At 46.6% G+C, this 66548-nt stretch overlaps 2 protein-coding genes across 2 annotated transcripts; both read right to left on the minus strand.

Moving 5' to 3' along the window:
- Positions 1-25695: 25695 nt before the first annotated feature.
- LOC121232994 (uncharacterized mitochondrial protein AtMg00860-like) lies at positions 25696-26079 on the minus strand. The gene has a single exon (XM_041121543.1). It carries the CDS (start codon positions 26077-26079, stop codon positions 25696-25698), a length of 384 nt encoding a protein of 127 aa, XP_040977477.1.
- A 21427-nt stretch (positions 26080-47506) lies between these two features.
- LOC121232995 lies at positions 47507-48784 on the minus strand. Its single transcript, XM_041121544.1, has one exon. The coding sequence runs from the start codon at positions 48782-48784 to the stop codon at positions 47627-47629; it is 1158 nt and encodes a 385-aa protein (XP_040977478.1). The 3' UTR covers positions 47507-47626.
- Positions 48785-66548: the final 17764 nt, after the last annotated feature.

Here is a 66548-nt window from a genome sequence, read left to right on the forward strand (position 1 = left end):
TGTGTAGTACATGTATGATGTAGGGCCACAATGGTGATTAAGGGACTGGAGCATCTCTCCTGTGAGGAAGGCTGAGAGCTGGGACTGTTTAGCCTGGAGAAGCGAAGGCTCAGTGGGGGGTCTCATCAATGTATATAAATACCTGAAGGGAGAGTGCAAAGAGACAGAGCCAGGCTCTTTTCAGTGGTGCCCAGGGACAGGACAAGAGACAATGGGCACAAACTGAAACACAGGAGGTTCCATCTGAACATCAGGAAACACTTTTCCACTGTGAGGGTGACTGAGCACTGTGTTGTAGGAATTATGCAGCCGCCACCTAGATCATGGTAGGAATTACGTGGACGCCACCTCAACAGGGCTCGTCCCTAGGTTCCATTTTAATAAAAGAATCGGAGTTCCTTCTTCTACTATGTTTAATATGCAATAGTAGTTACTGCTCGAGCTGGGTGCCTCCGAAGAGGGACCCCGCCTGTCGATTGTTACCGGATTTTATAGTCTCTATAGGTCGCTTCATTTCCTGATGGCACTTCTGCTCATCCAATCCTGTTCGCAGAGTCTGGGGTCTTCTCTTCTGATTTGCTCTCGCAGCCTCCAGGCACCCTTTTTGTCTGTGTCTCGAGACATTTCCTTATTTTTTTGTTACAGAATATCCTGTAGTTAAAGTTTTACTTATACTTCCTCACCTACTGGTTACATTTCCACAGATAGAAACAAAGGTTAAAGTACAATTCATGCGGCCTAAGGCTTCATTTACTTTAGTCACTAGTGCTAAGCTCTGGCACAAATTAGTCTCTCACTACAGGTCCTCCCTTTGTTTTTTATTAGCATACCTGCATTATTTATATATATACGTGCCGAATATCGATAACCTCTAATCTGTATACATATTTGAGTACAACATTCCAAACACGCAGAAAGTGGCATTATCAACTGTTTCACCCACCTACTGGTCCCATTTTGTATTGATATAGTGCATTTACATCCCTCCCTCCATCCCAAAATCTCTTCCTCACGAGTGTTGCTCTGAATACATAATCGGTAACTATTAGCTGGGGTACCATATCCCAAAGGAGCAGCATGTACCAAAAGGGTGGGCTTCCAATATTTGTCCTGGGACGCCTTTTGATATAGGTATTGTTCTCGCCATACCATAACTTATTACAATTACAGCAAGGCATAGCTAGGTACTGCTCTGTACATATTCCACGGCTCCATTCCCAATTCACTGAGGTTCCCCTATGGTGCTGTTGTAGAGGAAAGCACAAATCCAACAATTTGTATGGCTGGTTAAGGAAATTAAGGTTGCAATGATTTGGTAAGGGGATGGGGCATTCCAGTGCCATAGAACCTCCCTCCGCCAAGGAGCATCAGCCACGCTCCAAGCCAAAACAGTTTGGTTGTCCAATTTGCAATCTGGCACGAGGCAGCCCTCAATGATTACCTGTTGATGTGATTGGCACGAACAGCACCGATTAATATGGCCTGCTGCTCCTTTCCGAGTTATACTTCCCCAGCTCCACCCTTGTGGTTTATTTTCCCAATTTCCCCTAAAACATTGGGTATACCATTGAGGATTACATGGTCCACGATTTTACATGTTAACCATATCCATCCCTGTTGGTAAAACGTTAGTCCCTCTCCCCTTGGAGCAGATCCAGGAAGGAAACCACTCCTGTAAGGGTGATGAATACACCAAGAGGGACAAATCCTTTTGTTCACAATCCCTGATGGTCTGCTTGGCCAGGCATCTGGAGACTTTTGAGTCCAGGTAGCTCTAGAAAGGAAAGAAGAGGAACACAAATTCAGAATTCCTTCATACTCCAGGAATTTAAATGGTTTCAGTCTCCAGAGTAGCGGTCATGGTTGAGTTCCTCGTTGCCCATTGTTCATCTACTGGATAGTTCTCGGGTAGCTGCTTAACGTGAGAATGGTGAACCCAAGTTTCTTTCCCTGCAACTTTCACAGCAAAGAAAGAACTTAATAAGATCCTCCCACCTGGGTTCCAGTTTAGACTTACAGGAAAAACCTTTATTAAGACTTTATCTCCTGGCTGTAAATTATATACCTGTATCTCTGGAAGGGTAGGTTGACAACACCCTTTTAACTTTGAAATTTTCTTGTAATTTTAAAACGTACTGTATTAAGCGCTCATCTCCATTCAAGAGGCTGGTCTTGGCCAGGATATAAGTCCTTGGTATAGTTAAGTGCCTTCCGAAAAGGACCTCAGCGAGTGATAGCCCTATGGGTTGCCTTGGGGCATTCTGGAAGTCCCACAAAGCTATATTTAATGTTTCTGGCCATTTTAATCCTCTGTGTGTGCAGATTTTAGCTATTTTCCTTTAATAGTTTGGTTCGTCCTCTCTACCTGTCCAGATGCTTGAGGGTGGTAAGGGGTGTGTAGTCGTCTTTCTATTCCCAAGCTCCTGTAAATTTGATTGATTATGTCTGCTGTAAAATGTGATCCTCTATCTGACCCAATAGATTTGGGTACTCCATACCTAGGAATAATTTCTTTAAGGAGAGCCTTTATTACTCCTCCAGCGTCTGCCTTTCTTGTTGGGAAAACTTCTACCCACCCTGATAACTGATCTACTATTACTAACAAGTGCTTGTATCCATTTACTGCAGGCATGTCGGCATAGTCTACCTGTAGCCTCTGGAACGGGAAAAAGGCCCATGGTCAACTTCCTAGTTCTCGTGATGGCTTTGTGTCCAAGAATTTTTGGCAAGTGGGACAGGTATTGATAATTCTTTTGGTGGCCGCATAGATACCTGGTGCAGCCCATACTTGCTGTACTTGATTAACCACTGCTTCTATTCCTCCATGAGCTTTATCATGGAACCATCTAGTTATAGTCATCAGGTATCTTTTGGTAGAGAACAGGTTTTCCCCCTATTGTCCATATCCCATCTTCATTTTCTACTGCTTTCCATTTTTTCCATCGTTCCTTTCTTCACTTGTCACCTCAGATCAGTATAATTTTTCAGGATGATGACACCTGGCCACGAGCTCCTATCCATAATCAACCACCATAATAATTATCACAGGTTGGCGGGGCTGTGGCTTTCACAGCTGCATCAGCTAAGGCATTCCCTCGGCTGATTATGGTAGTCCCCCTTGTATGGGCTGGACAGTGAACTACAGCGATCTCCTTGGGAAGCTGGATTGCATCTAATAGGTCCCAAATTTCTGTTCGGTTGGCCACAAGCTTTTCTGGAGCAGGTAAGAAACCCCTGTTCCTTCCACGACATGCCTGTTGCATGACATACTCCAAAGGCATACCTTGAATCTGTATACATGGTTATTCGCTTTCCACTCCCCAGGCGGGCTGCTCAGGCCAGTTGCAATCAACTCTGCCTCTTGAGTGCTTATTGTTGCTGGAAGGGGTCCAGTGTCTATAACCTGCCATTGGTCTGTAATTGCATAACCAGTCTTTCATTGTCCTTGTAAATAGTAGGACTATCCATCTGTAAACAAAACAAGATCTGGGTCTTGTAAGGGGAAGTCTGTAAGATCTGTTCGCGGTTTACTGACAGTTCGGAGTACCACATCACATTGATGATGCTCTTCCCCTTCTCCAGGTACTGGTAATAGTGTTGCAGGATTCAACGTATCACACCTCTTTAGAGTCATGTTACCTGCATTCAAGAGAGTTAGTTCATATTATCCACACGCTGGGGAGACAAGGCTTGCGTCACATGTTGTTTAAGAAGCAATTCAACTTCATGTGGCACATGAATTGTAACTGGGTGCCCTAATACTAAAGGTCGGCTCTTTTCCACTATTGTAGCTGCTGCTGCCACTGACCTAATGGATGCTGGAGCCCCTCCCGCCACCGGATCTAATTGAACAGAGTAATATGCTATAGATCTTTGATGAGGTCCCAATCTCTGTGTTAAAACTCCGCTTGCCACTCCTTTCCTTTCGTGTATGTATAGATCAAAGGGTTTTGTATAATCTGGAAGTCCTAAGGCTGGGGCCGAGGCCAAGGCCCCTTTTATGGCTCTAAAGGCCTTTTCCCATTCTGGTCCCCAAGTAATGGGTTCTATTTCTTCATCCTTAGTTGCCTCTGTCAGGAACTTCATTAGTTCCCCCAGTCCCGGTATCCACGGTCGGCAGAAACCAACCGCACCTAGAAAACCTCATAGCTGTCTCTTCGTAACTGGCCAAGGATTTTCAATTATAGCTTTTACTCTTTCTGGATCTATCACTTGCTGTCCTTCCTTAAAATGAATCCTAGATATCTGTGGCAGTACACTCCCCCCAGCAGGAAACGAAACTTCTCCAGGCAGGGAGAAGAGAAAAAAAAAAAACCCCAAACCCTAGAGGCCGCAGGTTGAAAGTTGAACAGACCAATCGAGACGTGCCAGGTACACTGAGGTGACCTTCTTGGCCAATAGGGATTAAATGACCACAGATCAGATTCGAGAAGGGTATAAACGGGACCCCGCCGGAGGACATGTTGGAATCAGTCCTCCTCGGAGCAGCGGGTCTGCAGTCGGGGACTCCCCCTTGGGTCGGGGCACCGCCCGAGGTAACCCCTCAAGGGAGAGAGCCCTCATCTTTTAGGTGAGTGATATGCGCATTTTGAGTCATCGCTTTTAAATCTTAAGGGTTCTTAAGTCGGCTGTGTAGTACTAATTCCCCTTACATCATTGAGCCTGTAGTTCACTATTGTTACCAGAGTTCTAACTAACTTTTTACTGAAGAATAAATCTGACTTTTAACACCTTTGGATTTGATTGTGCGTGCCTCCGTAACATTTTAAATTGGCGCAGCGAGCAGGGTGGTGTTAATAGAGGAATTATGACGGAATCACGGCTGTAGCCCTTCTCCCCCAGGTATGGAATGGGCGAAGGAGAAGTGGTCCGACCCAGCAGCGGTCGTGGAGAGAATAGAACTATGCCGCGGAAGTAGTCGAGACGGCAAAGGCAAAGGCATTATGTGTGCCCTCTTAGGCGCCTGCTTGATTCAAGCACAAAACCAAAAGAGTGATTCTGCTCAAAAGCAAGGGGAAATAGACTCTGATGAAAACAGCTCTGAAGAGGTAGAGGAATTGGAGGAAAGGGACGTGTGACCCCTTATTAAAACAAAAAGGCACACGGTCCGCACGGTGGGACCCCCCAAACCACTATTTGTGGCGACTGAATTAAGCGCTCAAGCTTTCTGTACAATATTCTGTTTATTTCACAAAAGGATCAGACTTATATATGTTTCAACAAGGATCTGGAAAGAACTAACGGCATACAGCCAATATTACTAACACAGGAGCGCATATCTGGCTCAGCTGGGATGTTTGCCAGTCCTCAGAACACTTAAAGATAAAAACATTCCACACACATACTCGTGACTGTCTTCAGCCACATCTTCCCAGGCATATACCAGGCCATCCTCCGACCTGACCTTGTAAACTAGTTCTTCAAAGGCTTGGCAAACATGCAGCACAACAAATTCTAACGGTTTCACTCTTGAAAACAAATGCCAGGTGTTCCGAGCTGCTCCCACATCGCCCCCTTTTTTGTTTAGGAACATCAGATTCACAAGGAAGGCAGCGAGGACTCTAACTTTGGATCGATGCAATCCTCGTACTGCTCCCCAGATGATTCTGATTGCTACAAACATACAAATGATTAATAACCCTCCAACAGCAATACAAATTCAGATACACAGATTTAAACCTTCAAACCATGTTTTTGGATTTAATCATTTAACACTATTAGACAATTCTTTGAAAAACATTTTTTTTCTGCTAATTTAGTATATTTCCCATTTGATCTTGTAATATCTGTGCAAGATCTTAGATCTCTCCTGCAATATTAGTAGCAAACACACCTTGTAAATGTGCCTTCACCTGATTCCAATCACATACACTTTCATTCCTTTTTAAAGGAGTTACACAGAACCCTTGTTTTCGAAATTCCCAATCACAATGTAATTTCATTCTATTTTGTAATGCACTTTGTCTATCTCTATGTGATGCGTTGACCCTGGCTGCATGCCAGGCGCCCACCAAAGCTATTCTATCACTCCTCCCTCCTCAGCTGGACAGGGGGATGGGAAATGAGGTTTGCGGTCAGTTCATCACACGTTAACTCTGTCGCTTCATCCTCCTCAGGGGCAGCACTCATCACATTCTTCCTCTGCTCCAGCGTGGGGTCTCTCCCACAGGAGACAGTCTCCACGAACTTCTCCAGCATGGGTCCTTTCTGCAGCGTGCAGTCCTTTAGGAGCATACCGCTTCAGTGTGGGTCCCCCACGGGGTCACAAGTCCTGCCAGAAAACCTGCTCCGTGGGCTTCTCTCTCCACAGATCTGCAGGTCCTGCCAGGATCCTGCTCCAGCGCGGGCTTCCCACGGGGTCACAGCCTCCTTCGGGCACCCACCTGCTCTGGTGTGGGGTCCTCCATGGGCTTGCAGGGGAACAACCCGTCTCACCATGGTCTTCACCACGGACTGCAGGGGAATCTCTGCTCCGGCGCCTGGAGCATCTCCTCCCCCTCCTTCTTCACTGACCTTGGTGTCTGCAGGGTTGTTTCTCTTACATATTCTCACTCCTTTCTCCAGCTGCCGTTTCTGTGTGTCCCACAACCCCTTTTCTCTTCCCCCTCTCCAGCTTTTTTCTTGTTTTGTTTTGGGTTTTTTTTTGGTTTTTTGTTCTTTCTCTTTCTCTCCCTCTTTTTTTTTCGTTGGTTTTTTTTCCGGTTTTTTTTTTGTTTTTTTTTTTTAATATGTTATCACAGAGGCGCTACCACTATCGCTGATTGGCTCGGCTTTGGCCGGCGGCGGGTCCTTCTCAGAGCCGGACGGCATTGGCTCCGTCGGACACAGGGGAAGCCTCCAGCAGCCCCCACAGAAGCCACCCCTGTAACCCCCCTGCTACCAAAACCTTGCCACACAAACCCAATACACTCCAAGCCAAATTACCACTGCTTCTAAAGCGTCCAATCATGCTAGTATTTGTTGATCAATTTGTACCTGGGTATTCATTTCAGCTGTAACATTTTCTAATACATTAGCTACTGTGTGAGCAGTCTGAACGGATTTCGCAAACGCCGTGGTAGCAACGGCGGCAGTAGCTGCAATAATGATAGCTGATATTATAAAGGCAATTAGCCATCCTATAAATCGTTTTGGGTGACTAATTGTCCGCTTTAAAAGCCTTGATAATTGACTTAATCCTGATTCCCCTTCCCACGATCTGGTCATATTTACAGGGATCCACAATTCAGCATGACGTCACATTGGCAGGATTACTGTAAGATTTAGTTCAGATATATTCTTATGAGTAAACCAGCTAAAATACCAAGGTTGATTCAGATTAGTTTCAAAAGCATGGTTACGTAAAGCAATATCTACAGATTGGGCTGCTACAAAAACATAAGGATGTGAAGTACATATCATCACCGAATCTTTGTGATTCTGTGTCAGGTTCAAACTATACAAGGAATTGTTCTTTCGATAATCACCATGAGCTATTTGTTGTTTTATAAATGGCATACCTATCACCCATGACTTCATGAAAAAAGGGTCCAGTATTATTATTATACTGAGCTGTAATACTGGCCGAGACAATCCTCCCTCGGACCATTTCAGGAAATAATAAGTATGTGTGTCATTGACACGGATCCATTCTTTCTTTTCTTCTAGTGGGCCAGGAGGTGGTAACCATACCCCTCCCGTCCACTTTGTGTCATTACTAGAGACAGGAATCTCTGAATCCCACCATGTTACTGGCCTAAACAAGGGAGGGTCAGCAACATGGGCCCAATGAAAATGTTGCGCCTGAGCCATGTTGACTATGTAAAGAAAAAGGATCAGAATTCTTACAATACTGTTGCTGGCCACTATTGCCAGGTATGCTAAAAAAGGTATTCTTTGGAGTAGGATACACGTTGCATCATCACACTAGCTTGTTGCTGCATTCTCTTCAAATGTCCCTATGTGATAGCTTTTTCATTCTCGATGCGCCGCTTCCTCCTCATTCGTTTCTCCTCTTTCAAATTCAGAGTCTTCATCTGCGGGATTGGGTTGTCCGGGTGGTTTCGCCAGCTCATGATATGGCTTCACATGTTTAGCTGCAATCCACTTGGTTCCTGTGGGAAGAAGAACACAAGCATACCCTCGCCCCCACGTGATTAGTTTCACAGGTCCATTCCAACCAGGTCCACTAAAAGGATCCTTATACAGTACTTTAGGTCTGTGTGAAATAGAATCAGGAGTTTTAAAATGCCGATCTATCGCTGTGCTGGCCATTAAGTCTGGTGAGCGATTTTAAAAATTCAAAGTAAACATAGCATTATCTAGCTGTTCTTGTGGTGGCATATTCCCCCTTTTTTGTTTATGTAACATGGACTTTAAAGCATGATGCGCATGCTCAATTATTGCTTGTCCAGTAGGTGAATGTGGAATTCCTGTCACATGGGATACCTGCCACTGTTGCAAAAATAATTGAGTAGATTTAGCTACATAGCCTGCACCATTGTCAGTTTTAATGGTGTGAGGAACCCCCATAATTGCAAAGCATTGCGACCAATGTCGTTGAACATCACGTGCCTTTTCTCCAGAATGAGCAGTAGCACAAATATAAGAGGAAAAGGTGTCAATAGAAACATGCACAAATTTCAAGGAGCCAAAGGCAGATACATGTGTAACATCACTTTGCCAAATGGCATTAGAATGTAAACCACGTGGGTTAACTCCAACGCTCACTGCATCAGAAGCAACTCTTTGACAATCTGGACAAGAACGAATTATATCTTTAGCCTGTGCTTTTGTCAAATTGAACATCTTTTGCAACGCTGCAGCATTTTGGTGAAAAAAGGAACGAGAGGCCACGGCAGAGTGGAATTGCACCGTGCCAACAGTAAAAGAGTCAGCCACAGCATTTCCTTTAGTCAAAGGTCCTGGCAGCACAGTGTGCGACCTAATGTGACAAATAAACAAAGGATAAGCTCTTTTATTTAAAAGAGTTTGCAATTCCAAAAATTTGTTGAATAAGTCTTCATCATTTATCTCCTTTAAATAAGATCCTGGTAATCGCTGTACAACACGGACGACATATTCTGAATCAGAAACAATATTGAGTGGTTCCGATGGAAATAAAGCTAAAGCGTGTAAACCAGCCTGTAATTCCACACGCTGCGTGGAACCTTGTAACAAAACAACAGACGTCTGCCATACTCCATTATCCAGCCAGGCAACTACACCTCTTCCCGTTTTTCCAGAGCCATCTACAAAAACGGTACGAGCATTAACAATAGGAGTATCTGATACTATCGTCTGTGGTTTGATGTTTAATGTATGAAGGTTTTGCAGTAACTTACATTTAGGCAGTGAGAAAAATTTTGTTCGTAAAGTCAGCCAATGCGATTTGCAACGATTGTGATTGAACAAAAAGGTAATCAAAATCTTGTTTTGAAAAAGGAAGATACAATGTATCGGGATCAAAACCAATGAGACACCGAGTGCGTGACCATGCTTTTTGTACCACAGTCACAATCATTTCTAAAGGCTGCGTAATAGTTTTCTTTAAAGTGTTAGAGAGAAACACCCATTTGTAAGAGGTTACCTTCCCTGTCAAATTTCGATTTGTGTTGATTCACCCAATGATATCCTTTACTACAACAAGGGCACAATTGATTTGGAGGTTTATCACGTTTGGATTTCTGTCGTTTAGGACATTGCTTAGCCATATGTCCCAACTTTCCACACTCAGAGCACTCACAGTAACTTGATTAACATTTAGTTGTTGTGACAGTGCAGCAGCTAACATGTTAGCTCTATGAGTTTCTGTCCCTATGTTTTGGCATACCTTAATATACTGCCCAACGTCAGTAGCTCTTCCTCTAACTGTTTTCAGTACAGCCTGACAGTCTGTATTTGCATTCTCATAAGCCAATTGAAATAATAATACTTTTGCAGCTTCTGGATTTTCTACCTGCCGCGCTATCGCGGCTTGAAGGCGATCAATAAAAGATACATATGGTTCCTGAGAGCCCTGTTGTATAGAGGCAAACGAAGCAATACCTTGCCCAGTTTCGGGTATGCGTCGTAAAGCCATGATCGCAATACGAGTAGCTTCATCGAAAACTTGCTTTGGCAAAGCTGCTTGTGCCTGAGGTGTAATGTAAGGGCCTGTTCCTTGTAATATATTTTGATCTATAACTATCCCTGATGACAAGCTGTCCATAATTTGTTCCACCGACAAATCATTGTATTCTAATTGCCATACAGAATACTGAGCAGAAGTCAACACCGTTTTCATAAGCAATTTCCAGTCCCAAGGAGTCATAAGTGCCTCCAATTGCTTCCACTAGTCCCATTGTAAATGAATTGTGTAACCCATTTTCACGAATTGATTTCCGTAATTCTTTTATCATTTCATAAGGTAAACCGTCATGCTGTGGTGGATTATGGGGTTTGTATATAACAGGAAAAGTAAACATGGTATCTCCTTGCTGTAGAGCTTTTTCTCGACAGCGTTGCATCAAGCTATTTGTATTTTTTCCCAGATCATTAAATGAATCGTCACATTTAGCATCAAAGTCTATTAAAGGCGGAGCTGAAGGCACTACAGTTTTTTCTCCGCACCACTGTAAAGCAGGAGCCACAGGATTAGAGAGAGGCATAGAGTTAGAGGGATTAGCAGGAGAAAGAGATACAGGCAGTGCAGCAAAGCCAGGTTCCGTTTTAAGTTCTGCAAACCCTGGAGAGGGAGTACCGGGCGGTTAGGGTGGGGGGGGGTGGGGGGCGGCGGCGCGGCGGTCGCAGGAGGCGGCGGCGACGGCGGCGAAGCCGGCGCGAAGGCCGCGGGAGGCAGCGGCGGGGCGGCGGGGACCTGTGTGCGGTGGTGGGGGCCGGCAACCCCGCGGAGCTCGTGCTGACCGCCCACTTTCTGCCTGCCTGCCAGCGGGGTGTGTGCGTTAATGGTGTTGGTGCAGGTGGTGGTGGAGGTAATGAGGGATATAAATCTGGCTCTTTTTCAGAGTCCACCCTGCCTGATTCAAAAGAATTATTGTCGGAATCAGAATCCTGCTCATTAGCGGCCTGCTCACAAACTGTCTCCTCAGAAGCAGTATCAGGTTGCATTGATATGATTTTCTCTGCCAGCTGTAAATGCACCAGCGCAGTATAAATAAATTTCCATGTCACAATTAAATTTTCTGATACATCAAATGCCAAACTTTTTTGTGTTTGTAAACGTTTCCCGACTCTTTCCCAAATCTTGCTATCAAAAGTTCCCTCTGTGGGAAACCAGTTACAGTTATCCTTTACCCATATTAAAAGCGAAGCAATTTGTCCCCCTGTTATTTTATACCCAGAGGCTCATAAAATCTGCTGCAAAATGTTTAAGTAGAGCTTATGCTCCTGGGAAGCTGATTGCCCCATGCTACCGCAATCTCGCAACTCACCCGTTCCACAGGGGTTGCTGTTACCTATTTTCTCGGAGTCGTGGCGACTTCTTCAGAACTCTCCCCGTTAGATTGCGTGGTCTCCGCAGTGGAGGGGAATCACCCCTTTTCTTCTTCTCTTAATGACATCGTCTTTTTTCTCTTGATCACGTCGGGGTCACCATCTGCGGCGACTGAATTAAGCGCTCAAGCTATCTGTACAATATTCCGTTTATTTCACAAAAGGATCAGACTTATATATGTTTCAACAAGGATCTGGAAAGAACTAACGGCATACAGCCAATATTACTAACACAGGAGCGCATATCTGGCTCAGCTGGGATGTTTGCCAGTCCTCAGAACACTGAGCTTGTAAAACTAGTTCTTCAAAGGCTTGGCAAACATGCAGCACAACAAATTCTAACGGTTCACTCTTGAAAACAAATGCCGGGTGTTCCGAGCTGCTCCCACAACTATTCGCACAACCCCTTGGTCGGGACCCGAACTCAGCGAGTTACAAGCTAAGTTTTCGCGCGAGCCGGGTGAAACCGAACCTGAGTAGTTGTGGAGAGTTTCTTTAATGGGGGGGGGGGGGGGGATTGGATACTGTTGAGTGATGATGAAGCGAGAGGTTACTGGGGACCAGGAGTGTTTCTGAGTGATGGACCGGCGGGTGATCAGTCGATAACGTCCCGAGTAGCCTACTGGGCTGGGGGTGTGGACCCCAAGGAGAGAGTGATACCGAAAAAGCTGGTCGAAGAATCTCTCTAAGACTCGATTTGGAGTTTTATGAAAGCAGGCATTCTTTATTGCAGCGCTGGGTGCACGGGGGATCGCTCCACCTATCGTGCACGCCGTCAGGCCTAATTGTGCAGGTTAAGTACATGTTCTACATACATATTCACTAGATTTCTGAGAAATGTTATACATATTCATTAGTTTTCTGGGAAACTATTAGCATATGCAAATGTCCTTCACGCAGGCGCATTGAAGGTCTCTGGTGGTCTTCCATAGTCTTCCTCACTTGTCCGCTACTTGACCCTCCTCAGGTGATTCTGCGCAGTGTGGTCCTTTACATGTTTTGGTACATCTTATCCTAAAGAATGCTCGTTAGTCCCTAAAAATGCTTGTTAGTGCTCTTATTATCTAAGTTTTCATTAGTGATGTAAAACCATATGGCTAGTTTAAGCTAAATTATCTACAAGGACGGGAACAAGGGCAGGAGTTCTTATCTTTTCGGGCCCTATCTATCAAGCAAGGCCTCTGCTTGTGTCTTCTCAGCAAGATCGTAAATTCATCAAACATTTAATTAAGCTTTGTGATTGCTCATGGCTCCCTCTTGCTCATTCTCATTTTCTTGATCTTTCAACTTTTACTATATCAATCCATCCTTTCCTTTTAAAACTTGGTGAATATTCTATTCACCAATCTTTCCTCCAGGATACCTGATCAATAATCCATCTACAGCAATACAGGAATATGCAAGCAGTAATACTGACAGCGACGATGAGTATTATCATCCAATATCCAGTCAGTGAATTTCGTCCTTGCATCTGCATAGCCCAATCGCAATAAGGGTAGTGACCCACGGTATTGTTGCCAATTCTAAGGGTTTTGTTTGTCGTTAGTGTCGTGGTTTCAGCCCAGCCGGTAACAAAGGACCACGCAGCCGCTCGCTCACTCCTCCCGCCCCCTCCGGTGGGATAGGGGGGAGACGGAGGAGAGAAAAGAAAAAAAAAACTGGAACCTCGAGGGTTGGGATAAGGGCAGTTTACTGGGACAACGCAAAAAAGTTACAACAACAACGACGGTACTAATGAAAGAGTATACAGAAAAGAGTGATGCACAGTGCAACTGCTCACCACCCGGGACCCGACGCTCCGCCACTTCCCCCACCGAAAGTCGAGAGCAGGAGTGCCCTCCCCCCGGCCCACTCCCCATGTATATACTGAGCATGATGTCACATGGTATGGAATAGCTCCTTGGCTAGTTCAGGTCAGCTGCCCCGGCTATGCCCCGCCACCTCCCAGGTTCCTGTAAAAATTAACTCTATCCCAGCTGAACCCAGGACATTATCCACCCCTTATTCTATACCATTTACATCATGCCCAGATCCTACATTTTCCAATCAACCGCTACCACTTTCCTTGTCTTATATATAGATATATATGTATATGGACACCCCCCCACACACACACACATACAAATAGTATTCCCTTAGTCAATGGGTTATCCCTCCAATGTGTCCATCAATTTTATTTAGTCCATGACTTTGAGGCTCCATCTGTTGTAACACTTCTTCAGGATAAGAGAGATGGTGTGAGGTGTTGGGTTGTTGTATGCTGTCTCTGGAACTTCTGGCTAGTACATTTGATGCAACCCACACCCTTGGTCTGCAGGTCAAAGATGTTGATCTTGAGGAAATTGCTGGGCGCCAGTTCAAGTTCTATCACTGTTGTTCTTGGCTCAGTTTCAAAGTCCATTCTTCAGTCATTTGGGTAATTCTTACAGTAATACCCTTGATATGGCATATAGACACTATAGATACAATGACATACATTGGCAGGTTATTTAGCAGTTAAATATCATACAGCCTAGTTCACTGGCTATTCTCTCCCAAAATCAAATCTCCCTGAGGTACACATCGAACTTCCCCATCCTTCTGCATCACCCACCAGGTGTACCCAGGTCCCTGAGCAAAAACCACCCCTTGGATGGGTTTGTCTCTGCGTGAGGGAGGACTAACCCAGACTGTCTTTCCTAACATACTCCTCATGTGCACTACAGGAACTTTATCCCCTTCTACAGTATGTGGAAGTCTTGGTTGGGCGGGGCCCGCCCGATTGGTGGATCCTCTAGTATTAACTAACCAGGTGGCTTTTGTTAAATGTGTATCCCAATGTTTGAAAGTTCCACCCCCCATTGCTCTCAATGTAGTTTTCAGCAGTCCATTGTATCGTTCGATTTTTCCGGAGGCTGGTGCGTGATAAGGGATGTGATATACCCACTCAATGCCATGTTCTTTGGCCCAGGTGTCTATGAGGTTGTTTCGGAAGTGAGTCCCGTTGTCTGACTCGATTCTTTCTGGGGTACCGTGTTGCCATAAGACTTTCTCTTCAAGGCCCAGGAGAGTGTTCTGGGCAGTGGCGTGGGACACAGGATATGTTTCCAGCCATCCAGTGGTTGCTTCCACCATTGTAAGCACATGGCACTTGCCTTGGCGGGTTCGTGGGAGTGTGATATAGTCAATCTGCCAGGCCTCCCACTGTTTATATTTCAGCCATCGCCCTCCATACGACAGGGGTTTCAGTCGCTTGGCTTGCTTAATTGCAGCACATGTTTCACATTCATGGATAACCTGTGCGATAGTGTCCATGGTTAAGTCCACCCCTCGATCGCGAGCCCATCTATATGTTGCATCTCTTCCCTGATGGCCCGAGGTATCATGGGCCCACTGAGCCATAAATAGCTCACCCCTACGTTGCCAGTCCAGGTCCACCTGAGACACTTCAATCTTGGCGGCCTGATCTGCCTGCTGGTTGTGTTGATGTTCTTCAGTGGCCCGACTCTTGGGTACATGAGCATCTACGTGGCGTACTTTTACCACTAGCTTCTCTATCCGAACAGCAATATCTTGCCACAGTGCGGCAGCCCAGATGAGTTTACCTCTGCGCTGCCAATTGCTCTTCTTCCATTGCTGTAGCCACCCCCATAGGGCATTTGCCACCATCCATGAGTCGGTATAGAGATAGAGCACTGGCCACTTGTCTCTTTCAGCAATGTCTAACGCTAGCTGGATGGCTTTCACCTCTGCAAACTGACTCGATTCACCTTCTCCTTCAGCAGTTTCTGCGACTAGTCGTGTAGGACTCCATACAGCAGCCTTCCACCTCCGATGTTTTCCCACAATGCGACAGGACCCATCAGTGAACAGAGCATATTGCCTCTCATTTTCTGGCAGTTTATTATACAGCGGGGCCTCTTCAGCCCGTGTCACCTCCTCCTCTGGCGACATTCCAAAATTTTTGCCTTCTGGCCAGTCCATGATCACTTCCACAATTCCTGGGCGACTGGGGTTTCCTATGCGAGCCCGTTGTGTGATCAGTGCGGCCCACTTACTCCACGTGGCATCAGTTGCATGATGTGTAGAGGAGACCTTCCCTTTGAACATCCAGCCCAGCACTGGCAGTAGGGGTGCTAAGAGGAGCTGTGTTTCAGTACCAACTACTTCTGAGGCGGCTCGAACTCCTTCATATGCTGCCAATATCTCTTTTTCAGTTGGAGTATAGCGAGCCTCGGATCCTCTGTATCCCCGACTCCAAAACCCCAGGGGTCGACCTCGGGTCTCCCCAGGTGCTTTCTGCCAGAGGCTCCAGGTAGGGCCATTCTCCCCAGCTGCAGTGTAGAGCACATTTATAACATCTTGTCCTGCCCGGACTGGCCCAAGAGCTACTGCATGAACAATCTCCCGCTTAATTTGTTCAAAAGCTTGTCGTTGCTCAGGCCCCCATTTAAAATCATTCTTCTTCCGGGTAACTTGGTAGAGAGGACTTACAATTTGACTGTAATTTGGAATATGCATTCTCCAAAAGCCCACAACACCTAAGAAAGCTTGTGTTTCCTTTTTATTAGTTGGTGGGGACATAGCTGCTATTTTGTTGATCACATCCATGGGGATCTGATGACGTCCATCTTGCCATTTTACTCCTAAGAACTGGATCTCCTGTGCAGGTCCCTTGACCTTACTTTCTTTTATGGCAAAACCAGCCATCAAAAGGATTTGGATTATTTTCTTCCCTTTCTCAAAAACTTCTTCTGCCGTGTTGCCCCATACGATGATGTCATCAATGTATTGCAGGTGCTCTGGAGCTTCACCTTTTTCCAGTGCAGCCTGGATCAGTCCATGGCAAATAGTGGGGCTGTGTTTCCACCCCTGGGGCAGTCGATTCCAGGTGTACTGGACACCCCTCCAAGTAAAGGCAAACTGTGGCCTGCACTCCGCTGCCAAAGGGATGGAAAAAAATGCATTAGCAATGTCAATTGTGGCATACCACTTAGCTGCCTTTGATTCCAGTTCATATTGAAGCTCTAACATATCTGGCACAGCAGCGCTCAGCGGTGGCGTGACTTCATTCAGCCCACGATAGTCTACTGTTAGTCTCCATTCCCCATTAGATTTCCGCACGGGCCATATGGGACTATTAAAGGGTGAGTGAGTCTTGCTGATCACTCCTTGACTCTCCAATTGGCAAATCAGCTTATGGATGGGGATCAGGGAATCTCGGTTGGTGCGATATTGCCGCCGGTGCACCGTCGTGGTAGCAATTGGCACCTGTTGTTCTTCAACCCTCAGCAACCCCACAACCGAAGGGTCTTGAGAGAGACCAGGCAGGGTAGACAGCTGTTCAATCTCCTCCGTCTCCAATGCAGCTATACCAAAAGCCCAACGGTACCCTTTTGGGTCCTTGAAATATCCCCTCCTGAGATAATCTATACCAAGGATGCACGGGGCCTCTGGGCCAGTTGCAATGGGGTGTTTATGCCAGTCATTCCCGGTTAGACTCATTTCAGCTTCTAATACGGTTAGCTCTTGGGATCCCCCTGTCACACCAGAGATACAGATGGGTTCTGCCCCTTTATAACTTGATGGCATTAGGGTGCATTGTGCACCAGTGTCTACTAGAGCCTTATATTCCTGTGGGTCTGATGTGCCAGGCCATCGAATCCACACTGTCCAGTAGACTCGGTTGTCCCTCTCCTCCACCTGGCTGGAGGCAGGGCCCCTCTAATCCTGGTTAGAATATTCGTTACTCACTTTTCGCACCCGTGAATCAGAAGTCCCTTCAAGAGGATCAGAAATGTGATCAGCCCATCTACTGCATCTGGGGGACTCCTCACAGGAAACTGGAGCAGCAGTTTTCCAAGAAGAATCCTCTTTCCTGGTTGCTTTTTCTCGCAACTCCCGTACCCGTGCATCCAGGACTGAGGTAGGTTTTCCATCCCACTTCCTCATGTCCTCTCCATGGTCACGCAGGTAAAACCACAGGTTAGCCCGTCGTGTGTACTTTCTCTCTCCTCTCTCTTGGGCAGAGGAATGCTTACTCCCAATAGCTGCGATGCGGGCCTGTACAGGTGGGGAGGAAGACATATCCACTTTGAATTGCTGGAACTCTCGGGACAATTCCTCTACAGCCGAGACACAGGCCCGTAGGGAGGAAGAGAGACTTCCTTCGTATTGCCGGAGTTGGACAGCCAATTCATCCACCGTTTGTCCATGGCCTTCTTTCCAGGACATTACTGCCAATGAGTTGGCATAGGTTGGTGGTGCACTTCGTAGAAACTTCCGCCACATGGGTTGTGTGCATTGGACATCATCTGGGTCTATGGGTGACTGCGCATTTTCTGGATCATTATAAATCACCTCCAGCACGGCTAATTCCCTCAGGTACTGGATACCTCTCTCCATGGTGGTCCACTTGCCTTGGTGACATGTAACTTCATCCTTGAAGGGGTATCTTTCCTTTACACCTAACAGAAGTCGCCTCCAGAGGCTGAGGACTTGTGTTTTTCTCCCAATCGCCTTGTCGATGCCCCCTTCCCTAGACAGAGATCCCAACTGCTTGGCTTCCTTACCCTCTAATTCCACACTACTAGCCCCATTATCCCAGCATCGGAGCAGCCAGGTAACAATGTGCTCACCTGGGTGGCGGCTAAAATCTTTTCGCATGTCACGCAACTCACTCAGGGATAGAGATCGGGTGATTATTTCAGGTTCTGCCTCTTCCTCCTGTTCTCGTGATGACCCTGGTTCATCTTCATCTCTCACTGAGCGAACTGATTTCTTTGTGTGTTTCTTTTTCTGTACAGGGGCGACTGATACTGGCACAGGTTGGTTCTCTGGTTTAGCTGCAGTATCCGTCACTGCGGTTGGGGTAGCCGCGCTGCCTGTTGCCGGGGTAGGGGTAGCCACGGTGCCTGTTGCCGGGGTAGGGGTAGCCACGGTGCCTGTTGCCGGGGTAGGGCTAGCCACGGTGCCTGTTGCCGGGGTAGGGCTAGCCACAGTGCCTGTTGCCCTGTTTTCCATCTTTTCCCCCTTTTCTCCCTGAGGGTGCTGCATAATATCAAGCAGTGTTTGGTAGATACTGGCCAGGGCCCAGCACAGTGCAGCGAGTTGTACGTCTTTGGAATAGCCACAGCATTTTTCTTTCAAATATTCTACCACTTCATGAGGGTTCTGTAGTTGTTCAGGAGTGAACTTCCAAGCCACTGGGGGTGAGAAGTTCTCTAGATACCTGCCCATATCCTCCCACATGCCGTGCCACCCATGAATATCCAGCTTTGGGGCAGATCTCTGGGTGGTACTCTTAAAGAGCCTTTTTGTAGCCCTAAACAAGACCTGAAACATATTCAGGAGGCATAGCACTAACAGCACAGTGGCTTGTGCATCCCAAGGATATTCAAAGTTCTCAAAAGCTGTTGTAATTAGTCGGAAGGAGAAAAGGGAGGCGAACGGACGGGGGGAAGTATCCCCCCCTAACTCCCCCATGGATTGGCTGTAATTACCAATAAAATCCGATAGAAGGTGCCCAAAGTATGGAAATGATATCACTGCCTGATACAGATACCAGCTTAACCTCATGACCAGTGATGTAATCATTTCACAAGTCGACATTGCCCAGTACAGCAAAATGATAATCCCAATCACTCTCCCAGAGGTGAGAAACGTAACTACAGGCAATACATAGAGCATATAAGGACCTACAAAACGCCACCATGTAAACAAATTAATCAACATTGTGACTAACATCTATTTATCTAATATAAGGAATGCGTATGACAAATTTGTTTCAACACTCTCTGGCCAGATCTGTCGTTATCTCAACCCTTCGTGCCCCACGTTGGGCGCCAAAAAGGACTGTCGTGGTTTCAGCCCAGCCGGTAACAAAGGACCACGCAGCCGCTCGCTCACTCCTCCCGCCCCCTCCGGTGGGATAGGGGGGAGACGGAGGAGAGAAAAGAAAAAAAAAACTGGAACCTCGAGGGTTGGGATAAGGGCAGTTTACTGGGACAACGCAAAAAAGTTACAACAACAACGACGGTACTAATGAAAGAGTATACAGAAAAGAGTGATGCACAGTGCAACTGCTTACCACCCGGAACCCGACGCTCCGCCACTTCCCCCACCGAAAGTCGAGAGCAGGAGTGCCCTCCCCCCGGCCCACTCCCCATGTATATACTGAGCATGATGTCACATGGTATGGAATAGCTCCTTGGCTAGTTCAGGTCAGCTGCCCCGGCTATGCCCCCCCACCTCCCAGGTTCCTGTAAAAATTAACTCTATCCCAGCTGAACCCAGGACAGTTAGACATTTAACTTCAGAAACATTTGGATCATACACATTCCACTATACTTGGAGATCAGTTTTGTTTTCCTGGGTAAATTTTGGCCTTATCCACAAATTATTCCAGGATGCGTTGAAGGGGATCGGTATTCTTACTAAATTTGCACCCTTTTCTGTGTGCTCAGGGAGTTGGGAACAAGCCCAGCAATCTGATTGGTTAATGGTTTTCATTATTCTTCCAATTAGTTTCAAGTGTAGGTTCATATCCCAATGTATTGGGTCTGGCTGAGATGGAGTTAATACTCCCCATAGCAGCCCTCATAGAGCTGTGCTCTGCATCAGTAGCTAGAAAGGTGTTGATAACACACCAGTGTTTTGGCTGCTGCTGAGCAGCGCTGGCACAGCATCAAGGCTGTCTCCCCAACATTTTTGCCCCCTCCCTCAATGGCAGGCTGGGGCAGGGCAAGATCTTGGGAGGGGACATAACCAGGACAGCTGACCTAAACTACCCAAACAGATATTCCATACCATATGACGTCAGCTCAGATATAAAAGCTAAGTAAAGGGAGACGGAAAGGGGGGGCATTTTTGTCTTCCGGAGCAACCACCACGCGTACTGAAGCCCTGCTTCCCAGGAAGTGGCCAGACATCGCCTGCTGATGGGAAGTAGAGAATAATATCATTTTTTTTGCTTTGCTTTCGCGCGCGACCTTTGCTTTCACTTTATTAAACTGTCCTTATCTTGACCCACGAGCCTTTTGTTATATTTCTCCCCCTGTCCAGCTGAGAAGGGGGAGTGATAGAGCGGCTTTGGTGGGCACCTGGCACCCAGCCAGGGTCAACCCACCACAGTCCTTTTTGGTGCCCAACGTGGGGCACGACAACGGCAGTTTTGCATTAAGCGTGCCATAGCTAGTTATTAAGTGGCAAGCTCCTGTGCAGGTCACGGAGCTTGTTGGCTGCTTGCTTACCTCTACCTTGCTGAGTTTGGGAGCATGGTCTCAACTGGAGCCTCTGGCAGAAAACACCAGGAGAAACCCGAGGTCGACCATTAGGGTTTTGGAGCCGGGGGTACCGAGGATCAGAAGCCCACTACACCCCGACTGAAAAAGAGATACTAGCAGCATATGAGGGGGTTCGAGCCGCTTCAGAAGTTGTTGGTACAGAAGCATATCTCCTCTTAGCACCACAATTGCCCGTGCTACACTCGCTGTTCAAAGGAAACATCCCCTCTACACATCATGCAACCAGCGCTACATGGAGTAAGTGGATAGCATTGATCACGCAACGGGCTCGACTGGGCAAATCTAACCGCCCAGGAATTCTGGAAGAGATCATGGACTGGCCAGAAGGCAGAGATTTTGGAGCAACGCCTGAGGAGGTGGCTCGTGCCCAAGAGGCACCACCACCATATAGTGAGTTATCAGAAGACGAAAGGCGTTACGCTTTGTTTACTGATGGATCCTGTCGTGTGGTAGGGAACCATCGGAAGTGGAAAGCTGCTGTGTGGAGTCCCACACGACAAGTCGTTGAGGCCACTGAAGGAGAAGGCGAGTCAAGTCAGTTTGCAGAAGTGAAAGCCATCCAACTAGCCCTAGACATTGCTGAACGAGAAAAATGGCCGGTACTCTACCTCTATACCGACTCCTGGATGGTGGCTAATGCCCTATGGGGGTGGCTACAGCAGTGGAAGAAGACCAATTGGCAACGCAGGGGTAAACCCATCTGGGCAGCAGCATTGTGGCAGGACATTGCTGCCCGTGTAGAACACATGGCTCTAAAGGTAAGTCATGTAGATGCTCACATGCCCAAAAGCCGCGCCACTGAAGAACATCGAAATAATGAACAGGTAGACAAGGCTGCCAAGATAGAAGTAGCTCAGGTGGACCTGGACTGGGAGCGTAAGGGTGAGCTATTTGTAGCTCGATGGGCCCACGAGACATCGGGACATCTAGGGAGAGATGCAACATATAGGTGGGCTCGTGATCGAGGGGTGGACCTGACCATGGAAGCCATCACACAGGTCACTCATGAATCTGAAACATGTGCTGCAATCAAACGAGCCACCAGAGTAAAGTCTCCCTGGAACAGAGGGCGCTGGCTGGGTTTTCGATAGGGCGAGGCCTGGCAAATTGACTACATTGGACCACTGCCACGAACACACCAAGGCAAGCGCTACATACTCACGATGGTGGAAGCAACTACTGGTTGGCTAGAAACATATCCTGTAAACCATGCCACTGCCCGAAACACCATCTTAGGCCTCGAAAGGCAAATTTTATGGCGACATGGTACCCCAGAAAGAATTGAATCAGACAATGGGACTCATTTCCGAAATAACCTCATAAGCTCCTGGGCAAAGAAACACGGCATTGAGTGGGTGTACCGCATCCCCTATCACCCGCAAGCATCTGGAAAAACTGAGAGATATAATGGACTGTTGAAGACTATGTTGAGAGCACTAGGCAATGGGACATGGAAGCATCGGGATACAAATTTAGCAGAAGCCACTTGGCTAGTTAACACCAGAGGATCTGCTAACCGTCCTGGTCCTGCCCAAACAAAACCCCTACATACTGTGGGAGGAGATAAGGTCCCCGTAGTGCACATGGGGAAGTGGCTGGGGAAGGCAGTGTGGATTTCTCCTCCCATGGGAAAAGGCAAACCCATTCGTGGGATCGTCTTTGCTCAGGGACCTGGGTGTACTTGGTGGGTAATGCGGAAGGATGGGGAGACCCAATGTGTGCCTCAAGGACATTTAACCTTGAGGGAAAAATAATCTGTGATGTGAGTTGTATGTTGTAGGAAGCAATGTAGCAGGAATGACCTGAACTGCAGAGGAGTGAACTTCGCAAGGAACCAGACAAGTGCATCGGTGACCCAAACCAAGCCGGTGTTGGTGCCCAACAATCGAACATACTGCTTCTCCTGCCCTGACCACTCATCTTGATGGATGGGGCCCAAGTCATAACCTGTGTGTGAACATCTGGAGGAGTGGAAGAAGCCCATGAAATATCTATCTCTTAAAGGACAGGGGATAGTAATTAATAAGAATGTATAAATCTGTATGTTGGGTATAAAGGTGGTTTAAGTATGTAGTTACAGTTGTAAGTGTTGGTAAGAAGGGATTTCAGTAATGAGAATTAAATACAATGGCATGGTTAGAAGATATCTGTATTAAATTATGTGGGACCTGAGCATGACGCAAATGGTATGGAATAAGGGGTGGAGATTGTATTGGGTCTGGCTGAGATGGAGTTAATAGTCCCCATAGCAGCCCTCATAGAGCTGTGCTCTGCATCAGTAGCTAGAAAGGTGTTGATAACACACCAGTGTTTTGGCTGCTGCTGAGCAGCGCTGGCACAGCATCAAGGCTGTCTCCCCAACATTTTTGCCCCCCCCCCTCAATGGCAGGCTGGGGCAGGGCAAGATCTTGGGAGGGGACATAACCAGGACAGCTGACCTAAACTACCCAAACAGATATTCCATACCATATGACGTCAGCTCAGATATAAAAGCTAAGTAAAGGGAGACGGAAAGGGGGGGCATTTTTGTCTTCCGGAGCAACCACCACGCGTACTGAAGCCCTGCTTCCCAGGAAGTGGCTAGACATCGCCTGCTGATGGGAAGTAGAGAATAATATCATTTTTTTTGCTTTGCTTTCGCGCGCGACCTTTGCTTTCACTTTATTAAACTGTCCTTATCTTGACCCACGAGCCTTTTGTTATATTTCTCCCCCTGTCCAGCTGAGAAGGGGGAGTGATAGAGCGGCTTTGGTGGGCACCTGGCACCCAGCCAGGGTCAACCCACCACACCCAAATACCTAGATTCCCCGTGAACATCAACCTGAACAAATAAAAACATATGACCACTACATTTTATCCTTAACTCTTAACCAATTTCAACCTCAGTGGCGTTTCTTGTTCCACTTTCCATTGAGGAGCTGCTTTCTTAATTCTTGAATAATGAATCCAAGGGCCCTTTCCGTTCAATTTTACTGCAGTGTACGTGGTTAATAAAATTTGATATGGTCCTTTCCACTTCTCCTGTAGTGGCTCCAACGTCCAAGATTTGAGGTAGACCCAATCTCCAGGCTGAAATGGGTGAGCTGGTGAATCAAGATTCAAAGATTTATTCATCACCACATACTTATTTAGTTCTTGCAATACTTTTCCCAAGGCGATTAAATAATGAATTACATCACTTTCACCTTGTATTCTCATTTATCCTGGTGATCCAGGAGTCTGATATGGTCTTCCATATAACAGTTCATGAGGGCTCAAACGCTGTCTACCTCTGGGCTATATCCTAATTCTCAGTAAGGCCAAAGACAGGGTCTGTATCCAATCCATAGAAGTTTCTTGACACAGTTTACTTATTTGTGTCTTAAGGGTACAGTTCAGTCTTTCAACTTTTCTACTAGCTTGTGGCCTATATGGAGTATGTAAGTCCCAAGTTATATTCAATATTTTAGATAGCTCTGTAACTATCTTTGCCACAAAATGGGGACCTCTGTCTGATGATATTCCTATAGGTATTCCAAACCTGGGAATTATTTCTTTTAACAAAACTTTGACAACTTCTCGGGCTTTATTGGTATGGCAGGGAAAAGCTTCTGGCCATCCGGTATATGTATCTACTAAAACCAACAGATATTTCATCCCTCTTTTTCTCGGTAGTTCAGTAAAATCAACTTGCCAATACTCACCAGGTGTTCTACCTTCCGTTATTTTTCCAAAATTTATCCTGTTTTGCGTTTTCGGATTATTCCTACAACACACTTCACACCTCTCAGTCACAGATCATATACTTTCCACCGTATTTTTACTAATAATTGATTTCTGCAAATGTTTTAACAAGTTTTCAGTTCCTCAATGAACAGAATAGTGTTCTTTCCTTACTATCTCATTTATGAGAGTGTAAGGAACTACTGCTAGGCCTAAGGGTGTTACTGCCCATCCATCCTCTCGTTTTTCTGCCTTCATGTTTTCGATCAATTTCAAATCTTGTTTGTCATACACCGTTTTTTCTGGTAATATTATCTTTCGCTCTGGGGTTATTGCAAAAGCTTCTGCTTGTATGCCTTTTTCTGCAGCTCTTTTTGCAGCTCAATCGGCTAATTTATTTCCCCGATGTTGGTCAGTTGATCCAGATTGGTGAGCCTTACAATACACCACAGCCACTTCAGCAGGTGCTTGAACACTTTCCAAGAGTTTCAAAATTTCTTCTTTATGTTTTATGGTTGTGCCTTGTGTAGTTAAAAGGCCCCTTTCCTTCCATATAGCCCCGTGAGCGTGAATCACCCCAAACGCGTATTTTGAATCTGTCCATATATTTACACGTTTTCCTTTACTTAAGTCCAGTGCTCTTGTCAGGGCAATTAGTTCGGCTTTCTGCGCTGACGCCTTCGATGATAGGGCATTTGCTTCCATAACTTCAATTATAGTGGTTACTGTATACCCAGACATGCGTCTTCCATTTGTGACAAAACTACTTCCGTCAGTATATAGTTCCAAGTCTGGGTTACTTAAGGGGGGTGTCCTTAAGGTCTGGCCTACTGGCATATACTTCTTCTATAGTCTGTAAGCAGTCATGTTCTAATTTCTGCTCCCCCTCTTTTATCTGTTCCGTTGACAAAAATGTAGCAGGATTCAATATTGTGGTAGTTTTGAGCTGTGTATCATCTTGGTCTAACAGGACCGCTTGGTACTTTATCATTCAGCTTGGGGCCAACCAGTGTTCCCCTTTTTGTTCCAATACTGTAATCACCATGTGTGGTACATATACTGTAATCTTCTGACCTAGGGTAAACTTCCGTTATTCTTGTATTAAAATTACAGTAGCTGCCACGGCTTTCAAACATCCAGGCCATCCCTGGCTTACAGTATCCAATTGTTTGGAAAAGTACGCCACCGCTCGGCGTAAAGGTCCAAGGAGCTGGGTAAGCACTCCCAGTGCTATTCCTCATTTTTCACGAACAAACAGCTCAAAAGGCTTCTCTAAATTTGGCAATGCCAATGTTGGTGCCTTCAGTAGTGCTTGTTTGAGATTTCTAAAAGCACTTCTTCCCTCCTCAGTCCATTCTAAACAGGTATCTGTAGAAGCTTTCAACATTTCATACAATGGTCTTACCATCAGTCCATATTCATCAATCCATAAACGGCACCACCTTGTCATCCCGAGAAAGGTTCGTAGTTCTCGGAGGGTATCTGGTTCTGGGAGGTGACAGATGGCTTCTTTTCTTTCTGTCGATAACTGCCGATGTCCTTTAAAAATTTCGAACCCCAGATACATTACAGTTTCTTGAGCTATTCGAGCCTTTTCTCGTGATACTCTGTAACCACTCATTCCGAGAAAATTCAAAAGGCTTACTGTCAGCTTTAAACATTCTTCTTGGGTTTCCCCTGCCAGCAAAATATCATCTACATACTGTAGTATAACACCTTCTCTATTCTCCACTCGTCAGATTTCAAGTTTTTTAGCAAGCTGATTTCCAAAAATGGTGGGGTTATTCTTAAATCCTTGTGGTAACACAGTCCAGGTATATTGAGTCTTTCGCCCCATTTCAGGATTCTCCCATTCAAAAGCAAATATTTCTTGGCTCTCCGGTGCAACCGGGATGCAGAAAAAGGCATCTTTTAAGTCTAACACTGTAAACCATTCTTGTTTTTCTGTCAAGCTTGTCAACAAGGTATACGGATTTGCAACTACTGGATGTATATCTTGCACTATCTGATTGATAGATCTTAAATCTTGAACTAATCTGTGTGTTTTCCCATCTGCCTTTTTCACTGGCAGAATTGGAGTATTATACTTAGACTCACATTCTCTCAATAACCCATATTTCAGAAATTTTTGTATTAATGGTAATAACCCCAACTTAGCCTCAACTTTTATAGGGTATTGCTTCAGTCTTACTGGTGTCGATTCTGGTTTTAGATCTATTCTCACAGGCTCAGCTCTTTTAGATCTTCCGGGTATTTCTCCAGCCCAAACAAAGGGAATTACCGCCTCCTCCACTTCTTTAGGGATATCTTCGCTTCCTTGTTTGTCTTCCTGTAACAGAAACACTGAAGCCTGGATATATTTAGATTCCGGTATTAAAACTTCTACTTCCCCTTCTTTGAATTTTAATTCTGCTTCTAATTTTTCTAATAAATCCCGACCTATCAGGGGTTTTGGTGCACCTGGTAAGTAAAGAAACTCGTGAGTGACCCATTGCTTTCCAATTTTAAATTTTAAGGCTTTAAAAGAATGGCCTTTGTTCTGCTTTTCCTGTCGCACCAATAACTTTCACCATGTGAGTTCTTAATTCATGTTTTTTAGTGTTTAAAACCGAATATGTTGCCCCCGTATCTATTAAACATTCTAATTCTTCATTCCCCAGCTTAATTATAACCAGAGGTTCCGCTGGGGAAGAGTGCTCCGGTCCTCTTCAGCCTTCCTCCTCTAAGGGTACTATCGGTACCCCCCCCTTCTTTTGTTTCTAATAAAGCTGGGCACTCTCTCTTCCAATGTCCTTCTTTCTTACAATATGCACACTGATTCTGCCCGACAGTTGGATTCGGCAGTCCGCGTCCTCTACCCATGTCCCGATCCGATGTCGGGGAAGGTTTCGATATGATCCCAAGAGCGAGATTAAGACACAAACGAGGTCAAATGCCGTATACCCAAAACAGCTTTTATTATCAAAAGTAGAAAATAGTAGCGATAGGATAGAATGGAAGAAAAGGCAGAAATCAAGCAAGCAGTCGGGATAGAGTTGCAAGGATAGTCACCACCATGGATCCAGCGGCGTCCCGTTGGTCCTCAGTCTTCAATTCTTTGGTGGTGGGTGCACACCACGGCTTGTCTCCACGGTTTTTTATAGGGCATATTTCGGTGAGGTATGCACATATGTATTGTTCATGCACTGTTCACACGCTGCAGGTTTCGTCTATCACGTGACCTTTACGTGACCAAATCTTATCTCAAAGACTACAGTTTCCGTGAGAATGGTCCTTACATCCTTGTCGGCTTCAGCCTGTTTCCTCTCCTGAATGCCTCAGTGGCCTAGTAATTGCCCTTATGGACAGAGGAATGTCCTGCTTAGACAGGCCATCTCAGAGACAAAGGGCTCAAGATAAGCAGTCCACAATTCTTGAGATGAATGGCTTGAGAAGTCTCTCACACCTGACAATCTTTGAGACAAACAGCTCAAGATAACAATTCAGTCTCTCACAACCCCTTCCACATACATTCCCTCTCATATTTCCTCTAGAAATCCCCCTCATTCCCTTTTGATATACCTGTATATTTTCAAGGACTGCTATTAACTTTGCATTTCCTCTCTCTTTCTGTTGATCTCTATTTCTATATACCATCCAAGCAATATCCAACATTTTCCCAATATCCCTAGCTTCTGCCCCCTGCAATTTTTGCAATTTCCTCCGAATATCATCAGATGATTTCCCGATAAATAGGGTGGCCAACTGGCCTTTCTCTTCCTCGGATTCGATATCTAAAATAGTATATTTCCGAGCTGCTTCTTTTAATCTGTTCAGAAAATCAGTCGGTGACTCCTTTTTATCCTGTTTAATTTCGTACAATTTAGACCAGTTTATAGCCTTCGGAGTCGCATTTCGAATTCCGAATACCAATCTCTGATATCGGGCTATCATCTCTTTATTATCCGGGTCATTGGGATCTCAATTAGGATCCACGGAGGGAAAATGATCTTCCATTTGCCCTCGTAAAGTTCCTGAAGCTATTTGTGCTTGGAGATGCGTTCTTACAGCTCTCCGTATCATGTCTCTCTCTGTACTATCAAACAACACTTGTAAAATAGCTTCGATATCCTGTCAATCCGGATTCTGAGTTTTAATCATAATTTCAAAAGCGCTTGCCACCTTCTCTGGATCATCCCGATAACTTCCTGCGGCAACTTTCCAATTATTTAAATCTGATATTGAAAAAGGAACCTTTACTGTAATTGGTCTATCATTTCCCACAGCCTGTCACAGCGGAGCCTGCAAGGCTGTCTGTCTACTTCTCGTTCGACCAGCTACTGGAGTCCGCCCCGTTCCCTCAATCACACAATCACCCTCTCCCTCTTCAAACCTTTCCTCCCGACCTTCCATCTCCTCCTGTCTTAAAGTCCTTAACCCTGGTGCCACCAGCATTTCTAAATCCTCCTCCGTTTCCTCCTGAATTAATTTTAAACACCTCTGTCCAATGCTACAGGCTGAACAACATCTTTTCAAAGTTTTCCCATTATGTTTATTCTGGTCCTTTTCCAATGCCAACACAAAAGGATCAGAAGGAGATAAATTAATTCCACATTCCTTTTGCCACTCAGGATGCTGACGCAACGTGAAAAACATATCTGCATACATCACTTCATCCCATTTCTTTTCCCTTCTCAGAAACAACATCAATTGTAACAATGTATTATAATTCAATGTTCCATTTACTGGCCATTTTTCCCCGCTTTCCAATTTATAAAGAGGCTACCATTGGTTACAACACTCCACCAAATTAGATTTTTTTAACCGATCCTCCCGGGGGTCCAGCAATTTGTTTCCAATGTTGTAAAATACACCCTAAAGGTGATTTCTTTATTACTCTACCGGTGGAACTTCCAGCCCCCATTATATACAAACTTAATTACACTAATTACACTATACACGGAATACTGACTTTCTTACAACAACTTAATATAACTATAAATAAAATCACTACTAAAACAATCAAGCATATATACACAATAGCAGTTACATTCATTTGTCCAAGAAATAGGTACCTATAAAGGATTCATATCCTTTTCATATCCAATTAGGGAGACATATCCCTTTTCCGTAGGGTCCTTTCCCCACGTCTATCTTGCACGGTCAAACGCCTGCGACTTACAGATAGATACCAATACCAAAAAAACCCAAAAAGAATGCCTTACTCACAAAATGCAGTTCTTGCTTTGAGTTCTTCAGTCCGGGGATCAAGCCCCCTCTCCGAGAAATCCCGGTGCCGGCTGAGGTTCCTGTGATCCCAGGATCTGTCAAGGTTCAGAAGCAGAGTCCCTTCGTAGTCCTCAAAACTGATACCAAAAAAGCCGGTCGAAGAAACTCTCTAAGACTCGATTTTGGAGTTTTATGAAAGCAGGCATTCTTTATTGCAGCGCTGGGTGCACGGGGGATCGCTCCACCTATCGTGCACGCCGTCAGGCCTAATTGTGCAGGTTAAGTACATGTTCTACATACATATTCACTAGATTTCTGAGAAATGTTATACATATTCATTAGTTTCTGGGAAACTATTAGCATATGCAAATGTCCTTCACGCAGGCGCATTGAAGGTCTCTGGTGGTCTTCCATAGTCTTCCTCACTTGTCCGCTACTTGACCCTCCTCAGGTGATTCTGCGCAGTGTGGTCCTTTACATGTTTTGGTACATCTTATCCTAAAGAATGCTCGTTAGTCCCTAAAAATGCTTGTTAGTGCTCTTATTATCTAAGTTTTCATTAGTGATGTAAAACCATATGGCTAGTTTAAGCTAAATTATCTACAAGGACGGGAACAAGGGCAGGAGTTCTTATCTTTTCGGGCCCTATCTATCAAGCAAGGCCTCTGCTTGTGTCTTCTCAGCAAGATCGTAAATTCATCAAACATTTAATTAAGCTTTGTGATTGCTCATGGCTCCCTCTTGCTCATTCTCATTTTCTTGATCTTTCAACTTTTACTATATCAAGAGGAGAACCTGTTACTATCCGGGTAAAGGGGTTGTCGGAGTTAACGGAGGGAGTGCAAAAGGCCGCCTGTGTTCAGGCTATGTACGATAGAGGGCAGCAAGGGATACCGATGGCTGCACCGGTGGACCCCTGCCGCCTTAGACCCCTTATTAGAGGGTTGCCGGATGCTTTAAAGATACACGTCCAGTCCCTCAGAGAAAGCACTCAGGGGGCAATTGAGCGCAATCAGCAGAACCCCCAGAGGCTGCCCGCGCACGTGATGGCTTGGGCGGAAGTACTGCACAGCATAGTAGTTCACGGGCGCGAGATGGGATGGGCGGAGCCGAGCGGTGGCACGCAGGGCAGCAGGAAGGTCCGGCCAGCCAGATGTAAACCCCGCCCCGAGCGGTCTCGAACTCGCGGGCGGCCGGGTCGGAATTACGATCCCGGAAGGGACGCTCTCTGGCGGAAGGCACCGGCACTGGGGGCAGCCCGAGCCGTGCTGCACGGGCAGTCCGCTGACGACATCCGGGAGTGGAATTGCTGGAGGGGAAAGCTAGAGACCAAAGGGAAGCGCCAGCAACCCCGCCCCCTCGGGAAGAGAAACGGGACCCTTTCGCGGCACTGCGAGAGGAACTGGAAGGGCTAAAAAACTAGAAGCTGCGGTTTGGGGTTCAGGCCGCCCAATCCGCATGGTGAATACCTGCCAATGGTCTGCTGATAAGGAGCCTTATATACACATTCCCCCACTATTGCTCACAAGGCTTTAGCCAAGCTCCTTGATGCTGTGGAAGTACCATCAGGCATTCACATCTATCAATATATAGATGATATCCTAGTCGGTGGGGATAACAAGGAACAGGTAGGGCACATGGCTGAGGCCATCTGGAATCTGTTAGTCAAGAATGGGCTGGATGTGCCATCTTCTAAATGTCAAGGTCCTAGACGAGAAATTAAATTCCTGGGGGCATGGTGGCTAGCTGGAGCAGTTGCGGTACCTGATGACACTCTATCAGCTATTGAAAAGGGACAGACTCCAGGCAATAAAATGGAATTACAATAGCTGTTAGGTACTTTGGGCTACCGGAGAAAACATATACCAGGGTTTTCAGTGATTGCCTGCCCTCTCTATGACTTGCTCTGAAAGAATAGGAAATGGGATTGGACTTTGCAACATACGGAAGCCCTTAACACTCTGAAAGACGAGCTTAAGGCTTATCAGAGACACCAATTCCCACTGGAGACATACGCGGGCCAACCTGTCATGGTGAAACTGCCCTCCATTGGCATTGTTCCTATGACCCTAGCAAAACCCAGAGGCTTGTATGCCTGGGAAGCCTTAGATGGGAGCGGAAAGACTCACCGCATCAGTGCCTGGTGGATAATCCCAGACTTCTAACCCTGTGACCCGGTTTTAAGACCGAGGCCTAGTTTGTGCTTTCTTACAGGACAATGAAGAAACGAGCTATTCCAGTGCTTCTACTGGCAGTGATGATGGTGGCAAGCGTGGATGGTGAAGATCTGGATGATAATGTCGTGGCAAAAATGATGGACATTAATATATCGCGAGCTCTTGAGCTCACATGAGAGCAATGTATCAATTATAGTTGGAGGTTCAGATTGGATGGGGAGGAGGTTATACTCATGTTGTTTATAGTTGGTCACCAGGTGCAGTAAATGCTAGTTCAGTATGAAACACCAGATGTGACTATATCCTCCAACTAACCCATGGGATCATGGGGTGGAGTTGGAATGGTACTACATTATGCCCTGAAATTCCATGGGGGCGACTGCATATGGTACCCAAGGGAACACCAATAGAGCATTCTAGAACTGAGTTTACAACTATCAACCTTAGCCAACGTTACATGTGACAGTTTGGGGACTCTTGAACAATCAGTTATAACATACCGGTAAAATGACCATCCAAAATTGAGCCGTATTGGATTTGATGCTAATGAAAGAGAAGGGTGCATGTGAAGTTTTGAACCTGTTGATGGATGACTACTGTGTTCACTCCAAATGTGTCAATGCAGCTTCAAGGTCAAATCAACAAAAGAAAATGGCAAGAGACCTAGAGGCAATTGCTTCTGCACCAGGGACCAACTGGCTGGGAAAGGTTTTGATATGTTCGGATTTTCTTTGATGGGGTGGATGACCAGCCTTCTCTAATCTTTAATAATGCTTGTAGTTATGATTACTGTCATCTGTATCGCAATAAGTTGTATCAAATGCGCGGCAGTGAAGTCTGTACTAACGGTTAAGTATACTCCCTTAAAACCTGTTCGTGCGCTGGATATTCCTGTGTCAGATATTCCACTTTAATTCTAGACCAGAATGGAATGATGGCCCACAATGAGCGTCAAATTTATCAGACTGCGCTCCCTTTTAACTTTGGAGGCAACAGGTGACTGTACTTCCGCTCCAAGGAAACCAGTCGAATAGTGACTGTTGTCATGGGGTGGATTGTGTGGCAGTACACTCCCCCCAGCAGGAAACGAAACTTCTCCAGGCAGGGAGAAGAGAAAAAAAAAAAACCCCAAACCCTAGAGGCCGCAGGTTGAAAGTTGAACAGACCAATCGAGACGTGCCAGGTACACTGAGGTGACCTTCTTGGCCAATAGGGATTAAATGACCACAGATCAGATTCGAGAAGGGTATAAACGGGACCCCGCCGGAGGACATGTTGGAATCAGTCCTCCTCGGAGCAGCAGGTCTGCAGTTGGGGACTCCCCCTTGGGTCGGGGCACCGCCCAAGGTAACTCCTCAAGGGAGAGAGCCCTCATCTTTAGGTGAGTGATATGCGCATTTTGAGTCATCACTTTTGAATCTTAAGGATTCTTAAGTTGGCTGTGTAGTACTAATTCCCCTTACATCATTGAGCCTGGGGTTCACTAATGTTATCGGAGTTCTAACTAACTTTTTACTGAAGAATAAATCTGATTTTTAACACCTGTTGGATATGATTGTGTGTGCCTCCGTAACAATATCTTACTTCCTTTTGACACAGCTGTAGCTTGTCTGGAGATGCACAATGCCTCTTGGTTGTTAACATGGTACATAGTTATATAGTGTCTTTCAAATAGTCATAATTTTAACTAGCTATTAGTAAATCATCTACATATTGCACTAAAACTGATCCACCAGGTAACTCAATATCCTTTAAATCTTCTTTCAATGTCTGGGAAAATATAGTGGGAGACCCAGTAAATCCCTGTGGAATGCGAGTCCATGTTAACTGCTGTCCTTTCCAAGTGAAGGGAAACAACGATTGACTCTCTTCATCTGTTGGGATGCTGAAAAATGCAGCAGTCACATCAATCACAGTAAAGTATTTAGCTCAGTATGGTATCTATAGGAGCGCAGTGGAGGGATCCGGTACCACTGGATGTGGAACAATCACATACTGATTAATAGCTCTCAGATCTTGAACAAACCTTAATTCTGGATCTCCATCCTTATCTAACCTATTTTTTCTTTATTGGCAAAATCGATGTATTATACAAAGCCTCACATTCTCTTAAAATACCCTTAACAAGATATTGATCGATTTGTTTTTGAATACTCTTTTCTGCTTCCCAGAGGACTGGGTATTGCTTTACCACAGGAGGTGATCCTCCCTCTGTTTTTATGTGGACTGGCTGTGCTGATTTTAATAATCCTACATCTGTTCCTGATTTACTCCACAATTCCTGGGGCACGTCCTTCAATCCCTCCAGTATTTTCAACTCTGACTCTCCCGCATCAGATACAACACATAACCCTGCAATTATCAAATCAGTACCCCTAGGGGACAGATGCAATTGCACATCTAAAGCTTGTAATAAATCTCTCCCCAGTAAACAAGCTGGTGACTCTTCAGCTATTACAAATCTTCCCCAAATTCCCTTGTTACCTATCGATAGCAATAATGGTTTACTGAGGGCATGTTCCCCTTTCCCGGTCGCTCCTTGAATCGTTACTCTATCTTGAGACATGGAGTCTTTCGGTATAAAATTTAGAAGGGACAGTGTCACTCCTGTGTCGACTAGGAATTCAATTTCTTTGTTTCCTATTTTCCCAATTATGTGTCCTCTATGGTCTAATTTAGTTTTCCACATCCCGTAAATCTCAACTTCTACAGAGTCTTCTAAGTCCCCTTCCCCCTGTCATTGTTGTCCCGAGTTACCGCCCTCCAATCTCGGTCCTAAGAATTCTGAATTCAATCCCCTTTAGGGTCCTCTGGGTTGGAGCAGGCATTCTCTCTTCCAATGACCACTTTCCCCACAATGATTACATCTGTTTACCCAGTCATCTCCAAATTTACCTGCTCCTCCGTATCCTTGACCTATTCCACTTCTTCCTCTACCCTTTCCTTGGGAAGGGGAAAATCCTCTTCCCTTCCCTCTCAACTGCAAGCCTTGTGTTAACGCTGCTGTCAAGAGACTCGCTTCACGTTCCTTTTCCTTTCTCCTTCACTTTGCCAGTTCCATTCTCTGTTTTTCTTCTCGACTGTCGTATACAAACACAGCCACGCTTAAGAATTTTGTAATGTCTCTCCTTGCAAACCAAGCATATGTTCTTTGAAATACTTCCTTATATCTGCTGCAGCTTGATCCACAAACACACTTGCTGCCAATTCATTATTAAAATTCTGGAGAGTCAACAAGGCCTGTCACAATCATCTCCAGTAGTCGCTGGAGTGTTCCTCTGGCCTCTGTCTACATTCCTGTACTTTAGTCCAATTTACTCTTATCTCCCCACAAGCTCTAATCGCATCTATCAGATTTCTAACCACTGTTTGGCAATTATCTCTATCTGTTTGATTATTATAATCCCAATTAGGATCAACCTGAAGTCAGGCAGTCTCATTTCCCGTTACCTGTAGGGATAATTCCGCATCCTTTTCAATTATCTTCTCTCCCATCTGGATGGAATAACTCTCTCAATAACAGGTTAACATTGGCCCAGGATGGATTATATCCCGAACAAATATTGCAAAATAATGATGGACACTGAACCACATCTTCCCTTAACCTGGGCATTTGATTTCCCCACATAACCAAATCCCCGCGGTTCCAGGGGTGATAGGTGTATACATGTAATGCTAGAGGTGGGGGAGGAACATTCCACCCCCCCCGCTACTGGCTGCATTGCAAGAGGATTAGGTATAACATTAGAAACCATAGAGTAAAGCCCAGCAGAAGCAGTGGGGACAGCAGAGGCAATTGGGGGGGGGGAATCAACAAGTGATACAGAAGGAGGAGTATAGGGTGGCGCAGAGACTGTCTCTGCAGGTGCCTCGGTTAAATTACTCACAACTGCTGCAGCTAAAGTTCCTCCTCAAGGTTTTCGTACTCCTTTTCGACCGTCCTCTTTATGGCAGTTATATGCCCACACAAACCAATAATCCATTTGCTGAGGTTTTTCATCCTCCAAAATTTTCCAGAGCGTAGCCAATTTCTTTAATTCAAAGGATCCTTTGCAGGGCCATCCCCCCACCCCTGTAAGTGCTGGCCAGTCTTCCTGACACAAAACGACTGCTCATTTTTTCAATAAACCTGCAACTCCATCTATCTTTCTCCAATTCTCTAGTACCTTGACCAAGGGCGCCCCCTTCTCTATGCTGGGTATATTCCTGTCGTGGTTTAACCCCAGCCAGCAACTAAGCACCACACAGCCGCTCACTCACTCCCCCCCCCACCCAGTGGGATGGGGGAGAAAATTGGGAAAAAGAAGCAAAACCCACGGGTTGAGATAAGAACAGTTTAATAGAACAGTTCACTAATGTTATCGGAGTTCTAACTAACTTTTTACTGAGGAATAAATCTGACTTTTAACACCTGTTGAATTTGATTGTACATGCCTCTGTAACAAGGTCATCTTGTCCAACCCCCCTGCTCAAGCAGAGCCAACTAGAGCCAGTTGCCCAGGACCATGTTCTGATGGCTTTTGAATATCTCCAAGGAGGGACACTCCACAACCTCCCTGAGTAACCTGTTCCAGTTGCAGTGAGAGACTAATTTGTGCCAGAGCTTAGCACTAGTGACTAAAGTAAATGAAGCCTTAGGCCGCATGAATTGTACTTTAACCTTTGTTTCTATCTGTGGAAATGTAACCAGTAGGTGAGGAAGTATAAGTAAAACTTTAACTACAGGATATTCTGTAACAAAAAAATAAGGAAATGTCTCGAGACACAGACAAAAAGGGTGCCTGGAGGCTGCGAGAGCAAATCAGAAGAGAAGACCCCAGACTCTGCGAACAGGATTGGATGAGCAGAAGTGCCATCAGGAAATGAAGCGACCTATAGAGACTATAAAATCCGGTAACAATCGACAGGCGGGGTCCCTCTTCGGAGGCACCCAGCTCGAGCAGTAACTACTATTGCATATTAAACATAGTAGAAGAAGGAACTCCGATTCTTTTATTAAAATGGAACCTAGGGACGAGCCCTGTTGAGGTGGCGTCCACGTAATTCCTACCATGATCTAGGTGGCGGCTGCATAATTCCTACAGCAGTTTTGGCACCCGAGATGGGACACTAGGTGACTGCCGCCAGATCCTCTTGTCTATAGACTTCCAGTTGCCGGCATCGGGTGAGTTCACCTGGGAACTTTGTGGAATGGGAGGCCCCGACTGGTGAGTCTTAAAATTCCGCAACTAAATTCTGGTAAAGGTATAAACGCGCTAGAATGGGGAATTGTCCTAGTTTCAGCTGGGATAGAGTTAACTGTCTTCCTAGTAGCTGGTACGGTGCTATGTTTTGAGCTCAGTATGTGAAGAATGTTGATAACACTCATGTTTTCAGTTGTTGCTAGTAGTGTTTAGACTAATGTCAAGGATTCTTCAGCTTCTCACGCCCAGCCAGCGAGAAAGCTGGAGGGGCACAAGAAGTTGGCACAGGACACAGCCAGGGCAGCTGACCCAAACTGCCCAACGGGGTATTCCATACCATGTGACGTCCCATCTAGTATAGGAACTGGGAAGTGGGGGCGGGGAATCGCCGCTCGGGGACTAGCCGGGTGCCGGTCGGCGGGTGGTGAGCAATTGCGCTGCGCATCATTTGTACATTCCAATCCTTTCATTATTGCTGTTGTCATTTTATTAGTGTTATCATTATCATTATTCGTCTCTTCTTTTCTGTTCTATTAAACTGTTCTTATCTCAACCCGTGGGTTTTGCTTCTTTTTCCCGATTTTCTCCCCCATCCCACTGGGTGGGGGGGAGTGAGTGAGTGGCTGCATGGTGCTTAGTTGCTGGCTGGGGTTAAACCACGACAGTCCATTTTGGCACCCAACGTGGGGCCCGAAGGGTTGAGATAACGACAAACCTGACCAGAGCTCGTTAAAACAAATTTTTTATAAGCATTCATTATATTGGTCTAATAGTCACTGGTCATTATGTTGATTTATGTGTTCTTAGAGTTGTTGCTCTGGTTTTTAAAGTTCTGTTATGTATCACCTCGCTTGCTGTATGTAGTCCCTCTTCTGCTGCTTATCATCCGTGGGAGGTGGATTAAGGTTTTCGCTTTGATGTATTGTATAACACTGGTTTATGGTATGATAAAGTCATCGGTTGTGGGATTAATCCGGTATTTGCACTCAGCACTGTCACCTTTATACTGCGGGAGCCATCTGTGGGAAACTATTAATAATTATACCATTTACCTTTCCTCCTTGGAAAACCAGTCTATGGGTGGGGTACCTTTCTTCCCCTCTCCTTTCTCCTTCAGTCCAGTTACAATGGTGTTTGAGAATTTTGAAAAATTTGAATACTCTTGGGATGTTGAGACCAGCACGGTCCTAGCCCTACTGCTGGGAATTAGCATGCTCCTGAATGTGGTTCAGCTCTTGTTTAAGGTTAAACAACTATTTAAGAAGATCACCCAGAGGTCTGCCCCGAGGCTGGATAATTATGAGTGGCAGGGTGTGTGGGGTAGTATGGGCAAGTACCTAGAGAAGTGGGTACCTCCAGTGTTTTGGAAATTCACCCCTGAACAAGTGCAGAATCCAGAAGAACTAGTAAAATATTTGGAAAAGGTATGCTGTCACCCCGGCAGCTCCAGAGAGATACAAATCACTGCAACGTACTGGGGCCTGGCCCATGCCTATTGAGCCCTGTTCGACACAACTCAGCACCCTCAAGGGGAAGAGAAGGTCTCTGGACCTAACAACAAAACGATGAGCACTGCGGTCACCCAAATCCCAGCAATGGGCACCGCGGCCCCTCCAGCCCCGGCAACGAGAACTGTGGCTACCCAAACCTCAGCAACAGGCACTGCAGCCCCTCCAGCCGCGGCAACGAGCACAGCAGCTACCCAAACCTTGGCAATGGGCACTGCGGTCCCTCCAGCCCCAGCGATGGGCACTGCTGCTACCCAAACCTTGGCGACAGACGCTGCTACCCAAACCTTGGCGACAGACGCTGCGGTTATCCAAAACCCGGCGAGCGATACTGCAACTGAACCAGTGGATCAACCTGCACCAGTATCAGTTGCCCCCATACAGAAAAAGAAATATGCAAAAAAATCAGCTCGCTTAGCAAAGGATGAAGGTGAACCAGGGTCATCACGGGAACAGGAGGAAGAGGCAGAACCAGAGGTAATCACCCGATCCCTATCCTTGAGTGAGCTGCGGGATATGCGAAAAGATTTCAGCCGCCGTATAGGTGAGCATATTATCACCTGGCTCCTCCGATGCTGGGACAATGGGGCTAATAGCTTGGAATTAGAAGGTAGGGAAGCCAAGCAGCTGGGATCGCTTGCCAGGGAAGGTGGCATTGACAAGGCAATTGGAAGAGGAACACAAGCCATCAGCCTCTGGAGGCGACTCCTGTCAAGTGTGAAGGAAAGGTACCCCTTTAAGGAAGATGTTCTATGTCAGTCAAGCAAGTGGACCACCATGGAAAAAGGTATCCAATATCTGAGGGAATTAGCTGTGCTAGAGACGATTCGTCATGACCCAGACAACCCACAATTACCCAAAGATCCAGACGAAGTCCAATGCACATGACCCATGTGGCGGGAGTTTGTACGGAGCGCACCATCGTCCTATGCCAACTCCCTGGCAATAATGACCTGGAAAGACGAAGAGGCACTGACAGTGGATGAAGTGGCTCGCCAACTCCGTCAGTACGAAGAAAATCTCTCCTCCTCCCTACAAGCCTGCATTTTGGCTGTGGAGAAGCTGTGCGAGGATTTCCAGCAATTCAAAGAGGATATGTCCTATTGCCCACCTGTGAGGACCAATGTCTCAGCTATTAGGAGTGAGCGCTCCTCTGCCCAAGAGAGAGAATATAGAAGGTACACATGGCAAGGTGCCCTGTGGTTTTACCTATGTGATCATGGAGAGGACATGAGGAAATGGGATGGAAAACCTACCTCGGTCCTAGATGCACGGGTACGTGAGCTGCGAGGTAAAACTACCACAAAAGGGGATTCTACCAGGAAAAATGCCGCTCCAGTTTCCAAACAGAGTAGAAGGGCTGATCTTATTTCTGATCCTCTTGAAGGGACTTCTGAGCCAATTTTACGAGAAGTGAATACCGGACACTCTGACCAGAATTAGAGGGGCCCTGCCTTCAGCCAGGTGGAGGAAAGGGATAACCGGGTCTATTGGACTGTGTGGATTCGATGGCCTGGCACGTTAGACCCACAGGAGTATAAGGCTCTAGTAGACACCGGCGCACAGTGCACCCTAATGCCACCAAGTTATAAAGGGGCAGAACCCATTTGTATTTCTGGTGTGACAGGGGGATCCCAAGAGTTAACTGTATTGGAGGCTGAAGTAAGCCTAACTGGGAATGAATGGCAGAAACACCCCATTGTGACTGGTCTGGAGGCTCCGTGTATCCTTGGCATAGACTATCTCAGGAGAGGGTATTTTAAGGACCCAAAGGGGTATCGATGGGCTTTTGGTATAGCTGCCTTGGAGACGGAGGGCACTGAACAGCTGTCTACCCTGCCTGGTCTCTCTCAAGACCCTTCGATTGTGGGGTTGCTGAGGGTTGAAGAACAACAAGTGCCAATTGCTACCACGACGGTGCACCGGCAGCAATATCGCACCAACCGAGACTCTCTGATTCCCATCCACAAGTTGATTCGCCAACTGGAGAGCCAAGGAGTGATCAGCAAAACTCGCTCACCCTTTAATAATCCCATATGGCCAGTGCGAAAGTCTAATGGGGAATGGAGACTAACAGTAGACTATCGTGGCCTGAATGAAGTCATGCCACCGCTGAGTGCTGCCGTTCCAGATATGCTAGAACTTCAATACGAACTAGAGTCAAAGGCAGCCAAGTGGTATGCTACAATTGACATTGCTAATGCATTTTTCTCAATCCCTCTGGCAGCAGAGTGTTGTCCACAATTTGCCTTTACTTGGAGGGGCGTCCAGTACACTTGGAATCGATTGCCCCAGGGGTGGAAAAACAGCCCCACCATTTGCCATGGACTGATCCACACTGCACTGGAAAAAGGTGAAGCTCTGGAACACCTGCAGTACATTGATGACATCATTGTATGGGGCAACACGGCAGAAGAAGTCTTTGAGAAAGGGAAGAAAATAATCCAAATCCTTCTGAAAGCCAGTTTTGCCATAAAAGAAAGTAAGGTCAAGGGACCTGCACAGGAGATCCAGTTTTTAGGAATAAAATGGCAAGATGGACGTCATCAGATCCCCATGGATGTGATCAACAAAATAGCAGCTATGTCCCCACCAACTAATAAAAAGGAAACACAGGCTTTCTTAGGTGTTGTGGGTTTTTGGAGAATGCATATTCCAAATTACAGTCTGATTGTAAGCCCTCTCTATCAAGTGACCCGGAAGAAGAATGATTTTAAATGGGGCCCTGAGCAACAGCAAGCCTTTGAACAAGTTAAACGGGAGATTGTTCATGCAGTAGCCCTTGGGTCAGTCTGGGCAGGACAAGATGTTAAAAATGTGCTCTATGCTGCAGCCGGGGAGAATGGCCCTACCTGGAGCCTCTGGCAGAAAGCACCCGGGGAGACCCGAGGTCGACCCCTGAGATTTTGGATTCGGGGATACAGAGGATCCGAGGCTCGCTATACTCCAACTGAAAAAGAGATATTGGCAGCATATGAAGGAGTTCGAGCTGCCTCAGAAGTGGTTGGTACTGAAACACAGCTCCTCTTGGCACCCCGACTGCCAGTGCTGGGCTGGATGTTCAAAGGGAGGGTCTCCTCTACACATCACGCGACTGATGCCACGTGGAGTAAGTGGATTGCACTGATCACACAACGGGCTCGCATAGGAAACCCCAGTCGCCCAGGAATTGTGGAAGTGATCACGGACTGGCCAGAAGGCAAAGATTTTGGAATGTCACCAGAGGAGGAGGTGACGCGTGCTGAAGAAGCCCCGCTGTATAATAAACTGCCAGAAAATGAGAGGCAATATGCCCTGTTCACTGACGGATCCTGTCGCATTGTGGGAAAGCATCGGAGGTGGAAGGCTGCTGTATGGAGTCCTACACGACAAGTTGCAGAAACTGCTGAAGGAGAAGGTGAATCGAGTCAGTTTGCAGAGGTGAAAGCCATCCAGCTAGCGTTAGACATTGCTGAAAGAGAGAAGCCGCCAGTGCTCTATCTCTATACTGACTCATGGATGGTGGCAAATGCCCTGTGGGGGTGGTTACAGCAACGGAATGAGAGCAACTGGCAGCGCAGAGGTAAACCCATTTGGGCTGCCGCACTGTGGCAAGATATTGCGTCCCGGCTAGAGAATCTGGTTGTAAAAGTACGTCATGTAGATGCTCACGTACCCAAGAGTCGGGCCACTGAAGAACATCAAAATAACCAACAGGTGGATCAGGCTGCCAAGATTGAAGTGGCTCAGGTGGACCTGGACTGGCAACATAAGGGTGAGCTATTTATGGCTCAGCGGGCCCATGATACTTCAGGCCATCAGGGAAGAGATGCAACATATAGATGGGCTTGTGACCGAGGGGTGGACTTGACCATGGACACTATTGCACAGGTTATCCATGAATGTGAAACATGTGCTGCAATTAAGCAAGCCAAGCGGTTAAAGCCCCTGTGGTATGGAGGGCGATGGCTGAAATATAAATATGGGGAAGCCTGGCAGATTGACTATATCACACTCCCACAAACTCGCCAAGGCAAGCGCTATGTGCTTACAATGGTGGAAGCAACCACCGGGTGGCTGGAAACATATTCTGTACCCCATGCCACCGCCCGGAACACTATCCTGGGCCTTGAAAAGCAGGTCTTGTGGCGACATGGCACCCCAGAAAGAATTGAGTCAGACAACGGGACTCATTTCCGAAACAACCTCATAGACACCTGGGCCAATGAGCATGGCATTGAGTGGGTGTATCATATCCCCTATCATGCACCAGCCTCTGGGAAAATTGAGCAATACAATGGACTGTTAAAGACTACATTGAGAGCAATGGGGGGTGGAACTTTCAAACATTGGGATATACATTTAGCAAAAGCCACCTGGTTAGTCAACACCAGAGGATCTGCCAATCGGGGTGGCCCTGCCCAGTCAGAATTTTTACGTACTGTAGAAGGGGATAAAGTCCCTGTAGTGCACACAAAAAATATGTTAGGGAAGACAGTCTGGGTTACTGCTGCCTCAGGCAAAGGTAAACCCATTCGTGGGATTGCTTTTGCTCAAGGGCCTGGGTGCACTTGGTGGGTGATGCGAAAAGATGGGGAAGTCCGATGTGTGCCTCAAGGGGATTTAATTTTAGGTGAGAATAGCCAGAATTAACCTGTATGATATTAGTTGCTATATAACCCTGCCACTGTATGTTATCATTACTATAATTGTTATAATGCTATATCCATAGTACTACAGTAAGAATCACTTAGATCAAGCAAGAAAGAACTGTGATAAAACTGAGCGAAGCGCAGTAGTGATGGAACCAGAACTGACTCCAGCATGCAACAATCCAACGGTGCACACCATCCTCCTGCTGCGTCCAATGTCAACTGCTCGTCACACTGCACTGAAGCCCAATTCTGCTCTACCGATTGAGAGGACTTTGCACCATCCCTCCTGCCCAGAAAGACTGGTATGACAGATGGAGCCCAGAGTCAGGAACTAAATGAACTCAACGAACATTTAATGAACATAACCAATAAACTAAAGGAATGATGTCTCTGTGTATGTGTGTATATATATATATATATATATCTCATTGTTCATATGTCTCAAAGGGATGGAAAAGGTGATGATGATTGACCAGGATGTAACTAAAGGTATGGGAACTGAGCATGACGTCAATGGTATAGAATAAGGGGGTTGATACTGTCCTAGTTTCAGCTGGGATAGAGTTAAGTGTCTTCCTAGTAGCTGGTACGGTGCTATGTTTTGAGTTCAGTATGTGAAGAATGTTGATAACACTGATGTTTTCAGTTGTTGCTAGTAGTGTTTAGTCTAAAGTCAAGGATTTTTCAGCTTCTCATGCCCAGCCAGCGAGAAAGCTGGAGGGGCACAAGAAGTTGGCACAGGACACAGCCAGGGCAGCTGACCCAAAGTGGCCAACAGGGTATTCCATACCATGTGACGTCCCATCTAGTAGAGGAACTGGGAAGTGGGGGGCAGGGAATCGCCGCTCGGGGACTAGCTGGGTGCCGGTCGGTGGGTGGTGAGCAATTGCACTGTGCATCATTTGTACATTCCAATCCTTTCATTATTGCTGTTGTCATTTTATTAGTGTTATCGTTATCATTATTAGTTTCTTCTTTTCTGTTCTATTAAACCGTTCTTATCTCAACCCGTGGGTTTTGCTTCTTTTTTTCCCGATTTTCTCCCCCATCCCACTGGGTGGGGGGGGGAGTGAGTGAGCGGCTGCGTGGTGCTTAGTTGCTGGCTGGGGTTAAACCACGACACGATGTGCGTGATATATGGATCTAAAGAGACTAAAGAGAAGGAAAAAGGAACTGACTGTTCCCTGCAAAACTGTTCGTTGTCAGAAAGATTTAAGAACTGTGTTTGAAAACTGTGTTTAGATAGAGCAGGAATAAATGTATCTAAGTTTCTTGTGCTGTCTGGATGACATTCTCATTGTGTATATCTAGTCCAACAAACAAGGTTAGGAACTAGAGTTTTTAAGCTTTTGTATTATGTCACATTCTGTAACTTGTTCAAAAAGTTATATTTTTATAAACATATAAAACTGATTATACAACTCTTGGTCTAACAAATTTGTCCTTCGCTCCAATCTTCACAGTGCTCATGGAAAATACTGTGTTTGCAGCTACGGGGTGGATAGAGAGATCCCAAGACCTTGCTGGAGAAGTTCACATGCTGCCTGCACCTGATGCCGTGAAAAGCTGAAATCAGGACTCAGTAGTCAGGATGACTATTAAGTAGGTATTCTTTATTGCAGCGCTGGGCGCACAAAGGATCGCTCCTCCTAATATGCGCGCTGTGCCAGGTCAGTTATACAACTTATATGCAAGTTATACATACATATTCATAAAGTGATTAACATATTCATGATTTTCCTGATAACTCATTATCATAGGAAACTATCCATTCCCACATGCGCATTATAGTCTTTGGGTGGGCTTCAGAGACATCTGGTGGTCGTTTACTTCATCCACTCCTCTTCATCACCATGTCCCCTTGGTGAACTATAGCTTTTACTCCCGTGTTCTTGCTGACAAAACCACAGAGCTAGTTTCAGTCGGTTCTGCAGTCTTGAGGCATCCTGTGCCTCTTTATCTCATAGTGTCCTTGCATTCCATTCCCGAAGATAAGTTACATTAAAAGATTACCGTATGCTTACATGTACGATTCACAATACCACTGTTACATAGTTCATTGCTGCTGCTTGTTAAAAAGTTTTGGCTAGTAAATTTCCATCAAGCTTTCACTTCAATCCCCCCTTTTTCTTTGTCATTGCAAATTCTTTTGCAATATTCTATAACATTCCATCCTTTTCAAGAGTCCGAGCAAAATATTTTCCTGTTTCTACCTGATGTCTAATCTTATTTCTTTTCCAGTCACTATACGTTTCAGCTGAATTCTGGCAACACCAAAGAAAATATTTGAAAAGCACACACACAAATATTCCTAAAATCGTCAGAGTAATTAATCGGATAAATAGTTGTTTTAACCATCCAAAATTAGGAAGCCAAGAAGTCAGTTTATCCCATAAATCTGTAAAGCCCCATTCCGTATTGTCCTTAATAATTTCGTGGAAAATCCTAGTCTTTTCCCATATTTTGTGCAAGTCCTTTTCAATCTGCCCTTCTCAATTAATATAGCTGCAACAGCTCTGATTAATTACCGTGCACACTCCTCCCGCTTCTGCAGTTAATATGTCTAGGGCCATTCTATTCTGTACCACTACTTGTGATAGGGAAGCGATTTTGACTTGCATATTAGCAATAGCATTCGTAGAGGCGTTAAATATTTCATCTAAGGTAGCAGAGATGTTTACAATTGCTTTTTCCAACTCACTGATCCCTAGCATGGGGAATAACCACCTTACAAAACTATGAAATCATGAGGGTCGTTCTATCAAAGGATTTGAGGTTCTTTTTTGTACTTTTAGTAATAAGCTCCTCACAAATCCTGGGGTATCTGGGAGTGGTTATGTAGAGTATCCTGGGTGGTTAGATGTCCTGCTGTACACACGCCATACCATTCTTTAGGTAGTGTCTTTTACGCATATCCATCTCCACATAACCACCACCATCGATAGGGCAATCTACAAGACCCCTTGGTCATTTTCAGACCATGTTGATATATTTCCAAACCAGGACCAGAACCACAATTTCTTTTTGAGCCTTGGCTCCAAACAGTCCCACCGTATGTGGTAGTTGCTGAATAATTCCAACTACATCCTATTCCTGTTATATATCTACATCCTAAGTCTGCAGATCTATTTTGCGGGTCCTTTTGACAGAACAAAGTATTATTTGTTAGAGTGACTAGGTCAAATTGTGGTCCTTTGGAAGTATTGTTCTCTTGGCCATATTTACAAGAATAATTAAAATTCCAAAACACATTTCGAGTCCAATTCGTACTGGCTATCCCATATAGTGGCAGTTTAGAGCCTCTAGGTAATGCTGTGCAAATCCAACAATCTTTTGCCCTAGTAGCGTTGACTAGTGTCTGAATTACCTGATAGTGAATATTGTCATTCCAAGCAGCAACAATGCCTATGGTAGATATTATAATTAAAATGCTTATGAGTTCATTTTCTTTTCCCATATTAATGTCTTTGTAGTTTTAATTTCAGAGGTCCCAAAGGTTCAGAAGTCCATTGCTTATCTGGGGCCTTCTTCACTCTGGAATAGTGAATCCAAGCTGGTTGTTCCTTTATCTTGGTTGCAGTGAAAGTGGTCAGCAACACCTGGTAAGGTCCATTCCACTTCTCCTCTAGTGGATCACCTGAAAAATTCTTAATATAAACCCAATCTCCAGGGCTGAATGGGTGAATCGGGTGATCCAACCCCTTAGCTCTGGTTCCCAAAACATTCTTATTAATTTTCTCTAATTGCTTTCCCAAAGAGATAACATAATTCTGTAAATAAGAATTTCCCAATTGACTCAAATCCTCCCCTTGATATTTAGCCTGGTATGGTCTCCCATACAATATTTCAAAAGGGCTCAGATTTTCCCTGGCTCTAGGTTTCACACGTATCCTAAGCAGTGCAATAGGTAGTGCCTGATACCAATATAGGTTTGCTTCTTGACATATTTTGGCTATCTGTTGTTTTATTATATGATTCATTTTTTCCACCTGCCCACTGGCTTGTGGCCTGTAGGGTGTATGTAACTGCCAATCAATTCCCAATAGTTTGCTGACCTGTTGCACTACTTGCGCACAAAAACGAGTACCCCTATCTGACGAGATGACCATAGGTACTCCAAATCGGGGTATTATCTCATTTAATAATACCTTAGTTACTTCTTTTGCTTTGTTTGTTCTACAAGGAAATGCTTCTGGCCATCCGGAAAAGGTGTCTGTAAGTACCAATAAGTATCTGTATCCCCCTTTTCTTGGAAGTTCAGAAAAATCAATTTGCCAGTGGTCCCCTGGTATGTTTCCTTTCCCAATGTTCCCTAATTGCACCCTGTTACCTGTGTTGGGGTTATTTCTCAAACATACCTCACATTGCTGAGTCACCTGTCGGATTGTAGTATATAAATTTTTCCCTATTAATTTCTGATTTAAATATTTGTACAAGGAGTCTGCCCCCCAATGTGTCCTATTGTGCTCCTCTGACAATTCCCCATACCTGTTTAGCAGGAACTATAATTCTGCCATCACTCAGGTGGGCCCATCCTTTGGAGGGAATCCGTCCTCCCATTTCTTTTATTAGATCTTTATCGGTTCTAGAATACTCAATACTTTCCTGTTCATCCCAATTCTTACCTCTGTTATCCGGAATTAATGTTAAGTTCTTTTGCGTTCTTTCTGCTGCCTGTTTAGCCTCATAATCAGCCAATCTATTACCTTTTTCCTGGTCAGTGTTACCTTTCAGGTGTCCTCGACAGTGCATAATGGCAACTTTGGTTGGCAATTGAATTGCCTTTAGTAGATGAAGTATTTCCTCAGCATGTTTGATCTGTTTTCCTTGTGCAGTTAGCAGTCCTCGTTCCTTCCAAATTGCTCCATGAGCGTGGACAATTCCAAAGGCATATTTGGAATCTGTCCATATATTTATCTTCTTTCCTTTTGCCAATTCCAGGGCCCTAATCAGGGCAATAATCTCAGCCTTTTGAGCTGATGTTCCAGCAGGTAACGATTGGGACTCAATTACCTTACTTGCTGTTGTCACCGCATACCCGGCCTTTCGGATACCTTGTCGGACGAAGCTGCTTCCATCCGTGAACCAGGAGTCCTGTGCATCCTCCAGGGGTTCTTCTTTCAAATCTGGTCTGCTAGAGTACACCGTTTCTGTGGTTTCTAAGCAATCATGTGTCAACGGTTCAGATGTCACCCCACTGAGGGAAGAAGCTGGGTTCGTAACATTAGTCACTTCAATATTAACATCGTCCGGTTCAACCAGAATAGCCTGGTATTGTAAAAATCGGGACGGGGAAAGCCAATGATTTCCCTTCTGTTCCAGTACTGCTGATACTGTATGTGAGACCAGTACTGTGATCTTTTGGCCCAAAGTGAATTTCCAAGCCTCTTGGATGTTTAGCACTACGGCTGCCACGGCTTGTAAGCATCCTGGCCATCCTTTACTTACTTCATCAAGCTGTTTAGAAAAATAGGCCACAGCTCTTTTGTAAGGTCCTAGCTGTTGGGCTAAGACTCCTAGAGCTATGCCTTGCTTCTCATGAGAAAACAGCCAGAATGGTTTAGTAACATCAGGTAGGCCCAAAGCTGGGGCTCTCATTAGTTCCTTTTTAAGCATTTCGAATGCATTTTGAGCCTCTTGGGACCAAGTCAATTGAGTAGGATTGTTTTTTAAAAGTTCATATAAAGGCTTTGCTATTACTCCATAATTATAAATCCATAATCGGCACCAACCTATCCTTCCCAAGAATGTCCTGAGTTTTAGGACAAGAGGAAATGGCCTCAAGTTGAGGCAAGGGAGATTTAGGTTAGATATTAGGAAAAATTTTTTTACTGAGAGGGTTGTCAAACATTGGAATAGGCTGCCCAGGGAAGCGGTTGAGTCACCGTCCCTGGAGGTATTCAAAAAGCGAGTGGACGGGGTACTTCAGGACATGGTTTAGTGGGCATGGTTGATGGTTGGACTCGATGATCTTGAAGGTCTTTTCCAACCTAAATGATTCTATGATTCTATGATTCTATGATTCTTTTATTGTCTGAGGGAGAGGAGTTCTGCAGATGGCTTCTTTTCGGTCTGTTCCTAATTCTTGTTATCCTCCAGATAGCTTGTACCCGAGGTAGGTTACCTGTTTCTGCACCATCTGAGCCTTCTGTTGAGAAACTCGATATCCATTTAATCCCAAAAAATTCAACAAACTTACAGTCCATTGTATACAATCAGGTTTCGTTTCAGTTGCTATTAGTAAGTCATCCACATATTGCAAAAGGGTTCCATCTCTGCAGGGAGGGTCCCATGTTTCAAGCTCCCGTGCTAATTGGTTTCCAGAAATTGTTGGACTGTTCTTAAAACCTTGGGGTAACACTGTCCAGGTAAGTTGGGTTTTCCTACCAGTAGTAGGACTTTCCCATTCAAATGCAAACAAATTTTGACTTTCTTTGGCCAAAGGCAAACAGAAGAATGCATCTTTTAAGTCTAATACTGTAAACCATACCTGATTACTTCGTAATTTAGTGAGTAAAGTATAAGTTGGCTACCACAGGGTGTAAATCTTTAATGATTTTATTCACTCCTCTTAAATCCTGTACTACCTGATAAGTTCCATCCGGTTTCTTTACCGGTAATATGGGAGTATTATATTCTGATTCACATTCCACTAACAGTCCATGCTGTAAAAAATTATTAATTGGGCTTTCTATCCCTTTTTGGTCTTCTAGTTTCAAAGGATATTGCTTTTGTCATACCGGACTGGTTCCTTCCTTGAGCTCTATGACTAAAGGAATGGCATTTTTCGCCCTCCCGGGAGTCCCTGCGGCCCATACTCCTGGATATACCTGATTAATAATTTCTTCAGTTTCGGGGGTCGTTGCGGCAGACTTCCCAGGGTACATTAGGGCTAGACTTAAAATCTCAATTAATTGATTTTCCTTTACTTTTAATTCCATAGTCCCATGTTTAAAAGTTATCACCACTCCTAATTGTTCTAATAAATCCCGACCCAATAGTGGTTTGGGAGAATTTGGCAAATACAAAAATCAATGTATCCCAATTTGCTTCCCTAACTTGAATTTGAGGGGTTTTAAAAAGAACACTTTTTCCTGTTGGCCAGTAGCTCCTTTTACATTTACAAAGTCTTTACTTACAGGTATCAATTCTTGATTTAAAACAGAGAAAGAGGCTCCCGTATCCACCAAAAATTCTACTTCTTTCCCCGATTTCCCTAGCTTAATTTTAACCAGTGGATCCGCTAGGGTAGATGCCCCAGGTCCCCGTCAGTCGGCCTCCGCTTCCGCTATCACAGCCTGTTGTACTCCCTTATGTTTCGGGCATTCATTTTTCCAATGTCCTTCCTCCCGACAATACGCACACTGGTTTCTTCCCAATACCCGTTCTATCCCTCTTCTATTCCCAAAGGGCCTTCCTCTCCCACGTCCTCTAAATCCTCCTCCATTTACCATTCCTTTCCGTTCCAAAGCTGCCACCGTCGCTGTCGCCATTACTTTTGTTAATTTTCGTTTATCTGTATCCTCTCGATTTCTAAAAATTCTCCACGCTTCTTCAAGCAACTTCTCTAAGTCCCTTATATCAGGCCCTTTTAACTTCTGTAACTTTCTCCTTATATCTGTAGATGACTGTCCCAGAAACAAAGAGACAAGCTGTTGCTGTCCCACATCTGAAGAAGGATCTAGGGTAGTGTATTTTCTCATGGCATTTCTTATTTGATCTAGAAATTCAGTAGGGGTTTCTTTTGGCCCCTGTTTGACAGCATATAATGCGGACCAGTTTACAGCCTTTGGAATCGCATTCTCTAGTCCCAACTTAATCCAATCTCGATATTGTCTTAGCATTCTGTAATCTCGAGCATCATTGGGATCCCAGTGTGGGTCAGTCAGGGGGATGTGGTCGTCTACATTCCCCTGTAAAGTTCCTCCGGTGATCTGGGCCTGTACGTGGGTTCGAGCGGTTTTTAATACCATTTGTTTTTCTGTTTCTGTCATTTCTCCTAAAATTAAATCTACATCTGACCAATCGGGATCCTGATTTCTTACTATTAATTCAAATCGCTTTGCCACTTTAATGAGGACATCTCGATATCCCTTAGCTACCTCTTTCCAGGCATCCAGATCAGCGGTGGAAAAAAATTGATCATGGGGAGGTTTACACGGCACCAGGCTTGCTAGCGACACATGGTATCCAGCTATCTCAAAGGGGGAAAAGGATTCTCGCTCATGAGATGGTGGGGCTCATAGAGAGGGCTTTAAACTAGGTTTGAAGGGGGAAGGGGATAAAACTAGGTGCACCAGAGATGAGCCTGGGGGCAGCATGCCAATGTTAGGGGTGGATTCGATAGGCTGTGACGGTCTGACAAATTATAGTCAATGTCTCAAACATTCGTTAAAGAACTTTGGTGGAGAAAACGGCCTCTGTAAAAACGCTGGAGTTTTGTGAACAGGACAACGTGGCCGGAGGAGAGGGCCCCCCGGAGGGTGGGACCGCGCTTCTCCAAAGCCGCAATTCCTTATCTTAAGTGACCAGGAGAAGGAGCACAGCATATGCGCCTGGAGGAGGAGGCCCCACGGAGGATGGGACTGTGCTTCTATCTTAAGCGGTCATGCCAGCAGGAAAAGAGAGGCAACTCTGCGATGAACCCCCCCCAAAGCTCTCCGACCGATTCCAGAGAACCCCGGGAATGGGACTGCGCATGTCGAGACCATCGACTAACACGCTATAAAAGAAGGGAGAACGAGTTCTCAGCGCGCGCCCTCCGGAACTGGACCTCTACGTTGGCTGGACCAACGCTGGACCCAGGACTGGTGAAACCCTTCTCTCTTTCTTTCTTTCTTTCTTTCTTTCTTTCTCTCTTTCTTTCTTTCTCTCTTTCTCTCTCTCCCTCTTTTCCTTCTCTCTTTTCCACAGTCCCAACACCTCATCCTTTTAAACATAAACCGTTGACCAAGTCTGAGACTAGGAGTGGATCTAGCCGCCCCTGGGCTCCTCTTTGAGAAGGAGTCCAGAAAGCAAGGGGGTCTTCTCTGAACCTCGTGACTCAACGGGAGGGCTCTCCTTCTGATACATTTCATGTTCCTTTTTCCATTTCTTTTTCTACACCTCCCTTCTCTTCTCAAACAGCGGCTTAACGACATGTTGCAAGGTTCATATTGATAAGTTCACTTGTACTTGGGCAAGGTTATCTAGGTTGAATAAATGTTGATTGTTGTTTGAACTCCCCTGGTGTCGTTTCACCTTAATTCTGACAAAGGAAATCCACGAACCTGAGTCGCTCCAACTTTGGGACGCGACATAGGTGTAAGAGTCGGTCAGAAAATCAGCATTGTCTCAACATTGTCATCAGGAACATGAACAGTACATTACCTGACAACGGCCTGTTTGGAGCGCAGCGGCCAATCCCAAGGACAGAATGTGCGGTACAAGGCTCCTGGAAGGTACCTGGCTAGAGCCGTTAGAGATAACCGCATAGCTACTGTCAAAAAGGATGGATTGCAACCGTTGCCATAACATCGATGAAGAAATCATGAACTCTAGACGAACTTTGCTTCATTATAATACCAAAACACACCTCCTGGTCGAAGGCTACCCGCCTCCAAGACTTACCACGCCTCAGACACTGACCCTGCGCCTGCGTGATAGCCTCGCTCGAGAAGGGCGGAGATATGATATTTGTATTCTGAGAAGGGCGGAGACTCCTGAGGCAGAGGTGGAGCAAGGTGTGTTGCTAAGCATAAAAGATGACTTCTGAACAATGGGAATTGGAAGCTTCCCCACCAAGGACCACGACGATCGATGACGCAGCATTAGCTGGACCTGGGACCGTTAGGACATCTTGAGATCAGCGGTGGTAGCTATAACCTCTCTTTCTCCTCTCTCTAAACTTTACTTTACTTTTCTCCTTTCTTTCACCCATCTCTAACTATCGCGTGCCTCTTCACAGGCAATACAATAAAGTTTTACTGTGTGATTACTGCTATCCCCTTTGGTGTTGGTCACCTTAATTTTGCACTTTCGAGATCGTAGCAAACGAACCATCACGAGTCCACTGAGTGGACCGTGACAATAGGCCAGCTCAAATGCATCTATGCCAAAGCACGCAGCATGGGCAATAAACAGGAGGAGCTGGAAGCCATTGTGCAGCAGGATAGATATGACTTAGTCGCCATCACGGAAACATGGTGGGACGACTCCCATGACTGGAGTGCTGCAATGGATGGCTATAAGCTCTTCAGAAGGGATAGGCAAGGTAGAAGAGGTGGTGGGGTGGCTCTCTATGTTAGGGTGTGTTTTGACTGTACAGAGCTACACCATTCTGATGACAAGGTGGAGTGCTTATGGGTGAGGATGAGAGGGAAGGCCAATAGGGCAGATATTGTGCTGGGAGTCTGTTATAGACCACCCGACCAGGTTGAAGAGACAGATGAATCGTTCTACAAGCAGCTGGCAGTAGTCTCAGAATCGTGTGCCCTTGTCCTCGTGGGGGACTTCAACTTTCCGGACGTCTGCTGGAAATACAACATGGCAGAGAGTAAACAATCTAGGAGGTTCCTGGAGTGTGTGGAAGATAACTTCCTGACACAGCTGGTAGGTGAGCCAACCAGGGGAGAAGCCTTGCTAGATCTGTTGTTTACAAACAGGGAAGGATTGGTGGGAGGTGTGATGGTCGGAGGCCGTCTTGGGCTTAGAGACCATGAAATGATAGAGTTCTCAATTCTTGGTGAGGCAAGGAAGGGGGTTAGCAAAACCACCACTATGGACTTCCAGAGGGCAAACTTTGGCCTGTTCAGGACACTGGTTGAGAGAGTCCCTTGGGAGATGGTCCTGAAGGGCAAAAGGGTCCAGAATGGATGGACATTCTTTAAGAAGGAAATCTTAATGGCTCAGGACCAGGCTATTCCCATGTGCCGCAAGTCGAACTGCCAAGGAAGATGACTGGCCTGGCTGAACGGGGAGCTTTTGCTAGGAGTCAAGAAAAAAAGGAGAGTTTATCATCTTTGGAAGAAAGGGCGGGCAACTTGGGAGGAGTACAGGGATCTTGTTAGATCATACAGAGAGGAAATTAGAAAGGCAAAAGCTCAGCTAGAACTCAATCTGGCCACTATTGTAAGGGACAACAAAAAATATTTTTACAAATATGTTAACAGTAAAAAGAATCCCAAGGACAATATCTGTCCTTTAATGGATACAGAAGGGAACGTTGCCACCAGAGATGAGAAAAAGGCTGAGGTACTTAATGCCTTCTTTGCCTCAGTCTTTAATAGGGAGACCAGTTATCCTCAGGGTACTCTGCCCCCTGAGCTGGAAGGCGAAGATGAAGAGCAGAATATACCCCCCCTTAATCCAGGAGGAAATAGTGACCTACTACGCCATCTGGACACTCACAAATCTATGGGACCTGATGGGATCCATCCAAGAGTACTGAGGGCACTGGCGGAGGTGCTTGCCAAGCCACTCTCCATCATTTATCAGCAATCCTGGTCAACAGGGGAGGTCCCAGAGGACTGGAGGCTTGCCAATGTGACTCCCATTTACAAGAAGGGTCGGAGGGAGGATCCGGGGAACTACAGGCCTGTCAGCCTGACCTTGGTACCGGGGAAGCTTATGGAACAGTTTGTCTTGAGAGCACTCACATGGCAAGTCCAGGACAAGCAGGGGATCGGGCCCAGTCAGCATGGGTTTACGAAAGGCAGGTGCTGCTTGACCAACCTGATCTCCTTCTATGACCAGGTGACCCGCCTAGTGGATGAGGGAAAGGCTGTGGATGTTATCTACCTTGACTTCAGCAAGGCCTTTGACACTGTCTCTCATGGCATACTCCTTGAGAAGCTGGTGTCTCACTGCTTGGACAAGCGTACTCTTTGCTGGGTGAAAAAGACTGGCTGGATGGACGAGCCCAGAGGGTAGTGGTGAATGGGGTTAAATCCAGTTGGCGGCGGGTCACAAGTGGTGTTCCCCAGGGCTCGGTGTTGGGCCTGGTTCTGTTTAATATCTTTATCAATGATTTGGATGAGGGGATTGAGCGCACCCTCAGCAAGTTTGCAGATGACACCAAGTTGGGAGGGAGGGTTGAGCTGCTTGAGGGTAGGGTAGGAAGGCTCTACAGAGAGATCTGGACAGGCTGGATCAATGGGCTGAGGCCAATTGTATGAGGTTCAACAAGGCCAAGTGCCAGGTCCTGCACTTCAGTCACAGCAACCCCATGCAGCCGCTACAGGCTTGGGGAAGAGTGGCTGGAAAGCTGCCCGGCAGAGAAAGACCTGGGCGTGCTGGTTGACAGCTGGCTGAATATGAGCCAGCAGTGTGCCCAGGTGGCCAAGAAGGCAAATGGCATCCTGGCCTGTATCAGAAATAGTGTGGCCAGCAGGAGAAGGGAAGTGATTGTTCCCCTGTATTCGGCACTGGTGAGGCTGCACCTTGAGTACTGTGTTCAGTTTTGGGCCCCTCACTACAGGAAAGACATTGAGTTGCTGGGGCGTGTTCAGAGAAGGGCAACCAAGTTGGTGAGGGGCCTGGAGCATAAGTCTTGTGAGGAGCAGCTGAGGGAGCTGGGGCTGTTTAGTCTGGAGAAAAGGAGGCTGAGGGGAGACCTTATCGGTCTCTACAACTATCTGAAAGGAGGTTGTAGTGAGGTGGTGTCCTGGGTTCAGATGGAATAGAGTTAATTTTTACAGGAACCTTGGAGGGGGCGGCATAGCCGGGGCAGCTGACCTGAACTAGCCAAGGAGCTATTCCATATCATGTGACATCATGCCCAGTATATAAATGGGGAGCGGGCTGAGCCCTGCTCTCTCGACTTTCGGTGGGGGAAGTAGTGGAGCGTCGGGTTCCGGGTAGTGAGCAGTTGCACTGTGCATCACTCTTTTCTGTATACTCTTTCATTAGTACCGTCGTTGTTGTTGTAACTTTTTTTGCGTTGTCCCAGTAAACTGCCCTTATCTCAACCCTCGAGGTTCCAGGTTTTTTTTCTTTTCTCTCCTCTGTCTCCTCCCTATCCCACCGGAGGGGGGCGGGAGGAGTGAGCGAGCGGCTGCGTGGTCCTTTGTTACCGGCTGGGCTGAAACCACAACAGTCGTTTTTGGCGCCCAACGTGGGGCAGGAAGGGTTGAGATAACGACAGATCTGGCTAGAGCGTGTTGAAACAAATTTGTCATACGCATTCCTTATATTAGATAAATAGATGTTAGTCACAATGTTGATTAATTTGTTTACATGGTGGCGTTTTGTAAGTTCTTATATGCTCTATGTATTGCCTGTAGTTACGTTTCTCACCTCTGGGAGAGTGATTGGGTTTATCATTTTGCTGTACTGGGCAATGTCGATTTGTGAAATGATTACATCACTGGTCATGAGGTTAAGCTGGTATCTGTATGAGGCAGTGATATCATTCCCATACTTCGGGCGCCTTCTATCGGAATTTATTGGTAATTACAGCCAATCTATGGGGAAGTCAGGGGCAGATACTTCCTCCCGTTCATTCACCTCCCCTTTCTCCTTCTGGCTAATTACAACAGCTTTTGAGAATTTTGAATATCCTTGGGATGCGCAAGCCAGTGTGCTGTTAGTGCTATGTCTCCTGAATATGTTTCAGGTCTTGTTTAGTGCTACAAAAAGGTTCTTTAAGAGTACCACCCAGAGATCTGCCCCAAAGCTGGATATTCATGGGTGGCACAGCATATGGGAGGATATGGGCAGGTATCTAGAGAACTTCTCACCCCCAGTGGCTTGGAAGTTCACTCCTGAACAACTACAGAACCCTCATGAAGTGGTAGAATATTTGAAAGGAAAATGCTGTGGCTATTCCAGAGAGGCACAACTTACTGCACTGTGCTGGGCTCTGGCCAGTATCTACCAAACACTGCTTGATATTATGCAGCACCCTCAGGGGGAAGAGAGGGAAAACAGGGCAACAGGCACCGTGGCTACCCCAACCCTGGCGACAGGCACCATGGCTACCCATACCCCGGCAACAGGCGTGGCTACCCCAACCCCGGTGACAGATACTGCAGCTAAACCGGAGAACCAACCTGTGCCAGTATCAGTCACCCCTGTACAGAAAAAGAAACACACAAAGAAATCAGTTCGCTTAGTGAGACATGAAAGTGAACCAGGGTCATCGCGAGAACAGGAAGAGGAGGCAGAACCTGAAATAATCACCCGATTTCTATCCCTGAGTGAGTTGCGTGACATGCAAAAAGATTTTAGCCACCACCCAGGTGAGCACATTGTTACCTGGCTGCTCCGATGCTGGGATAATGGGGCCAGTAGTTTGGAATTAGAGGGTAAGGAAGCCAAGTAGTTGGGATCTCTGTCTAGGGAAGGGGGCATTGACAAGGCAATTGGGAGAAAGACACAAGTCCTCAGCCTCTGGAGGCGACTTCTGTCAGGTGTAAAGGAAAGATACCCCTTCAAGGATGAAGTTACATGTCACCAAGGCAAGTGGACCACCATGGAGAGAGGTATCAAGTACCTGAGGGAATTAGCTGTGCTGGAGGTGATTTATAATGATCCAGAAAATGGGCAGTCACCCATAGACCCAGATGAAGTCCAATGCACACAACCCATGTGGCGGAAGTTTCTACGAAGTGCACCACCAACCTATGCCAACTCATTGGCAGTAATGTCCTGGAAAGAAGGCTATGGACAAATGGTGGATGAAGTGGCTGTCCAACTCCAGCAATACGAAGGAAGTCTCTCTTCCTCCCTACAGGCCTGTGTCTCAGCTGTAGAGGAATTGTCCCGGGAGTTCCAGCAATTCAAAGCAGATATGTCTTTCTCCCCACCTGTATAGGCCCACATTGCAGCTATTGGGAGTAAGCATTCCTCTGCCCAAGAGAGAGGAGAGAGAAAGTACACACGACGGGCTAACCTGTGGTTTTACCTGCGTGATCATGGAGAGGACATGAGGAAGTGGCATGGAGAACCTACCTCAATCCTAGATGCACGGGTACGGGAGTTGCGAGAAAAAGCAACCAGGAAAGAGGATTCTTCTTGGAAAACTGCTGCTCCAGTTTCCCGTGAGCAGTCCCCCAGATGGAGTAGAAGGGCTGGTCTCATGACAGGTGGGTGTTGGTCTCTTCTGTCAGATGGCTGGTGATAGGACGAGAGGAAATGGCCTCAAGTTGTGCCAGGGGAGGTTTAGGTTGGATATTAGGAAAAATTTCTTTACTGAGAGGGTTTTCAGGCATTGGAATAGGCTGCCCAGGGAAGTGGTTGAGTCACCGTCCCTGGAAGTATTCAAAAAGCGAGTAGACGGGGTACTCCATAACATGGTTTAGTGGGCATGGATGATGGTTGGACTCGATGATCTTGAAGGTCTTTTGCAACCTAAATGATTCTATGATTCTATGATTCGCACCAAACGAGGAAATGGAAGTGATATCTCCTGGGAGCATCAGGGACTCATTATGAGCAGTGGCTTAAATGCAGAGTGTAGCAGTGCTACATATCAAGGTGCCGCGATTAGATCACTGGTCGGCCTGGACCAGGGAAGAGACAGATAACACACATGGTGTGAGTGCCAACTCTGTCCTTTATTGCGCAGTTAATTCCTTTTATACTAACAACGGTAGGTGGGATTACTGATATGTCATAGGGAGGCGACAACTAGCCTTCTACCTTTCCGTGACATCGCGAGATCTTCCGAACGGTGTTCCCTACATCTCCCCCTCCTCATGTCCAATTAGCTCCCATTGGTTACACACACTATTCATGCACTGTCCACGCGTCCAGTTGCACTCAATGATTGGCTGCATCAACACTGCACACGCGCATAAACATAAAATATAATTGGTCATACTAACTAAACATACGAGACTTATCTCAGTCTAATTGGTCAAGATAAACTGCCGAATTGAGGTTGTTTGTGCCAAGTTCTCTTTATCGTGGAATATGCACCTGTGTTTTTCTAATTGGTATCTTTCTTATTTTTGTCTTCTTGTTTATTCTGTTCAAGGCCTTCTAAAGGCGTCTGGAATGCTCTTGTGACCGTTAGCTAAATATGTTCCCACAACAATTCCCCCTCCCTTTTTCTATTAGAAGAGCATTAGCAGATCTAGTCACCACCATCCGCGAACTCAGGCCAGCAATCGGTAGGTGCCAGCTTTACGTGGGCGTCCCCACAGAGGCAACGATGGCCTTGCTGTACACCAGCCCGATGCTCTTCGGAAAATCCCGGTATTTGTACATTTGCAGAGGAACAGATTTCAGCACACGTGGCCAGCGGGTGCTAAAATTCCCCTCAGTTGAAACATGGGGAGCCTATGGCACATGTGGTCGCTGGCCAGACGTGCCGCACGAGTCATAGCCATCGTGTCTATTGGTTCACGGGCTTTGTGATGTGGTTGCAGTGCACAGAGAATCTTGACCTGTTATGTCGGCTAAGGTGACCTACAAGATATATGAACACAATTAATTAAACACAGTAAAAGCAATATTATACCTGAGAAAATGCAGAAGAATAAAAGAAACCCTGAGTTTTAACAGATACAAACCAACTCGTAAGCCCCCATCCCACAGTTAAATACTCCAAGCCAAAATGATAGTGTTCTTAATTGCTATAAAGGTCTTGCAGCTCCTTATTGTCTCCGAAGTTCTGTTGTCTTATTCATTAAGTGGTGTAGTGTCAGAAATTCGCAGCAGATACCCAAGGCATCATAAGCCAGGAAAGGATAACAGTAATCTGTAAAGAAAAAACACTCAAAACACTATGAGGTTAGGACAGGACGAACCATGCGACTAGGGACCCATTTCAGTAGCCCTTCAGGTATCTGTACACAGGCGTACCCCCGCCCGAGGCAACGCAGCTCAAACGGTCCGTCCCATTGGCGTGTCTGGGGATCACGCACACGGACCAGTGGGTAGGGGCCTTTCTCTTCCGTAGCCGTAAAATGTCGTTGCGCTGTCGTCTGGTCCAGGTCCCCCCGAATTGTCTGATTTAATGAAGTTAGCGCAGTTAACAGGAGACGCTGTGCACGGAGAACAGGTGAATTATCCCGTAAGCAGGAGGGCTCCGCCTGGTCCCCCTCCCTAAGCCGATCTAGCAGGGTCTTTAAGGTTCGATGTGCTCGTTCTACAATGGCCTGGCCGGTGCTGTTATAAGGAATGCCATGTACAAGGGCTATACCCCAGATTGCACAAAATCGTTTCACCTTTTCCGCAGTATAAGCTGTATCATTATCTGTCTTGATCTGTTGTGGAATCCCCAGTTGGGCTATGCAAGCACGCCAGTGTTGTACAACCGCCAAGCTATTCTGCTTCCTGTGCGCTGTAGTGAGAATATATTTACTATAGGTGTCTACGGTAACATGCAAATACTGTAGTGGCTTAAAGGGAGCGTACTCCGGTCCACTCATGTTGACTGCAGGCTACTTATGCTAACTCTAAATAATCAGGCTCAAAGAAATGTTCCCCCATTTTCTATGAAATCTCCCACAATTTCCCTTTTTTTTTTTTTCCGTGCAAGATTCCCTTTATTTCACAAAAGAATCCAACTTATATATGTTTCAACAAAGATCCAGAAAGTACTAACGACTCACAGCCAATACTACTAGCACAGGAGGGCATATCTGACCCAGCTGGGATGTTTGCCAGTCCTCAGAACACTTAAAGATAAAAACATTCCATAGACATACTCGTGACTGTCTTCAGCCACATCTTCCCAGGCCTACACAAGGCCATCCTCCAACCTGACCTTGTAAAACTAGTTCTTCAAGGCTTGGCAAACATGCAGCACAACAAATTCTAACGGTTCACTCTTGAAAACAAATGCCAGGTGTTCCGAGCTGCTCCCACATCGCCCCCTTTTTTGTTTAGGAACATCAGATTCACGAGGAAGGCAGCGAGGACTCTAGCTTCGAACTGACGCAATCCTTGTACTGCTCCTCAGGTGATTCTGATTGCTGCAAACACACAAATGATTAATAATTCTCCAACAGCAATATAAATTCAGATACACAAATTTAAACCTTCAAATCATGTTTTTGGATTTAAGCATTCAACAGTATTAGAAAATTCTTTGAAAAACACCTTATTCTGCTAATTTCGTATATTTCCCATTTGATCTTGTAATATCTGTGCAAGGTCTTAGGTCTCTCCTGCAATATTAGTAGCAAATGCACCTTGCAAATGTGCCTTCACCTAATTCCAATCACATACACTTTCATTCCCTTGTAAAGGAGTTACACAGAGCCCTTGTTTTTGAAATTCCCAATTGCAATGTAATTTCATTCTATTTTATAATGCATTTTGTCTATGTGATGGGTTGATCCTGGCTGAACACCAGTTACCTACCATAGCTATCCTATCACTCTCTCCTCCACAGCTGGACAGGGGAACGGGAAATGAGGTTTTGCGGTTAGTTCATCACACATTATCTCTGTCACTTCATCCTCCTCAGTGGCAGCACTCATCACACTCTTCCCCTGTTCCGGCATGGGATCTCTCCCACGGGAGACAGTCCTCCACGAAGATCTTCAGCATGGGTCCCCTCCCCAGTGTGCAGTCCTTCAGGAGCACACTGCTCCAGCGTGGACCTCCATAGACCGCAGGGGAATGACCCGTCTCACCATGGTCTTCACCACGGGCTGCAGGGGAATCTCTGCTCCGGCGCCTGGAGCATCTCCTCCCCCTCCTTCTGCACTGACCTTGGTGTCTGCAGGGTTATTTCTCTTAGATGTTCTCACTCTTCAGCTGCCATGTCTGTGTGTTCCGCAACCGCATCTCTCTTCCCCCTCTCCAGCCGTTTGTTTTCATTAATTTTTTTTCTGTCTCTTCCTCTCTCTCTCTCTCTTTTTTTTTTTTTTAATTATTTTTATGCAAGCCAAGTTACATGAAATGCTTTTGCAATCATACGTTCAACTATTTTATGATACGTGGTACAATCATTACAACTGCTAATATTACAATTAAAATAACTAAGTTATGTATAAGCAAATCTTTCAACCATCCCGTAATTCTCAAACTTGTTAGCCATCCAGTTAAACCTGTGTCAGTTATCGTGAGCCTTTTACTGTGAATCATATTAATATCGGGTGTTAGTAACGCAAGTCGTCCGAGGCTACATGGCCTCCCGTTAAGTTTCAATGGAATTCCTCTCCCACGCTCTATTTCCACAAATTAAAAATATCCCCGCAGGTAAAGCAGCTGGAATAGAAAAAAGAGTGTGATATTCTGGAATAGATATAGTTACACCAAGCTGTAGCATTTCTATATACAGGCAAAATAGCATTTACATTCTGACCCTTTCGAGTGGTGTTATGGGTGTAATTAAACATCACACAGGGATTCATGATGACTGATCTTAACAACTCTAACTCTTGAGGTTCTTGTATTTCTTGAGGCAGGTGTGCATACAACAGGAAAAGTAAACATGGTATCTCCTTGCTGTAGAGCTTTTCCTCGACAGCATTGCATTAAACTATGTGTATTTTTTCCCAAATTATTAAGTGAATCGTCATGGATTAGACAGAGGCAGAGTTAGAGGGATTAGCAGGAGAAGGAGATACAGGCAGTGCAGCAAAGCCAGATTCCGTTGTAAGTTCTGCAGACCCTGGAGAGAGTACCAGGCGATTGGGGTGGGGGGGGCGGGGGACGGCGGCGGCACGGCAGCTGTCCCGGCCGCGCAGAGGCCGTGGGAGGCAGCGGTGGAGGTAATGAGGGATATAAATCCGGCTCTTTTTCAGAGTCCACCCTGCCTGATACAAAAGAATTATTATCAGAATCAGAATCCTGCTCATTAGCGGCCTGCTTACAGACTGCCTCCTCAAAAGCAGTATCAGGTTGTACCCGCCTGCAAAACTTGTTGCAAGGCCGCCAGTATCGGACGCGCTTCCCGTTGTTGCTCTCTCTCCAGTACATGGCGTATCATGTTACCTAGGGACGAACCCGCTGGCAAATGAGAGACAAGCGCTGCGCTCTGTGGGTTAGCTTGAGCCCTAGCACATTCAAGCACAATCGCCTCTTTAGCCGCCTCCGGGAGGTTTGCCGCCTACACAGCAAGCTGAAGCCGATCTAAAAAGGCAGTAAACCTCTCGGCAATCCCCTGCGGAACTTTCACGCAAGGGGGGTCCGCTCTATCCATGGCCGCGACACGCCCAAGTGCGGCCAAGGCAGTTGTTGCAAGTGCCGTAAAGTCACGCCCGCGTATGCCCTGTGCCTGTGCCTGAGGCGTTGCAAACCGTCCCTCCCCATGAGCTGCCGAAGCACCCGCCGCAACTCCTCTCACGGATACTGGGGTGGGGGGGAGCGCATCAGGTCCCGCTGGTGCCGCCTCTGCAGGAAAAACCTCCGTCTCCGCCGCACCCTCCGTGCCCATGTCCGCAATCAAAGACGGACCACTCTGCGAGCCCCGCTCCACGGCCGCCCGCTCCGTCTGAGTCCGACCCGCTGTTCCCGAGGGCACTGTCCCCGCTGTCCCCGAGGGCGCTGTCCCCGCTGCTCCCGAGGTGGCGCTGCATCCGCAGACACAGCAGCTCGCGCCGCCAACCAGCACGCCTCAGCCTCCCGTCCCGCCGCGACCACCTGCTCCACCTTCCCCCAACTCTGCGATCGTTCAGCAGCGCCGCGCTCGGATCGGAGCAAGGACTCCCGAATCTCTCCCCAATTTGGGGGGCTCAAAACTTATCTAGGAAACTCAATGTCCCCCCGGCGCAGCATCCATTGGATGCATTCGCCCATGGGGCCCCTCCTAATCGAACCGCGGGCACCCACCTCATAAGCTAACACCTTTAATACCTTAATCGCTTGCGCAAGCCTCATCGTCGCCTGTGCGGCTGATCACGTCGGGGTCACCACTATGTAGCAGTGCTACATATCAAGGTGCCGCGATTAGATCACTGGTCGGCCTGGACCAGGGAAGAGACAGATAACACACATGGTGTGAGTGCCAACTCCGTCCTTTATTGCGCAGTTAATTCCTTTTATACTAACAACAGTAGGTGGGATTACTGATATGTCATAGGGAGGCGACGACTAGCCTTCTACCTTTCCGTGACATCGTGAGATCTTCCGAACGGTGTTCCCTACAGCAGAGGTATCATTCCCTGTGCCACTTACCTATCTAGTAGGGTTTGTCAAATGAGAAATCTACTTATGCCCTTCTCATATGCAACATGAGCAAGTTAACTATCATAAGAAAAACACTTATGCACATTCTTAAATTTGCCCATGCAAACTTTGTATGCACTTCAGTAGAACAAGTCATGTGTGCAAAGTTAAATAAATGCACAGGTACTCGTGGGACCAGGGCTTAACTTTCTGCCTAAGGGAGAAAAAAATCATGGAATGTAGATATGCCTAGCAATTAAAATACACAGGTGGACTAGTGTGAACTCCAGAAACTATATACAGCAAAGGCAACTGAAACTTCTTTTATGTTCTACCTTTTTTCTTTTACAGAGCTTTTCGTTATTACAGGGCTGTGTTTTTTGAAATTAAATATATTTGTAGCAGGTTCAGTATTTAACAGCATATTCGAGAAAGCATTTCCTGCCAAGGCTACTTTTAAAGCCAACGTCTTCTGGACCCTCATTGATATTTCTTTTACGCCTGAAACATTTCCCCCTCAAAGTATCGAGATAAAAACAACCCCAAATGTCCTTTCCCCAGCACCCCCGACCTCGGCGGGACGCCGTCCAGCCCGTCCCCGCCCCGCGCACGGGGTGCGCGGGCCGCGGTTCGGCGGGGAAGCACGGCCCCCAGCAGGGGTCACTGCTGCCGTGGCGCGTGGGGCCGCTCCCGCCTGAAGGGACAGCGGGTGGCAGGAGCCCGCGCGGAGCTGGTAGGAGTCGGGACAGTCGCTCCCTCCTTCTCGGGAACCGGCACAGCTGAGTGGCGGCCTGCCGGAGGCCGCCCTGGCAAAGGGGCAGCAAGGGTCCGGCTTTGCCCGCTCAGTGAGGCGGCGCCGATGCCGGATGGGATGCCGTGAGATGCGAGGCGGTGTGGTTCCGCGGCTCTTCCAGCCCCGGGCCGGCTCCGTAGGCTGCGCCGCTGCTGGGGGCAAGGCGAGCCGGCGGATCGCGTTGCCGCCGAGACAGGCGCTGAGCAGCCAGGCCGTGGGCAGCAGCTTCTCTGCGGGGCAGGTGGCGTCCGCCGACCCGTGTCGTGTGTGTGGTGGTGCCGCTTCGCGCCCCCCGGCCGCCGCTGCCCGCCCGCGGGGGAGCCTGCCCAGCGCGAAGGACGGGACGAGGCGTGGCGAACGGCGGCGAACTTCCTTCTCGTTGGGTCGCTCCGGCGCCCGGCAGCGCTCCCCCCTCGCCCCTGCTCCTCCTGCTGAGGCAGCCGGGGGAGGAGGCGAGCCACGGCGGCGGATAGCACCCTCTGCACATGGCCGCGGACAGCCGAGGGACGTCAGCCCCGCGCCGGCTGAACACTGCCACCACCCCGCTCCGCTAGGAGGGCTCTGCGGCCTGAGGTAACGCGCTCGCCTGACTGGGGCTCCTCCCCCCCACTCCACCCCTCGCCGCGGTGGAGAGGGCTCCTTCGGCGCCTGCTCCTCTACACAAAGAAGAGGCGAGGAAATGTGCATAGACGGGGCAGGTGGGCGCCTCCCTGGGGCGGCGGGGGTGAGAGCCGCCGTGACAGCGAGTCGGGGGGCGCAGAGCGGCGAGCTGCCCGCGGACGAGGGCTGTGCCCTGAGTTCTTTCCTACCGCAGGATTTTTTCCTCCCCCCTTTTACACAGAGAGCTTCCGGCACCCCTGTGCAGGCTCTTCTGCGGGATGGCCGCAGGGCTGGGCGCTGCGCCTTAGCAGCCGTCGGCTTCCAGCCGCCCCGGCGGGGTGCGGAGCCGAGCGCGGCCCAGCTTCGGCTGCGCCTCAGCCCCTCCCTCCTCTTCACCTCATCCTCTGCCATCGCAGCGGGGATAGGCTGTTTCTGCGCTGCCCCTGAGGAATTGCGAAGTTTTGCTTCTGGATGAGTCCAAGTTGACCCTGACCAATCAGCAGCAGGGCATCAAGGTAAGGGCGTGAGGCGCCCGGCGGGGCTGCGGGGGAGCCCTTGAGGAGAGCTGCCGCGAAGTGCGGGTATCCAGTGACGTTTAATTCCCCATCGAGTTTCGGTAGCCGAAAAGGGAGCCGTGATAGGGAAAGGGGGTTTGGGGATCCCGCAGGAGGCGAAAAAATAATTTTGTAACTTTCATTGCAGTCTCTCAAGGGACAGATTAATCGGGAAGATGCACATCGGTAGGGCAGACATGGCTTTAAAGAGTCTACTTAGATACTCACTTAAATGAGCAGGTGCTGAACACTCTGTAGCACCCAGGATACTTAGTACAAGTATTTTTGGTTTTTTTTTTTTTAACATGCTAAGAAAAAAAAAAGGTCAGAAGGTGGCTGCATGCATGGGCTGTTGCACACCCTTGTTGAGTCACTCCCACTCTCC

This window comes from Aquila chrysaetos (genome assembly GCF_900496995.4).
Source record: "Aquila chrysaetos chrysaetos chromosome W unlocalized genomic scaffold, bAquChr1.4 W_unloc_3, whole genome shotgun sequence".
NCBI lineage: Eukaryota > Metazoa > Chordata > Aves > Accipitriformes > Accipitridae > Aquila > Aquila chrysaetos.

What these genes read in the sequence shown, in the direction of transcription:
- LOC121232995 (XM_041121544.1), bottom strand. Translation starts at nt 48,784, where the DNA reads ATGCTTAAAAAGGAACTAATGAGAGCCCCAGCTTTGGGCCTACCTGAT.
- LOC121232994 (XM_041121543.1), bottom strand. Translation starts at nt 26,079, where the DNA reads ATGAGTGGTTACAGAGTATCACGAGAAAAGGCTCGAATAGCTCAAGAA.